This window comes from Bufo gargarizans, chromosome 3 (genome assembly GCF_014858855.1).
Source record: "Bufo gargarizans isolate SCDJY-AF-19 chromosome 3, ASM1485885v1, whole genome shotgun sequence".
In the NCBI taxonomy this organism is placed as follows: Eukaryota; Metazoa; Chordata; class Amphibia; order Anura; family Bufonidae; genus Bufo; species Bufo gargarizans.
Window position 1 is genome coordinate 381,197,018 of NC_058082.1, and position 72,089 is coordinate 381,269,106.

The following is a 72,089-nucleotide window of genomic DNA, read 5'->3' on the forward strand; positions in this document are numbered from 1 at the left end:
TGGCTATTTCCAGCAGGATAATGCACCATGTCACAAAGCTCAAATCATTTCAAATTGGTTTCTTGAACATGACAATGAGTTCACTGTACTAAAATGGCCCCCCACAGTCACCAGATCTCAACCAAATAGAGCATCTTTGGGATGTGGTGGACCGAGAGCTTCGTGCCCTGGATGTGCATCCCTCAAATCTCCATTAACTGCAAGATGCTATCCTATCAATATGGGCCAACATTTCTAAAGAATGCTATCAGCACCTTGTTGAATCAATGCCACGTATAATTAAGGCAGTTCTGAAGGCAAAAGGGGGTCCAACACCGTACTAGTATGGTGTTCCTAATAATTCTTTAGGTGAGTGTATATATTCTTATATTATTTTTAATTTTAACTATTCTGATTATTTTCATTTTTTGTCAATTCATAGCTTGATCACCTAATAATGCCCCTTATATTCACACTCTTAGAAGTTTCGTGTACCCAGTATCAGCAGGACCTCTCCGATAATATCGGGACGTCCCCGCTGCTTAGTTGTAACCATGACGTGATCCAGCTCTCCTGCTGTGATTTGAGTCCGGACTTGCGCACTTCATTCTTGCCCTCTGAAACAGCGGACCACTCCCATATCATCGGAGCGTCCCTGTTGCCTGGCAGTGGTCCCCATGTGACCAGGCCCCGCTCACATGATGTGAGTCCAGGATCACGTGCTATGATTAGGGATGAGCGAACCCGAACCGTATAGTTCGGGTTCGTACCGAATTTTGGGGTGTCCGTGACAAGGACCCGAACCCGGACTTTTTCGTAAAAGTCCGGGTTCGGGTTCTGTGTTCGTCGCTTTCTTGGAGCTTTTTGAAAGGCTGCAAAGCAGCCAATCAACAAGCGTCATACTACTTGCCCCAAGAGGCCGTCACAGCCATGCCTACTATTGGCATGGCTGTGATTGGCCAGAGCACCATGTGACCCAGCCTCTATTTAAGCTGGAGTCACGTAGCACCGCCCGTCACTCTGCTCTGATCAGCATAGGGAGAGGTTGCAGCCGCGACGTTAGGGCGAGATTAGGCAGTGATTAACTCCTCCAAAATACTTGATCCCCTTAAAACATAACTTTTACTAGTCAGATCATAAAAAAGGTACCACTGTGGTGGTTCACCAGTGCATAAGTGAAAAAGACAAACAACGATAATAGTAGATACAGAAATATGTCTGGGAGCTGGTCATACAGACTCCACTACAAGGGGGATGAGTGAACGCAAGGCAGCAAGTTGGGAGCAATGGGTATGCCTATACTCTCCCTATGCTCACCCTAGCTAAGACCTCAGCCCAGGGACGTCCCCTTATGGTGGAGACTCCCTGTCCTCGTTCCTGGGCTGACTGCCCTACGTTTACCCTCCTCTTTAAAGTTAACAAACAAGTGCTCCACAGACCATAGGTAGGTGTGGTCATGTGTCCCTGGTAGGGAAGAAATCCCGACAGGGGCACTAGAATAGATGAGACCAATCACAATCAATGCAGTAAGGTGAATTGATATCACCTATACCATATAGAGTCAGACCCGGGTGCACCAGTTAATGCATTCCCAGGTTGGCTCTAAATGAAGCCCCAACGCGTTTCCCCTATCACTAGGTTCATCAGGGGGCAAGTGTGGTCAAAGATACAACCATCACATACAAAAATGTATGGTCAAAAATACAACCATCACACAGGATAAGTTTAAAGATACTTATGATGGGATGAGGCAACAGGACCAGGGACGCAGAAGGTGTTTAGGCATAGGACCAGGGACCAAATTGATATGTCCCACCTGTAAAAAATAAGAATGCTCTCAGTTCATGTACTAGACACAGTACAATACATTTATATCCCCTATGTCTCCTTCAGATCAGCACTTACTTAGTGTCCCGTGCAGTCAGGAGAGAGGAGCGCCCACATGATACGGGCCAATCCGTCACTTAGGGGTCTGTGAGCCAAAATTCAAGCATGGTGTGAGACACACTACATGCTACAGTGATATCAATTTACAATGAATTGTCCGCACTTACATTTAAGCCTGCGTCCTGGTATCGTCCTGTTCCTCCTCTCACTCATTCCCACACTTCCATACCCTTAAATAGTTACCCACCAGCTGTGTCAGATTCATACTGATTAAAATCGCCAAAAGTCATGCCTCATATGGTTGAAAGCGCATACCGGTGCGTTCTGAGCCGGCCGAACCACGTGGAACGCACTCGGAGTTCACATCCGGTTACGTGGAACGCACAGCTACGTCACTTCCGGTCCGTACGGCGCCCCATCCAGGTGGAACGCATGGGGCAGTCACATCCGGTTATATGGAACGCAGAGTCACTCCCCATCCGTTCTATCAGTCAGATCGCTTCTAGTAAGCGCAGGTATCTTCACATTAGAGGCAAAGTGACACGATATTCAATACATTAAACCAGTCACTGACATATAGCATGGTGCTTATTATTCTAGCATTCTATTCGGGAAGGGGGCGGGGTCAAGGAGCTGTGGGTAATACAGTATTGTGCTTTTCACTGAGGGTGTATTCCTATTATAGAGGAAACACCTACAGCACATTGGATGAACAATGTGCAACCTGGATACTTTAAAGTAGTATCCTACTTACTTTTATCATGGCTATTGATGAAATAACCGAAGTGGCGCTACTTTATGGCAGGGGGATACAGGAAAACGTACGACCTCAGGGATGAACGTCCCTAGTGGGAAATAGATCATAAGAAGCAGGAGAACGTAAGTCTCTCATTGATCCCTAGTGGTGCCTGGGATCTGAAGCGGTGAATCCACATGCATTCTTTTTGGAGGATTTTGCGGTCCCAATCGCCACCCCTTGGGGATAAAGGGATGGTTTCCAGGACCGAAAAACGTAAGCACTTAGGGTCGCCACCGTGCACATCAATTACATGTGACGCGACGGGTGTGATTTTTTTCTTCACCACGTCGTTCACGTGTTCACAAATTCGACGCCTGACCTCACGAATGGTCTTGCCTATGTAGTCCAGAGGGCAGGGGCATTGACACAGATAGACAGCACCCCTGCTTCTGCAGTTATAAAAATCTCTGATTTCATAGGTTTGACCGGTTACTGAACAGATGTTAGATTTAGCGGTAGATATAAACGCACAGGCTTTGCAGGAGCCACACTTGAACATCCCGCAAGGTTTCCGGTCCAGCCACGTGCCGGTTCCAGTTGGTGCAATGTAGTGGCTATGAACCAAGCGGTCTCTTATGCTCCTCCCCCGCCTATAAGTAACACTCGGTTGCTTAGTCAGTACATCTTGCAGGTCAGGATCCATGTGGAGAATCGGCCAGTACCTTTTCAGGACTGACATTACTTCCACATTTGCACAATCAAATACAGATATTAGGCGTATAGGTTGTTGTACACTCTTAACCTTCGGTTTTGGGGCAAGTAATTCGGTGCGCTCCCTGCTTGCAGCGTTCCGAAATGCCCCCCCAAGAACTGTTTGAGGATATCCCCTCTCTCTGAATCTCGTCTGTAATTTCCTGGCCTCAATGTGAAACGCCTTACCCTCAGAGCAGTTTCTCCGGGTCCTCAAATACTGACCCTTTGGTATGCCACGTTTAAGCGGTAGAGGGTGATGACTCTCCCAATGCAACAACGAGTTGGTCGCGGTATCCTTTCTGAATAGATTAGCAGTGAGTTTTTCTCCCTCCCTGGTTATCCGTACATCAAGGAAGGGGATAGAGTGATGGTCAAACTCAAAAGTAAATCGCAAACCAACATCGTTGTTGTTTAGGGACCCCACAAACAATGTATTGGTTTAATGTATTGAATATCGTGTCACTTTGCCTCTAATGTGAAGATACCTGCGCTTACTAGAAGCGATCTGACTGATAGAACGGATGGGGAGTGACTCTGCGTTCCATATAACCGGATGTGACTGCCCCATGCGTTCCACCTGGATGGGGCGCCGTACGGACCGGAAGTGACGTAGCTGTGCGTTCCACGTAACCGGATGTGAACTCCGAGTGCGTTCCACGTGGTTCGGCCGGCTCAGAACGCACCGGTATGCGCTTTCAACCATATGAGGCATGACTTTTGGCGATTTTAATCAGTATGAATCTGACACAGCTGGTGGGTAACTATTTAAGGGTATGGAAGTGTGGGAATGAGTGAGAGGAGGAACAGGACGATACCAGGACGCAGGCTTAAATGTAAGTGCGGACAATTCATTGTAAATTGATATCACTGTAGCATGTAGTGTGTCTCACACCATGCTTGAATTTTGGCTCACAGACCCCTAAGTGACGGATTGGCCCGTATCATGTGGGCGCTCCTCTCTCCTGACTGCACGGGACACTAAGTAAGTGCTGATCTGAAGGAGACATAGGGGATATAAATGTATTGTACTGTGTCTAGTACATGAACTGAGAGCATTCTTATTTTTTACAGGTGGGACATATCAATTTGGTCCCTGGTCCTATGCCTAAACACCTTCTGCGTCCCTGGTCCTGTTGCCTCATCCTATCATAAGTATCTTTAAACTTATCCTGTGTGATGGTTGTATTTTTGACCATACATTTTTGTATGTGATGGTTGTATCTTTGACCACACTTGCCCCCTGATGAACCTAGTGATAGGGGAAACGCGTTGGGGCTTCATTTAGAGCCAACCTGGGAATGCATTAACTGGTGCACCCGGGTCTGACTCTATATGGTATAGGTGATATCAATTCACCTTACTGCATTGATTGTGATTGGTCTCATCTATTCTAGTGCCCCTGTCGGGATTTCTTCCCTACCAGGGACACATGACCACACCTACCTATGGTCTGTGGAGCACTTGTTTGTTAACTTTAAAGAGGAGGGTAAACGTAGGGCAGTCAGCCCAGGAACGAGGACAGGGAGTCTCCACCATAAGGGGACGTCCCTGGGCTGAGGTCTTAGCTAGGGTGAGCATAGGGAGAGTATAGGCATACCCATTGCTCCCAACTTGCTGCCTTGCGTTCACTCATCCCCCTTGTAGTGGAGTCTGTATGACCAGCTCCCAGACATATTTCTGTATCTACTATTATCGTTGTTTGTCTTTTTCACTTATGCACTGGTGAACCACCACAGTGGTACCTTTTTTATGATCTGACTAGTAAAAGTTATGTTTTAAGGGGATCAATACTGCTGGACACAAACTGTGAACTTTAGATCCTTTTTCATTGATCTATATTGAATAAGCTGGACATTTATTCTTAGAAACATTATGGCAAATTTTTTATCTGGCACTTTATTTACCGATGCTCTATTGAAAGAAGCGCAGGATATCTTTTCTGACAGAGAGATTCCGGGACTTAGTACATCAGCCTCATGCAAACAGGTCTTTTGGGACCTTTATAATAAATACAAAGACAACATTAAATCCTGGTGGGAGATACGTTGTTTCGAGAGTTACTTGGAACACAAGATAGTCCCTAAAGGACTCCGCCTCCAGGTTAAACCGGCAGAACGTATTGTATCACCATCCCTTATAAAGAGGTGGGAGGAACAACTGACACTCAGTTCACTGACCCTCATGCAAATCCTCCTCGATGAGGAGAAACTGATGTTTGAAAAAACATCTGCCAGCCTTCAGGAACAAATTGATCTTGCCCTCACCTATAAAGACGACCCAGATTTCCCTAGACGGGAAGCTTCTCTCCAAGTGTCGGTTGAAAGGTTTCAAACTGTCATAAAAGAAAGAAAGCATAGACAGTTTCTTCGTGACCTCTCGGAATTTAGAGAAAACAGGGCCTATCAACAACAACCCACTGGCTCCGCACCTATGGTGTCTGAGGTGTCCACATCGGAGGTGGACTCCTCTGACACCGAATTATCAGGTGGGAACTATAGGGGAAGAGGTTCGACACAGACAGGGAGAAGGGGTAGACGACGATGGCAGAAGGGAGGAACAAACGGGAGGGGTCGTCCGGGGGGGGTAAACTACCCCACCGGGCCTGTACCCTATCCCTCTGGCTCATCATCGCAAACATCTGGTGCTGCCTCCAACAACTTCCCGCCGTCACACTCCCCTGTATGCGCCTCGGGGTCTTTTTTAGAGAAAAGTCAGATACCTTACAACCTTCGGGGGGGGAACAAAGCCGACAGAACCTGAAGGATGGGCTCCAAGTTGTGAACTTATCATCTCGGTCCCTAAGTGTACTTGAATTAGGGGTACTGAGTAGGGGGCTGTCATTTGTTCCAACCACCAATTTCTGTCTGTTCACGTGGATCAAGGACCTGAACCTATTTGCCAGACGCCTTAAGTGGCATAAATTCTTTAGGGATAATGATAGACAAACCTGTGCCAGACTCGGCCTGAGCGAGTGTGATCTTGCCTCTTTGCAGACCCTCTGTGAATTGGGGGAGGAAGGTAGCCGGTGCCCAGGTCAGGGACCATATACCAATCTCAAACCAATAAGTACCAAGATGCCTCCACCCATAAAATATGAATGTGTGGATATATTTATGCAAATGGTGATGAGTGAGCTGGAGAGATTCGAGGGAATGTCTCCCCGCCACTTCAATCTGTCTCGAATGGAGATGTCGGCCTTGACTGCCCTTGAGAAAGATAAATCTATAATCATCAAACCCTCTGATAAGGGTGGCAATTTGGTCATTCTTGACCATGTAGCGTACCAGACTATGTGTTTGAATCTTCTGAAAGACAGGGAAGGTTATAGGGTATTAGATACGAATCCCCTGACCACCTTCTACGAGGACCTGAAGATCATCTTGACTGACGCTCTGGTAGACAGATTGATTTCGGCGGCTGAGTACAATTTTCTCCTTCCCGCTCACTCCACCATTGCTACCTTCTACGGATTACCCAAAATCCATAAGGGGGTCACACCCCTCAAGGGGCGCCCCATTGTCTCCGGGGTTAACTCCCTGACCCAGAACTGTGGGATCTACGTCGATCGTGTGCTGAGGGAGTTCGTCGTGTCCTTACCCTCATATACGAGGGACACGATGGACTTCCTCAGCAAGATCGACGCGATCAATATGGACAAGGACTGTATACTGGCAAGTATAGATGTCGAGTCCCTTTATAGCTCGATCCCCCACACGAAGGGGATCTCTGCCACTGAATACTATCTTAAGACGAGGGACATCCATTGTAGGGCGCATAACATTTTTGTGCTCAGACTCCTGGAGTTCACCCTGACCCACAATTTTTTTCTCTTCAACTCGCGGTTCTACCACCAGCTCAGGGGGACGGCAATGGGGAGCCCTTGTGCCCCCACCTATGCCAACCTCTTCCTGGGCTGGTGGGAGGACACCGTCGTGTTTCCAGATAGAGAGACCTGGTGGTCCGAGAAGATCACCTTCTGGACAAGATATATAGACGACATTTTTGTGATCTGGAGGGGTGGGCCGGGTGAGCTCCAGGAGTTTGTGGGGTCCCTAAACAACAACGATGTTGGTTTGCGATTTACTTTTGAGTTTGACCATCACTCTATCCCCTTCCTTGATGTACGGATAACCAGGGAGGGAGAAAAACTCACTGCTAATCTATTCAGAAAGGATACCGCGACCAACTCGTTGTTGCATTGGGAGAGTCATCACCCTCTACCGCTTAAACGTGGCATACCAAAGGGTCAGTATTTGAGGACCCGGAGAAACTGCTCTGAGGGTAAGGCGTTTCACATTGAGGCCAGGAAATTACAGACGAGATTCAGAGAGAGGGGATATCCTCAAACAGTTCTTGGGGGGGCATTTCGGAACGCTGCAAGCAGGGAGCGCACCGAATTACTTGCCCCAAAACCGAAGGTTAAGAGTGTACAACAACCTATACGCCTAATATCTGTATTTGATTGTGCAAATGTGGAAGTAATGTCAGTCCTGAAAAGGTACTGGCCGATTCTCCACATGGATCCTGACCTGCAAGATGTACTGACTAAGCAACCGAGTGTTACTTATAGGCGGGGGAGGAGCATAAGAGACCGCTTGGTTCATAGCCACTACATTGCACCAACTGGAACCGGCACGTGGCTGGACCGGAAACCTTGCGGGATGTTCAAGTGTGGCTCCTGCAAAGCCTGTGCGTTTATATCTACCGCTAAATCTAACATCTGTTCAGTAACCGGTCAAACCTATGAAATCAGAGATTTTTATAACTGCAGAAGCAGGGGTGCTGTCTATCTGTGTCAATGCCCCTGCCCTCTGGACTACATAGGCAAGACCATTCGTGAGGTCAGGCGTCGAATTTGTGAACACGTGAACGACGTGGTGAAGAAAAAAATCACACCCGTCGCGTCACATGTAATTGATGTGCACGGTGGCGACCCTAAGTGCTTACGTTTTTCGGTCCTGGAAACCATCCCTTTATCCCCAAGGGGTGGCGATTGGGACCGCAAAATCCTCCAAAAAGAATGCATGTGGATTCACCGCTTCAGATCCCAGGCACCACTAGGGATCAATGAGAGACTTACGTTCTCCTGCTTCTTATGATCTATTTCCCACTAGGGACGTTCATCCCTGAGGTCGTACGTTTTCCTGTATCCCCCTGCCATAAAGTAGCGCCACTTCGGTTATTTCATCAATAGCCATGATAAAAGTAAGTAGGATACTACTTTAAAGTATCCAGGTTGCACATTGTTCATCCAATGTGCTGTAGGTGTTTCCTCTATAATAGGAATACACCCTCAGTGAAAAGCACAATACTGTATTACCCACAGCTCCTTGACCCCGCCCCCTTCCCGAATAGAATGCTAGAATAATAAGCACCATGCTATATGTCAGTGACTGGTTTAATGTATTGAATATCGTGTCACTTTGCCTCTAATGTGAAGATACCTGCGCTTACTAGAAGCGATCTGACTGATAGAACGGATGGGGAGTGACTCTGCGTTCCATATAACCGGATGTGACTGCCCCATGCGTTCCACCTGGATGGGGCGCCGTACGGACCGGAAGTGACGTAGCTGTGCGTTCCACGTAACCGGATGTGAACTCCGAGTGCGTTCCACGTGGTTCGGCCGGCTCAGAACGCACCGGTATGCGCTTTCAACCATATGAGGCATGACTTTTGGCGATTTTAATCAGTATGAATCTGACACAGCTGGTGGGTAACTATTTAAGCGTATGGAAGTGTGGGAATGAGTGAGAGGAGGAACAGGACGATACCAGGACGCAGGCTTAAATGTAAGTGCGGACAATTCATTGTAAATTGATATCACTGTAGCATGTAGTGTGTCTCACACCATGCTTGAATTTTGGCTCACAGACCCCTAAGTGACGGATTGGCCCGTATCATGTGGGCGCTCCTCTCTCCTGACTGCACGGGACACTAAGTAAGTGCTGATCTGAAGGAGACATAGGGGATATAAATGTATTGTACTGTGTCTAGTACATGAACTGAGAGCATTCTTATTTTTTACAGGTGGGACATATCAATTTGGTCCCTGGTCCTATGCCTAAACACCTTCTGCGTCCCTGGTCCTGTTGCCTCATCCTATCATAAGTATCTTTAAACTTATCCTGTGTGATGGTTGTATTTTTGACCATACATTTTTGTATGTGATGGTTGTATCTTTGACCACACTTGCCCCCTGATGAACCTAGTGATAGGGGAAACGCGTTGGGGCTTCATTTAGAGCCAACCTGGGAATGCATTAACTGGTGCACCCGGGTCTGACTCTATATGGTATAGGTGATATCAATTCACCTTACTGCATTGATTGTGATTGGTCTCATCTATTCTAGTGCCCCTGTCGGGATTTCTTCCCTACCAGGGACACATGACCACACCTACCTATGGTCTGTGGAGCACTTGTTTGTTAACTTTAAAGAGGAGGGTAAACGTAGGGCAGTCAGCCCAGGAACGAGGACAGGGAGTCTCCACCATAAGGGGACGTCCCTGGGCTGAGGTCTTAGCTAGGGTGAGCATAGGGAGAGTATAGGCATACCCATTGCTCCCAACTTGCTGCCTTGCGTTCACTCATCCCCCTTGTAGTGGAGTCTGTATGACCAGCTCCCAGACATATTTCTGTATCTACTATTATCGTTGTTTGTCTTTTTCACTTATGCACTGGTGAACCACCACAGTGGTACCTTTTTTATGATCTGACTAGTAAAAGTTATGTTTTAAGGGGATCAATACTGCTGGACACAAACTGTGAACTTTAGATCCTTTTTCATTGATCTATATTGAATAAGCTGGACATTTATTCCTCCAAAATACTTCATTCAGAGATTAATCTGCAGCTATGAATGATTGAAATGCTGCTATTGAATTGCTCACTGTTTTTAGGCTGCCCAGAGCATTTTTCAGTCAATTTTTTCTGGGGTGATCAGCAGCCATTTTGTGTCTTGTGGTGTGCCAGCACAAGCTGCCACCAAGTGCATTTAACCCTCAATGGTGTGGTTGTTTTTTGGCTAAATCCTACATCAGGGTGAAGCTGTCACACCAAGTGCATTTAACCAGCAATAGTCTGGTTATATTTTGGCCATATACTACATCAGGGCAAGCTGAGCCTGTCACCAAGTGCATTTAACCCTCAATAGTGTGGTTGTTTTTTGGCTAAATCCTACATCAGGGTCGAGCTGTCACACCAAGTGCATTTAACCAGCAATAGTCTGGTTATTTTTTGGCCATATACTACATCAGAGGCAAGCTGAGCCTGTCACCAAGTGCATTTAACCCTCAATAGTGTGGTTGGTCAAGCTGTCACACCAAGTGCATTTAACCATGAATAGTGTGGTTATTTTTTGGCCATATCCCAGTCTAATTCTGTCAGTAAACCTATACCTGTCACCCAGCGCCTAAATACTAGGCCTCAAATTTATATCCAGCTAAATCTGTCGTTACTGCTGTACTATTGTTGCTGGTTAAGTTTTTTAGTGTCCGTCAAAGCACATTTTTTGTTCTGGGTTGAAATACAATTCCCAATTTAGCAATTTCCTAATTTTGTGGTTTCTGCTGTATCAGAGCTATTTTAAATCTATCCCTAAAAGGGTATATAAGATTCAAGGTGCACATAGGGTCATTCTGAATAACTTCACACACACGCTACTGTGCATTTCCAAGTCTAATTCTGTCAGTAAACCTATACCTGTCACCCAGCGCCTAAATACTAGGCCTCAAATTTATATCCAGCTAAATCTGTGGTTATTTCTGTGGTGGGCAAGTTATTTAGTGTCCGTCAAAGCACAGTTTTTGTTCTGGGTTGAAATACAATTCCCAATTTAGCAATTTCCTAATTTAGTGGTTTCTGCTGTATCAGAGCTATTTTAAATCTATTTCTAAAAGGGTATATAAGATTCAAGGTGCACATAGGGTCATTCTGAATAACTTCACACAAACACGCTACTGTGCATTTCCAAGTCGAATTTTGTCAGTAAACCTATACCTGTAACCCAGCGCCTACATACTAGGCCTCAAATTTATAGTCAGCTAAATCTGTTGTTATTTCTGTGGCTGGGCAAGTTTTTTAGTGTCTTTCAAAGCACAGTTTTTGTTCTGGGTTGAAATACAATTCTCAATTTAGCAATTTCCTAATTTAGTGGTTTCTGCTGTATCAGAGCTATTTTAAATCTATCCCTAAAAGGGTATATAGGATTCAAGGTGCACATAGGGTCATTCTGAATTACTTCACACACACACACTACTGTGCATTTCCAAGTCGAATTCTGTCAGTAAACCTATACCTGTCTCCCAGCGCCTAAATACTAGGCCTCAAATTTATAGTCAGCTAAATCTGTGGTTATTTCTGTGGCTGGGCAAGTTATTTAGTGTCCGTCAAAGCACAGTTTTTGTTCTGGGTTGAAATACAATTCCCAATTTAGCAATTTCCTAATTTAGTGGTTTCTGCTGTATCAGAGCTATTTTAAATCTATCCCTAAAAGGTATATAAGATTCAAGGTGCACATAGGGTCATTCTGAATAACTTCACACACACACGCTACTGTGCATTTCCAAGTCGAATTCTGTCAGTAAACCTATACCTGTCACCCAGCGCCTAAATACTAGGCCTCAAATTTATATCCAGCTAAATCTGTTGTTACTGCTGTACTGTTGTGGCTGGTCAAGTTATTTAGTGTCCGTCAAAGCACAGTTTTTGTTCTGGGTTGAAATACAATTCCCAATTTAGCAGTTTCCTAATTTAGTGGTTTCTGCTGTATGAGGCCTACTTAAAATTTATCCCTAAAAGGGTATATCAGATTCAAGGTGCACATAGGGTCATTCTGAATAACTTCACACACACACGCTACTGTGCATTTCCAAGTCTAATTCTGTCAGTAAACCTATACCTGTCACCCAGCGCCTAAATAATAGGCCTCAAATTTATATCCAGCTAAATCTGTCGTTACTGGTGTGGCTGGTCAAGTTATTTAGTGTCCGTCAAAGCACAGTTTTTGTTCTGGGTTTAAATACAATTCCCAATTTAGCAATTTCTTAATTTAGTGGTTTCTGCTGTATCAGAGCTATTTTAAATCTATCCCTAAAAGGGTATATCAGATTCAAGGTGCACATAGGGTCATTCTGAATAACTTCACACACACGCTACTGTGCATTTCCAAGTCTAATTCTGTCAGTAAACCTATACCTGTCACCCAGCGCCTAAATAATAGGCCTCAAAATTATAGTCAGCTAAATCTGTGGTTACTGCTGTGCCTGTATTAGTGTAATACGCTACCTAAATAGATAGCCAGATAGTGTTAGTTGTCTTTAAAAAAAGGCCTGAATTTAAATTCAATACATTGGGTCAAATAATGAGGAAAACATCTAGTAAAGGACGCGGACATGGTCGTGGTGGTGTTAGTGGACCCTCTGGTGCTGGGAGAGGACATGGCCGTTCTGCCACAGCCACACGTCCTAGTGTACCAACTACCTCAGGTCCCAGTAGCCGCCATAATTTACAGTGATATTTGGTGGGGCCCAATGCCGTTCTAAGGATGGTAAGGCCTGAGCAGGTACAGGCATTAGTCAATTGGGTGGCCGACAGTGGATCCAGCACGTTCACATTATCTCCCACCCAGTCTTCTGCAGAAAGCGCACAGATGGCGCCTGAAAACCAAGCCCATCAGTCTGTCACATCACCCCCATGCATACCAGGGAAACTGTCTGAGCCTCAAGTTATGCAGCAGTCTCTTATGCTGTTTGAAGACTCCGCTGGCAGGGTTTCCCAAGGGCATCCACCTAGCCCTTCCCCAGCGGTGGAAGACATAGAATGCACTGACGCACAACCACTTATGTTTCCTGATGATGAGGACATGGGAATACCACCTCAGCATGTCTCTGATGATAACGAAACACAGGTGCCAACTGTTGCGTCTTTCTGCAGTGTGCAGACTGAACAGGAGGTCAGGGATCAAGACTGGGTGGAAGACGATGCAGGGGACGATGAGGTCCTAGACCCCACATGGAATGAAGGTCGTGCCACTGACTTTCACAGTTCGGAGGAAGAGGCAGTGGTGAGACCGAGCCAACAGCGTAGCAAAAGAGGGAGCAGTGGGCAAAAGCAGAACACCCGCCGCCAAGAGACTCCGTCTGCTACTGACCGCCGCCATCTGGGACCGAGCACCCCAAAGGCAGCTTCAAGGAGTTCCCTGGCATGGCACCTCTTCAAACAATGTGCTGACGACAAGACCCGAGTGGTTTGCACGCTGTGCCATCAGAGCCTGAAGCGAGGCATTAACGTTCTGAACCTTAGCACAACCTGCATGACCAGGCACCTGCATGCAAAGCATGAACTGCAGTGGAGTAAACACCTTAAAAACAAGGAAGTCACTCAGGCTCCCCCTGCTACCTCTTCTGCTGCTGCCGCCTCGGCCTCTTCTGCTGCTGCCGCATCGGCCTCTTCCTCCGCCTCTGGAGGAACGTTGGCACCTGCCGCCCAGCAAACAGGGGATGTACCACCAACACCACCACCTCCGTCACCAAGCATCTCAACCATGTCACACGGCAGCGTTCAGCTCTCCATCTCACAAACATTTGAGAGAAAGCGTAAATTCCCACCTAGCCACCCTCGATCCCTGGCCCTGAATGCCAGCATTTCTAAACTACTGGCCTATGAAATGCTGTCATTTAGGGTGGAGGACACAGACAGCTTCAAACAGCTCATGTCGCTTGCTGTCCCACAGTATGTTGTTCCTAGCCGACACTACTTCTCTAAGAGCCGTGCCTTCCCTGCACAACCAAGTATCCGATAAAATCAAGTGTGCACTGCGCAACGCCATCTGTGGCAAGGTCCACCTAACCAATAATACGTGGACCAGTAAGCACGGCCAGGGACGCTATATCTCCCTAACTGCACACTAGGTAAATGTAGTGGCAGCTGGGCCCCAGACGGAGAGCTGTTTGGCGCACGTCCTTCCGCCACCAAGGATCTCAGGGCAACATTCTTTGCCTCCTGTTGCCACCTCCTCCTTCTCGGCTTCCTCCTCCTCTTCTTCCACCTGCTCATCCAGTCAGTCACACACCTTCACCACCAACTTCAGCACAGCCCGGGGTAAATGTCAGCAGTAGAGTTGAGCGAACACCTGGATGTTCGGGTTCGAGAAATTCGGCCGAACTTCCCGGAAATGTTCAGGTTCGGGATCCGAACCCGATCCGAACTTCGTCCCGAACCCGAACCCCATTGAAGTCAATGGGGACCCGAACTTTTCGGTACTAAAAAGGCTGTAAAACAGCCCAGGAAAGGGTGAGAGGGCTGCAAAAGGCAGCAACATGTAGGTAAATCCCCTGCAAACAAATGTAGATAGGGAAATTAATTAAAATAAAAATTAAATAAATAAAAATTAACCAAAATCAAGTGGAGAGAGGTCCCATAGCAGAGAATCTGGCTTCACGTCACCCACCACTGGAACAGTCCATTCTCAGATATTTAGGCCCCGGCACCCAGGCAGAGGAGAGAGGTCCCGTAACAGAGAATCTGTCTTCATGTCAGCAGAGAATCAGTCTGCATGTCATAGCAGAGAATCAGGCTTCACGTCAGCCACCACTGCAACAGTCCATTTTCATAAATTTAGGCCAAGCACCCAGGCAGAGGAGAGAGGTCCCGTAACAGAGGATCTGGCTTCATGTCAGCAGAGAATCAGTCTTCATATCATAGCAGAGAATCAGGCTTCACGTCAGCTACCACTGCAACAGTTCATTGGCAGATATTTAGGCCCAGCACCCAGGAAGAGGAGAGAGGTCCCGTAACAGACAATCTGGCTTCATGTCAGCAGAGAATCAGTCTTCATATCATAGCAGAGAATCAGGCTTCACGTCAGCCACCACTGCAACAGTCCATTGTCAGATATTTAGGCCCAGCACCCAGGCAGAGGAGAGAGGTCCCGTAACAGACAATCTGGATTCATGTCAGCAGAGAATCAGTCTTCATATCATAGCAGAGAATCAGGCTTCACGTCAGCCACCACTGCAACAGTCCATTGTCAGATATTTAGGCCCAGCACCCAGGCAGAGGAGAGAGGTCCCGTAACAGACAATCTGGCTTCATGTCAGCAGAGAATCAGTCTTCATATCATAGCAGAGAATCAGGCTTCACGTCAGCTACCACTGCAACAGTCCATTGTCAGATATTTAGGCCCAGCACCCAGGCAGAGGAAAGAGGTCCCGTAACAGACAATCTGGCTTCATGTCAGCAGAGAATCAGTCTTCATATCATAGCAGAGAATCAGGCTTCACGTCACCCAACATTGGAACAGTCCATTGGCATATATTTAGGCCTTGGCACCCAGACAGAGGAGAGGTTCATTCAACTTTGGGTAGCCTCGCAATATAATGGTAAAATGAAAATAAAAAGAGGATTGAATGAGGAAGTGCCCTGGAGTACAATAATATATGGTTAAGGGGAGGTAGTTAATGTCTAATCTGCACAAGGGATGGACAGGTCCTGTGGGATCCATGCCTGGTTCATTTTTATGAACGTCAGCTTGTCCACATTGGCTGTAGACAGGCGGCTGCGTTTGTCTGTAATGACGCCCCCTGCCGTGCTGAATACACGTTCAGACAAAACGCTGGCAGCCGGGCAGGCCACACCTCCAAGGCATAAAAGGCTAGCTCTGGCCACGTGGACAATTTAGAGACCCAGAAGTTGAATGGGGCCGAACCATCAGTCAGTACGTGGAGGGCTGTGCACACGTACTGTTCCCCCTTTTTAGTGAAATGTTGCCTCCTGCTAACACGTTGCGTATCAGGTGGTGGTGCAGTTAGCTGTGGCGTGTTGACAAAAGTTTTCCACATCTCTGCCATGCTAACACTGCCCTCAGAGGAGCTGGCCGTGACACAGCTGCCTTGGCGACCTCTTGCTCCTCCTCTGCCTTGGCCTTGGGCTTCCACTTGTTCCCCTGTGACATTTGGGAATGCTCTCAGTAGCGCGTCTACCAACGTGCGCTTGTACTCGCGCATCTTCCTATCACGCTCCAGTGCAGGGAGTAAGGTGGGCACATTGTCTTTGTACCGTGGATCCAGCAGGGTGGCAACCCAGTAGTCCGCACACGTTAAAATGTGGGCAACTCTGCTGTCGTTGCGCAGGCACTGCAGCATGTAGTCGCTCATGTGTGCCAGGCTGCCCAGGGGTAAGGACAAGCTGCCCTCTGTGGGAGGCGTATCGTCATCGTCCTGCCTTTCACCCCAGCCACGCACCAGTGATGGGCCCGAGCTGCGTTGGGTGCCACCCCGCTGTGACCATGCTTCATCCTCATCCTCCTCCACCTCCTCATCCTCGTCCTCCTCGTCCTCCAGTAGTGGGCCCTGGCTGGCCACATTTGTACCTGGTCTCTGCTGTTGCCAAAAACCTCCCTCTGAGTCACTTCGAAGAGACTGGCCTGAAAGTGCTAAAAATGACGTCTCTTCCTCCTCCTCCTCCTCCTCCTGGGCCACCTTCTCTTTTCTCAAGGAGACATAGAAGTGGTATTGTAACGCTGATAACGGCGTCATCGTCACTGGCCATGTTGGTGGAGTACTCGAAACAGCGCAACAGGGCACACAGGTCTCGCATGGAGGCCCAGTCATTGGTGGTGAAGTGGTGCTGTTCTGTAGTGCGACTGACCCGTGCGTGCTGCAGCTGAAACTCCACTATGGCCTGCTGCTGCTCGCACAGTCTGTCCAGCATGTGCAAGGTGGAGTTCCACCTGGTGGGCACGTCGCATATGAGGTGGTGAGCGGGAAGGTCGAAGTTACGCTGTAGCGCAGACAGGCGAGCAGCAGCAGGATGTGAACGCCGGAAGCGCGAACAGACGGCCCGCACTTTATGCAGCAGCTCTGACATGTCGGGGTAGTTGTGAATGAACTTCTGCACCACCAAATTCAGCACATGCGCCAAGCAAGGGATGTGCGTCAAACTGGCTAGTCCCAGAGCTGCAACGAGATTTCGCCCATTATCACACACCACCAGGTTGGGCTTGAGGCTCACCGGCAGCAACCACTCGTCGGTCTGTTGTTCTATACCCTGCCACAACTCCTGTGCGGTGTGGGGCCTGTCCCCCAAGCATATGAGTTTCAGAATGGCCTGCTGACGTTTACCCCGGGCTGTGCTGAAGTTGGTGGTGAAGGTGTGTGGCTGACTGGATGAGCAGGTGGAAGAAGAGGAGGAGGAAGCCGAGTAGGAGGAGGTGGCAACAGGAGGCAAAGAATGTTGCCCTGTGATCCTTGGCGGCGGAAGGACGTGCGCCAAACAGCTCTCCGCCTGGGGCCCAGCTGCCACTACATTTACCCAGTGTTAGGTAGATATAGCGTCCCTGGCCGTGTTTACTGGTCCACGTATCTGTGGTTAGGTGGACCTTGCCACAGATGGCGTTGCGCAGTGCACACTTGATTTTATCGGATACTTGGTTGTGCAGGGAAGGCACGGCTCTCTTGGAGAAGTAGAGCCGGCTGGTAACAACATACTGTGGGACAGCAAGCGACATGAGCTGTTTGAAGCTGTCTGTGTCCACCAGCATAAATGACAGCATTTCATAGGCCAGTAGTTTAGAAATGCTGGCATTCAGGGCCAGGGATCGAGGGTGGCTAGGTGGGAATTTACGCTTTCTCTCAAATGTTTGTGAGATTGATAGCTGAACGCTGCGTGTGACATGGTTGAGATGCTTGGTGACGGAGGTGGTGGTGGTGTTGGTGGTACATCCCCTGTTTGCTGGGCAGCAGGTGCCAACGTTCCTCCAGAGGCAGAGGAAGAGGCCGAGGCGGCAGCAGCAGAAGAGGCCGAGGCGGCAGCAGCAGAAGAGGTAGCAGGGGGAGCCTGAGTGACTTCCTTGTTTTTAAGGTGTTTACTCCACTGCAGTTCATGCTTTGCATGCAGGTGCCTGGTCATGCAAGTTGTGCTCAGGTTCAGAACGTTAATGCCTCGCTTCAGGCTCTGATGGCACAGCGTGCAAACCACTCGGGTCTTGTCGTCAGCACATTGTTTGAAGAAGTACCATGCCAGGGAACTCCTTGAAGCTGCCTTTGGGGTGCTCGGTCCCAGATGGCGGCGGTCAGTAGCAGGCGGAGTCTCTTGGCGGCGGGTGTTCTGCTTTTGCCCACTGCTCCCTCTTTTGCTACGCTGTTGGCTCGGTCTCACCACTGCCTCTTCCTCCGAACTGTGAAAGTCAGTGGCACGACCTTCATTCCATGTGGGGTCTAGGACCTCATCGTCCCCTGCATCGTCTTCCACCCAGTCTTGATCCCTGACCTCCTGTTCAGTCTGCACACTGCAGAAAGACGCAGCAGTTGGCACCTATGTTTCGTCATCATCAGAGACATGCTGAGGTGGTATTCCCATTTCCTCATCATCAGGAAACATAAGTGGTCAGTGCATTCTATGTCTTCCACCGCTGGGGAAGGGCTAGGTGGATGCCCTTGAGAAACCCTGCCAGCGGAGTCTTCAAACAGCATAAGAGACTGCTGCATAACTTGAGGCTGAGACAGTTTCCCTGGTATGCATGGGGGTGATGTGACAGACTGATGGGGTTGGTTTTCAGGCTCCATCTGTGCGCTTTCTGCAGAAGACTGGGTGGGAGATAATGTGAACGTGCTGGATCCACTGTCGGCCACCCAATTGACTAATGCCTGTACCTGCTCAGGCCTTACCATCCTTAGAACGGCATTGGGCCCCACCATATATCGCTGTAAATTCTGGCGGCTACTGGGACCTGAGGTAGTTGGTACACTAGGACGTGTGGATGTGGCAGAACGGCTACATCCTCTCCCAGCACCAGAGGGTCCACTAACACCACCACGACCATGTCCACATCCGCGTCCCTTACTAGATGTTTTCCTCATTGTTATCGTTCACCACAACAACAAAAATATTATTTGGCCCAATGTATTGTATTCAAATTCAGCTGAATATAAATTTGAGGCCTAGTATTTAGGCGCTGGGTGACAGGTATAGATTTACTGACAGAATTAGACTTGGAAATGCACAGTAGCGTGTGTGTGAAGTTATTCTTAATGACCCTATGTGCACCTTGAATATTATATACCCTTTTAGGGATAGATTTCAAATAGCTCTGATACAGCAGAAACCACTAAATTAGGAAATTGCTAAATTGGGAATTGTATTTCAACCCAGAACAAAAAAGGTTCTTTGACGGACACTAAATAACTTGCCGAGCCAGAACAGTACAGCGGTAACGACAGATTCAGCGGGATATAAATTTGAGGCCTAGTATTTAGGCGCTGGGTGACCGGTATAGATTTACTGACAGAATTAGACTGGGATATGGCCAAAAAATAACCACACTATTGCTGGTTAAATGCACTTGGTGTGACAGCTTGACCAACCACACTACTGAGGGTTAAATGCACTTGGTGACAGGCGCAGCTTGCCTCTGAAGTAGTATATGGCCAAAAAATGAACAGACTATTGCTGTTTAAATGCACTTGGTGTGACAGCTTGACCAACCACACTACTGAGGGTTAAATGCACTTGGTGACGGGCGCAGCTTGCCCCTGATGTAGTATATGGCCAAAAAATAAACAGACTATTGCTGGTTAAATGCACTTGGTGTGACAGCTTCACCCTGATGTAGGCTTTAGCCAAAAAACAACCACACCATTGAGGGTTAAATGCACTTGGTGACAGGCGCAGCTTGCCCCTGATGTAGTATATGGCCAAAAAATAAACAGACTATTGCTGGTTAAATGCACTTGGTGTGACAGCTTCACCCTGATGTAGGCTTTAGCCAAAAAACAACCACACCATTGAGGGTTAAATGCACTTGGTCGCAGCTTGTGCTGGCGCACCACAAGACACAAAATGGCCGCCGATCATCCCAGAAAAAAGTGACTGACAAACGGTCTGGGCAGCCTAAAAACAGTGAGCAATTGAGTATCAGCAGCTCAATGACCCACAGCTGCAGATCGATCAATAATCAAGTCCTTTGGAGGAGTTAATTTGCCTAATCTCGCCCTACTGTCGCAGCCGCAACCTCTCCCTACGCTAATCAGAGCAGAGTGACGGGCGGTTCTATGTGACTCCAGCTTAAATAGAGGCTGGGTCACATGGTGCTCTGGCCAATCACAGCCATGCCAATAGTAGGCATGGCTGTGACAGGCCTCTTGGGGCACGTAGTATGACGCTTGTTGATTGGCTGCTTTGCAGCCTTTCAAAAAGCGCCAAGAAAGCGACGAACACCGAACCCGAACCCGGACTTTTACGAAAATGTCCGGGTTCGGGTCCATGTCACGGACACCCCTATACAGTTCGAGTTCGCTCATCCCTAGTCAGCAGGCCATTCTGAAACTCATATGTTTGGGTGACAGGCCCCGCACAGGAGTTGTGGCGGGGTATAGAACAACAGACCGACGAGTGGTTGCTGCCGGTGAGCCTCAAGCCCGGCCTGGTGGTGTGCGATAATGGGCGAAATCTCGTTGCAGCTCTGGGACTAGCCGGTTTGACGCACATCCCTTGCTTGGCGCATGTGCTGAATTTGGTGGTGCAGAAGTTCATTCACAACTACCCCGACATGTCAGAGCTGCTGCATAAAGTGCAGGCCGTCTGTTCGCGCTTCCGACGTTCACATCCTGCTGCTGCTCGCCTGTCTGCGCTACAGCGTATATTCGGCCTTCCCGCTCACCGCCTCATATGCGACGTGCCCACCAGGTCGAACTCCACCTTGCACATGCTGGACAGACTGTGCGAGCAGCAGCAGGCCATAGTGGAGTTTCAGCTGCAGCACGCACTGGTCAGTCGCACTACGGAGCAGCACCACTTCACCACCAATAACTGGGCCTCCATGCGAGACCTGTGTGCCATGTTGCGCTGTTTCGAGTACTCCACCAACATGGCCAGTGGCGATGACGCCGTTATCAGCGTTACAATACCACTTCTATGTCTCCTTGAGAAAACACTTAGGGCGATGATGGAAGAGGAGGTGGCCCAGGAGGAGGAGGAGGAAGAAGATGGGTCATTTTTAACACTTTCAAGCCAGTCTCTTCGAAGTGACTCAGAGGGAGGTTTTTTGCAACAGCAGAGGCCAGGTACAAATGTGGCCAGCCAGGGCCCACTACTGGAGGACGAGGAGGACGAGGATGAGGAGGAGGTGAAGGAGGATGAGGATGAAGCATGGTCACAGCGGGGTGGCACCCAACGCAACTCGGGCCCATCACTGGTGCGTGGCTGGGGGGAAAGGCAGGACGATGACGATACGCCTCCCACAGAGGACAGCTTGTTCTTACCTCTGGGCAGTATGGCACACATGAGCGACTACATGCTGCAGTGCCTGCGCAACGACAGCAGAGTTGCCCACACTTTAAAGTGTGTGGACTACTGGGTTGCCACCCTGCTGGATCCACGCTACAAAGACAATGTGCCCACCTTACTACCTTCACTGGAGCATGATAGGAAGATGCGTGAGTACAAGCGCACGTTGGTAGACGCGCTACTGAGAGCATTCCCAAATGTCACAGGGGAACAAGTGGAAGCCCAAGGGCAAGGCAGAGGTGGAGCAAGAGGTCGCCAAGGCAGCTGTGTCACAGCCAGCTCCTCTGAAGGCAGGGTTAGCATAGCAGAGATGTGGAAAAGTTTTGTCAACACGCCACAGCTAACTGCACCACCACCTGATACGCAACGTGTTAGCAGGAGGCAACATTTCACTAACATGGTGGAAAAGTACGTGTGCACACCCCTCCACATACTGACTGATGGTTCGGCCCCATTCAACTTCTGGGTCTCTAAATTGTCCACGTGGCGAGAGCTAGCCTTTTATGCCTTGGAGGTGTGGCCTGCCCGGCTGCCAACGTTTTGTCTGAACGTGTATTCAGCACGGCAGGCGGTGTCATTACAGACAAACACAGCCGCCTGTCTACAGCCAATGCTGACGTTCATAAAAATGAACCAGGCATGGATCCCACTGGCCTGTCCATCCCTTGTGCAGATTAGACATTAACTACCTCCCCTTAACCATATATTATTTTACTCCAGGGCACTTCCTCATTCAATCCTCTTTTTATTTTCTTTTTACCATTATATTGCGGGGCAACCCAAAGTTGAATGAACATCTCCTCTGTCTGGGTGCCGGGGCCTAAATATATGCCAATGGACTGTTCCAATGTTGGGTGACGTGAAGCCTGATTCTCTGCTATGACATGCAGACTGATTCTCTGCTGACATGAAGACAGATTCTCTGTTACGGGACCTCTCTCCTCTGCCTGGGTGCCTGGGCCTAAATATATGACAATGGACTGTTACAGTGGGGGCTGACGTGAAGCCCGATTCTCTGCTGACATGAAGCCAGATTGTCTGTTACGGGACCTCTCTCCTCTGCCTGGGTGCCTGGGCCTAAATATATGACAATGGACTGTTACAGTGGTGGCTGACGTGAAGCCTGATTCTCTGCTATGATATGAAGACTGATTCTCTGCTGACATGAAGCCAGATTCTCTGTTACAGGACCTCTCTCCTCTGCCTGGGTGCCTGGGCCTAAATATATGACAACGGACTGTTGCAGTGGTGGCTGACGTGAAGCCTGATTCTCTGCTATGACATGCAGACTGATTCTCTGCTGACATGAAGACAGATTCTCTGTTACGGGACCTCTCTCCTCTGCCTGGGTGCTGGGCCTAAATATATGACAATGGACTGTTCCAGTGGTGGCTGACGTGAAGCCTGATTCTCTGCTATGACATGCAGACTGATTCTCTGCTGACATGAAGCCAGATTCTCTGTTACTGGACCTCTCTGCTATGCCTGGGTGCTGGGCCTAAATATATGACAATGGACTGTTGCAGTGGTGGCTGACGTAAAGCCTGATTCTCTGCTATGACATGCAGACTGATTCTCTGTTGACATGAAGCTAGATTCTCTGTTACGGGACCTCTCTCCTCTGCCTGGGCCTAAATATATGCCAATGGACTGTTCCAATGTTGGGTAACGTGAAGCCTGATTCTCTGCTATGACATGCAGACTGATTCTCTGCTGACATGAAGCCAGATTCTCTGTACGGGACCTCTCTCCTTTGCCTGGGTGCTGGGCCTAAATATCTGACAATGGACTGTTGCATTGGTGGCTGACGTGAAGCCTGATTCTCTGCTATGACATGCAGACTGATTCTCTGCTGACATGAAGCCAGATTCTCTGTTACTGGACCTCTCTGCTCTGCCTGGGTGCTGGGCCTAAATATATGACAATGGACTGTTGCAGTGGTGGCTGACGTGAAGCCTGATTCTCTGCTATGACATGCTGACTGATTCTCTGATGACATGAAGCCAGATTCTCTGTTACTGGACCTCTCTGCTCTGCCTGGGTGCTGGGCCTAAATATATGACAATGGACTGTTGCAGTGGTGGCTGACGTGAAGCCTGATTCTCTGCTATGACATGCAGACTGATTCTCTGCTGACATGAAGCCCGATTCTCTGTTACGGGACCTCTCTCCTCTGCCTGGGTGCTGGGCCTAAATATATGACAATGGACTGTTGCAGTGGTGGCTGATGTGAAGCCTGATTCTCTGCTATGACATGCAGACTGATTTTTTGCTGACATGAAGCCAGATTCTCTGTTACGGGACCTCTCTCCTCTGCCTGGGTGCTGGGCCTAAATATATGCCAATGGACCGTTGCAGTGGTGGCTGAGGTGAAGCCTGATTTTCTGCTATGACATGCAGACTGATTCTCTGCTGACATGAAGACATATTCTCTGTTACGGGACCTCTCTCCTCTGCCTGGGTGCCGGGGCCTAAATATCTGAGAATGGACTGTTCCTGTGGTGGGTGACGTGAGGCCAGATTCTCTGCTATGGGACCTCTCTCCAATTGATATTGGTTAATTTTTATTTATTTTATTTTTATTTTAATTCATTTCCCTATCCACATTTGTTTGCAGGGGATTTACCTACATGTTGCTGCCTTTTGCAGCCCTCTAGCCCTTTCCTGGGCTGTTTTACAGCATTTTTAGTGCCGAACAGTTCGGGTCCCCATTGACTTCAATGGGGTTCGGGACGAAGTTCGGATCGGGTTCGGATCCCGAACCCGAACATTTCCGGGAAGTTCGGCCGAACTTCTCGAACCCGAACATCCAGGTGTCCACTCAACTCTAGCTATGATCCCATCACTTTGTGCACGGTGTCAGATGCTTTGGATATGCTTTTGATGCGCTCTTGTTTTTTCTACAAGCGCCGAGTCCCCCATATGCGTCTTGGCTGTCACATGACTTTGCGTTTTTATTTCAAACATGTAGAGTGTGTCTTTTTACTTGATTGTGTCTTTTTAATGTGACCAAGTTTTTAGTCATTATTGTTTCTTTATAGGGATCTTTTTGAAATGCATATTAGTTTTGATACAAACTGATTTAGGGAACACTCCCTCTGACCCTGTGACCCCCTAATAGGCGGTCCTTATATGTATAAATATGTGTAGTCCTCTGTTTTCTAAACATGTGCAGCCCTTTCTACCTGATGAAGGGGAGTGATTCCCTAAAACGCATTGTATCGCTGCAATATAAGATCTTATTCCTGACCCTGGTGACCTGCTGACGGTTTCTTGCGCCACGGGACGTATTCGCTTTCTATATACTACTTGTCTTCTTGGGGATTCCAAGCATCTCTGACAAGAAGATTTCTCCTGATCCCGTGGCTGCAGACCTCATGCTGTGATGAGCATTTCACTAGTGTTGTGCCTAAATTTGCACAACCTCACAAGGTGAGTTTTCTAATTTATTATTCTTTCATTCATTGTTTCTCACAGAATTACCCTATGGTGCGCACATCTGTTTAATTACAGTACAAACCATGCCTGCTATATCATATCCTCAACATGAGCGTCACCCACAGTCAAATATGGATATTGTGAACTATGCCCTTTAACGATCTTTGAGAAAGTGGAGCGGAATTGATAGCAAAAACAGGTATATCCTTTTCCCAAGTGCATACCTGAAAACCATGCGTTATTGCAAATTGATTATAAATAAGATTGACAGCTGCTCCACTATCTACAAAAATCTCACAAACAATGTTTTTTTTTTTTTTTATTACCCTCAGAAAACTCCATGAATCTCCTAGAGGGGCAAACATTAGCCAAATGATTTATACCCCCACAACAGAAATAAACCCTCCTCTGAGAGCTGAATCCTCTACTATTAGAGACAAGCAAACCCAGCTGCATGGCCTCCTCCTCAGAGGGGATTGAGACCGACTGAGACCCCTGCGCACTGAATGAGACAGCCCCACTGTCCTTGTGCTGAATATGACAGGAAAGAGTAGTCTCCTCTCTCTCTCTAAGACGCCTGTCAATACGAACAGCTAGAGACATGGCAGATTCTAACGAGGCTGGTCTTTCATGAAAAGCAAATGCATCTTTTAATCTTTCCGAAAGACCATGGCAAAATTGACTTCGAAGTGCAGCATCATTCCAACCAGTATCAGCTGCCCATCTCCAAAATTCAGAACAATATATCTCTGCGGACTGTTTACCCTGGCATAAAAGATACAGTTTAGATTCAGCCAGAGCAATACGATATATCTGCCCCAGGGCTACAAAAAATTCATCCACCGATTGGAGGGGCCGAGCCCCCACCGGCAGCAAAAAAGGCCCAAGACTGAGCGTTATTCCTGAGCAGCGAGATGATGATCCCCACCCTCTGCTCCTCATTACCAGAGGAATGGGGAAGTAGGCAAAAATAGAGTTTGCAAGCCTCTCTAAAGTGAACAAAATTCTCACTACCCCGAGAACTGGCGGTGACATATATCTTATATGTGTATACAGCTAGACCTGCCAATAACCTTAATATAGTTCACATGTTTATATGTTAAAGACAAAAGCAGAGTTATTTACTGTGACTTCGTGTTTTTAGTTGTCATATAACAGTTGTATATTGTGTTCACAGAAGCAGAATAGATAATATGCCTTGACGATTCATTGTATGGATGTAAGGTAAGCTCAATGACACAGCAGACACAACAGAAAGCATAGAGTTAAACGGTTGTAACTGAGCAGAAGGAAAGACCAATCACAGCCAGCCTCACACATAGCAGGAGTCTTGACCAATCAAAGCCAGCTTCACACACAGCCTGTGTGGGAAATTCCCCTACAAGGAGCTGCTAGAATCATTTCACCAGAGGAGAGGAGCTGAGCTGAACAGACATTCACTCCACTAAGAGCTCTGTTTTATGGAAGCAGAGAGGCCAAAATAGGTATTTAGAACAGTTATATAATGTTCCTATTGTTAGTATTGTGATTAGAACTGTATACTGAACCAGTTATTTAAGTTTACTTACAGTTAGAGTTGAGCGGACACCTGGATGTTCGGGTTCGGCCGAACTTCACAAAAAAGTTCAAGTTTGGGAATCGAACTTGACCCGAACATGAACTCAAACCCGAACCTCATTGAAGTCAATGGGGACCCGAACTTTTGAGCACTAAAATGGCTCTAAAAATGGAAAGGGCTAGAGGGCTGAAAATGCCAGCAAAATGTGGTTAAGAGCATGGCAAGTACTCTGCAAACAAATGTGGATAGGGAAATGACTTAAAATAACATAAAATACTTAAAAATAAAAAATAATAATCTTGATCTAGGGGGACGAGGTATATATGGAGTAGGAGGTTGAGGAGGCACTGGATGTGGCTGTGAAGGTGGAAGCGGTGATGCAGGAGGGGGAGGTAGCCTACACTGGTTTTTGGTTTTTATTTTATTTATTTTATTTTTAAATTAGGGTACACCCCAAAACATTGGGAAATATAACCTGTGATAACCCCCTCCAGCCGTTCTAAACAAACGTTCAGACAATACATTGGCTGCAGGGCAGGCTAGCACCTCCGTGGCATAAAGTGCAAGCTCAGGCTATGTGCCCAATTTGGAGACCCAGAAGTTGAAGGGGGCAGACCCATTAGTCAGTAAGTGTAGGCGTGTGCACACATACTGCCCCACCATGTTGCACGTCCCCGTAATGTTCTCGATCCAATTGGATATCTTCTCTATCAACTTTCTATGTTCTTTTCTGCGCCTACCATGTTGATTGCGGTTAGCGGCTAATTAGGGTTCCACACCGGAGAGGCAGCGTGAGAAAGGGATACCACATCCAAGGGAGGTTAATTGTTTGAAATTAAATGTGAAAAAAGTAAAAGTGGAAAAGTAGGACAGATTATTGAAGCGCAAATGTGGGACAAGTTTTTAAAGTTTAAGCATTGAATGAAAGAAGGGGGCGCTCGTCAATTAAAGGGGAATTTTTGAAATTTAATTCCCTGTCACCTATGCAGAGCAGGGGTTTGTATACAGCAAAATTGGTAAAATGTCACCTGACAATGTAACAAACGATTTTTTGAAACTTATGTACCTGTCACCTATGCAGAGCAGGGGTTTAATCACGGCAAAAATGGTCAAATGTCACCCAAGAATGTAACAGACAAATTAGTAAAAAATTTTTAACTGTCTACTAGGTATAGCAGGGGTACATCACAGCCAAAAATGTGTGAATTTCACCCTAAAATGTAACAGACAAATTAGTGAAATGTTTTTACCTGTCTACTAGGTACAGCAGGGGTTGGTGCCACCCTGGAGGAGACACTGCATGGGTAAACATTCTTTGTCCCTTTGATTGTAAATGAATTTGGTTTGCACTTGCACTTTATTGAAATCATATATTGATGGGCGATTTGTGAACGTGTTATCCGCTGTGGTTTCCCTCCAGTTGATGCTGCCTTCTTTTCCCTGCATCTATGTCTTGTAATTATGTTTGTAAGTCATATTCAAGTCATGTAATAAAATGATATTTATTTATAAGAGGTCTGGCAATTTTTTGTAGGTTTTTGTTATGGTGTGTGCCATAGCCTTATACTGGCAACTACTTTGATTAGTACAGGATTCTTTGATTGGGGCATATATAGGGTATTATTATTTTAGTTAGGTACAGCAGGGGTATATCACACCCAAAAATTGGTGAATTTCACCCGAAAATGTAATAGACAAATTAGTGAAATGACATAAAATACGTACAAATAAAAAAAAAATTGGATTTATGAGGTGGAGGTCCAAATGGAGTAGGAGTTTGAGGAGGCGGTGGACGTAGCGGTGTAGGTGGATGCGCCGAGGACAAATTTTTGGTTTTAATTTTATTAAAATTTTTTATTAGGGTACACTCCAAAAGAGTAGGAAATATCCTAAATACAACAATGAGCAATTGCGCTGTAGTATAAAAATGGCTGGGTAAGGCCGGTATACATGTTAATTCTGCACAAGCTCCACCATGTTGCTGAAATGCTGCCTCCTGCTAAGACGTTACATATCAGCTGATGGTGCTGGTTGTTGTGGCGTGTTGACAAAGTTTTTCCACATTTCAGTCATGCTAACCCTGCCTTCTGATGTGCTGGTAATGCCCCAGCTGCATTAGTGACCTTTTACTCCTCCTCTGCCTTCGCCTTGTGCTTCCACTGTGCCCCAGCTGTCAGGTGGGAATGCCACCAGAAGCGCGTCTTCCAGCGTGCGCTTGTACTCGCGCATCTTACAATCACGCTCCAGTGACGGAATTAAGGACGGTACGTTGTCCTTGTAACTGGGATCCAGTAGCGTGGCCACCCAGTAATCAGCACAAGTTAGAATGTGGGCAACTCAGCGGTTGTTGCGAAGACACTGCAGCATGTAATCGCTTATGTGTGCCAGGCTGCCCAGAGGCAACGAAAAGTTGTCCTCTGTGGGAGGTGTATTGTCTGTGTCCTCTGTATCCCCCCAGCCACACACCAGTGATGGCCATGAGCTGGTTTGTGTGCCAACCTGCTGTGAACACGGTTCTTCCTCCTCCACCTCGTCATCCTCCAGAACTGTGCCCTGGCTGGACAATTGTGTACTTGGCGTTTGTGGGTGCAGGAACCCACCCTCAGAGTCACTTGTGAATGACTGTCCGGAAACCCTATGAAATGATCCCTCTTCCTCCTCCTCCTGTGCCACACCCTCTTCCATCATCGCCAGAAGCGTTAATTCAAGGAGGCATAGAAGTGGGATAGTAACGCTGAGAACTGCGTTATCGGCACTGGCCATGTTAGTGGAGTACTGAAAACAGCGCAACAAAGAACACAGGTCTCGCATTGAGGCCCAGTCATTGGTGGTGAAGTGGTGCTGTTCCGCAGAGCGACTCACCCGTGCGTTCTGCAGCTGAAACTCCACTATCGCCTACTGCTGCTCGCACAGTCTGGCCAGCATGTGCAAGGTGGACTTCCAACTTGTGGGCACGTCGCGTATGACAGGCGAGTAGCAGCAGGGTGAGAATGGCGAAAGCCCGCACAGACGGCCCGCACTTAATACAGCAGCTCTGATATATCGGGGTATTTTTTAAGGAACCTCTGCACCACCAAATTCAGCACATGCGCCAGGCAAGGGATGTGCGCCAAACCGGCTAGTCCCAGAACTGTTACGAGATTTCACCCATTATAGCACACCACTAGGCCGGGCATGAGGCTTACTGGCACCAACCACTCATCGGTCTGTTGTTCCATGCCTGTCCACAGCTCCTGCGCGGTGTGGGGTTTGTCCCCCAAACAGAAACGTTTTAAAACTGCCTGCTGTCGTTTACCCCTGGCTGTGCTGAAGTTGGTGGTGAAGGTGTTGCGCTGACCGGTTGAGGAGCTGGTAGAGGATAAGGAAGTGGAGTAGGTGGAGGAAGCAACAGGAGGCAAACTGAAGCGCCCTGCAATCCTCGGTGGTGGAAGGACATGTGGAAAACTGCTATCCACCTCAGGCCCAGCCGCCACTGCATTTACCCAGTGTGCTGTTAGGGAGATATAATGTTCCTGACCGTGCTTACTGGTCCACGCATCCGTAGTTAGGTGGACCTGGCCATAGATGGCGCTGCGCAGTGCACACCTGATTTTGTCCCCCACTTGGTTGTGCTGGGAAGGGATGGCATGCCTGGAAAAGTAGTGGCGGCAGGGCACGACGTACTGTGGGACAGCCACCGCCATAAGGCCTTCAAAACTCTGTCTCCACCAGACGGAATGACAGCATTTCAAAGGACAGTAATTTTGAAATGCTGGCATTCAGGGCCAGGGATCATGGGTGGGTAGGGGGTTACTTCCTCTTCCACTTCAGTGTTTGGGAAATGGAGAGCTGAACTCTTCCATGGGACATTGTGGAAATGCTTGGTGACCCAGGTGGTGGTGTTGCTGGTAGATCCTCTGTTTGCGGGGTGGCAAGTGGCACTGTTACTCCAGAGGTGGATGAAGAGGCTGAGACTGCAGCAGAAGAGGAAGCAGGAGGAGCCAGAGATCTTTCTTGGCTCCACTGCAGCTCGTGCTTTGCATTTAGATGCCTGGTAATGCAGGTTGTGCTCAGGTTTAGAAACGTTTATGCCTCGCTTCAGGCTCTGATTGCACAGCGTGAAAACCACTGGCTTCTTGTCGTCAGCACATTGCCTGAAGAACTGCCATGCCAGGGAACTCCTTGGAGCTGGCTTTGGTGTGCTTGGTTCCTTTCTGCGGTGGGCAGTAGCAGGCGTACTATCTAGGGGACAGCCACTCCGCTTTTGCATCCTGCTTCCTCTCCTGCTGTGCTGGTGGCTCTGTGAGACCACTGCCTCTTCCTCCGAACTACACAGGTCACTCGCATGACCTTGATTTTATGTGGGGTCGAGGACCTCATTGTCCTCCACATCAGCGTCCACCCAGTCTTTACCCCTGCCCTCCTTGTCGGTCTGCACACTTTCGAAAGCCACATGTGGTCCTCCCATGTACTCATCTTGAAACATAAGTGTTGGGCATTGGGGCACTCAACTTTTGGGGCAGGATTAGGTGGATGGCCCTGGGAAACCCTGCTAGCAGTGTTATTAAAAGGCAGAAGAGACTGCTGCATGACTTGGGGCTCCGACTGCTTGGCTGATTTATTAGGGGGTGAGGTGTAACACTGATGGACATCAGCTGCAGGTGCCAACTATGATCTTTCAGCAGGAGACTGGGTGGGAGACAATGTAAAGGAACTGGAGGCACTGTCAGCAACCCAATCTACTATCGCCTGTACTTGTTCTGGCCTCACCATTCGTAGAGCCGCATTAGGCCTGACCAAATACCTGAAGGTTCTGCCACCTACACGCACCTGAGGAAGGTGTTTCACTTGGGCGTGTAGTTGGCACAGATCAACCACATCCTGTCCCTGCAACAGGAGCTCCACAAGCAGCGCCACGACCGTGGCCACGTCCCTTTTTGACGCTCTCCTCATATTTCTCAAATTTAGGATCATGCCCAATATGGGTGTTTTTTTAATAACAGAATATAACAGCAGTATCTAACGTGTGTATCTCACACTGACAGATGCAGAAAAGGCTGCAAATTTAGTTTTTTTGCCCAAAATAGGTGTTTTCTTAATAACAGAATAGAACACCAGTATCTAATGCGTGTATCTCACACTGACAGATAAAGCATAGGCTCCTTGATGTAGGGTATTGCCCAAAATGGGTGTTTTTTTAAAACCCAGAATATTATTGCAGTATTTCACGCTTGTATCTCACACTGACAGATGCAGCAAAGGCTGCAAAATTAGTTTTTTGACCAAAATTTGTGTTTTTGTTAACCCAGAAAATGAATGCAGTATTTCAAGCTTGTCTTTCACACGCCTCAAAGACACCAGATGTAGGGTATTTGCCAAAAATGTGTTTGTTTTTTTTAAACCAGAAAATTATTGTAGTATTTCAGGGTTGTCTTACACACTTACAAATGCTGCAAAGGCACCAGATGTAGGATATTGCCAAAAATAGGTGTTTTTTTTAAACCCAGAAAATTATTGCAGTATTTCAAGATCGGATTTCACACTGACAAAGAAACAGAAAAGAGCACATTAGAGCAGCGGAGCATCAGCTTATATGGCAGCGCAGCAACTGTTTCCTGAGTGAGCAAGCAAAAACACCTCAGCAGAGCTACCATAGAGGTCATAAAACGTTTACATTAGTCAAACTGCAGCCAACTCTTAAAGTGGCAGAACGGCAAAGGCAAGATAGTCAGAGAAAGAGCGCCAAACCACCTGCAATCCCTAGAGAGACAATGAGACGCATGGTGAGAGGCCAAAGTCCAGAGCTAGAGTGACTGCAACGCTATCCACAGAGATACCACATACTGCAGCCAGCTAGTTTCCCGCCACTAGGTCCAAAGCCTGCAACAGCGTATCCAAGCAAGCGCATCGCAAGACTGCACAGAGCATCGCAAGTCTGCACAGAGCATCTCAAGTCTGCACAGAGCATCTCAAGTCTGCACAGAGCATCGCATCACAGCAATAAAAGACACGTCTCCTTTAAGACAGACATTTGTTCCTCCAGAATAAGGTCAGAGCTTTCCATATTACTTATCATTGCACATAGGTTTTGGTATAAAGTGATATTTTCGTGTTCAGGAATAAACGACAAAGGACAGTTTGTAATACACGGACTCTATTGCATTTAACTTGAAAGTCATTTATTGCCTGCATTTATCGCTGTTACATTTAAAGTGAAAGTCATTTATTTCTGCATTTGCCAATATTGCATTTAAAGTGAAAGGCATTTCATTATTATTATTGAATGTTTTAGCATTTAAAGTAAAATGTCTGAGCCTAGTATTTACCATGCCATTGTTAGAGGATACAAAGATAAAGTAGAAATTGAAGAGCAAGGGAACCTGTCTGAGGTAGAAGAGTCTGATGCAGCATTAGTCTTGCCTCAAACAAATATAGCCCAAACAGATAACGCATCGTGGGAGGCCAAAGTCCAGAGTTAGAGTGCCCGCACTGCTATCCACGAAGAGGCCATGTACTGCAGCCATCTAGTTTCCCGCCACTAGGCCAAAATCCTGCAAGCAACGTATTCAAGCCAGCGCATCGCAAGTCTGCACAGAGCATCACAAGTCTGCACAGAGCATCTCAACAAATCAAGAAAAGACACGGCTCCTTTAAGACATTTGTTCCAGCAACCTTCAGATTGCAGTATCCTGCTCTTAAGAATAAAGTCAGAGATTTCCTTTTATTACTTATCATTGCATATAGGCTTTGGCATAAAGAGATATTTTTTTGTGTTCAGAAATAAGAGTCTTTAAAGTAAAACAAAGGATAGTTTGTAGTACACAGACTCTAAAGTATTTAAAGTGAAAGTAATTTATTGCCTGCATCTATTGCTATTGCATTTAAAGTGAAAGTCATTTAATATTTGTATTGATTGTTATAGTATTTAAAGTAAAATGTCTGAGCCTAGTATTACCATGCCACTATTAGAGAATACAAAGATAGATAGAGTAGAGGGGGAAGAGCGAGAAAACCTGCCTGAGTCAGAAGAGTCTAATGCAACACTAGTCTTGACTCAAGCAAATACAGCCCAAACAAATGAACTAAGACGTTCATCACGTGCCAGAAAACCAACCCCAAAAATGCTGGAAAATTTGGAGCAAAAAGCAGCACTGAAAGGAAAAAAGTTTGCCAGAATGTATGATAAGTGGAAATGATACATTAAAGACCTTCATAGAAAGCTAAAGCAAGAAAGTATAAAAGGGAACTTGAGTGATATGGTAGAGATGGTAGAATAATCAGAATCAGAGCTTATGGCAGCATATGTTAACCTGCGGTCGTTTACGACACCTTCCCAGGACATTGTTGTAAGGAACATGGACAAATGTACTGCGGTCACTAAAGATTTGGTAAAGCTCATGAGATAACGATCATCTGCGGAAAACTATGATGAAGTTAACGCAAGAATTAGGATGAATGAGCTTTTTACGAGGGACTATGCTAGGTCCTTAGGTGGAACCACAATCTCAAGTGTGACTTCCTTCGCTATAAGCAGAAGTGCCACCCACGTATCAGAGTCCTCAAGTACTTCAGCCAAAAGAAAGGAATTAGCTGAACAACTTGCTATCAAGAGAGCAGAATTGAGATGGAAGCTGCCATTGAGGTGAAAAGGATGCACAACATCATCAAATGGAAGCTGAAATGGCGGCACAGCGCCATCAAATGGAAGCTGAAATGGAAGCACAGCGCCAACAGATTAAAAGTCTGGAAAGGCAGAAAGAAGTTAAGAAGCCAAACTCCGAGTACACAAGGAGTATATGAATCAGAGTAGTCATAGGTTCAAATCTGTACTAAGTGAAGAGGCAGACTCCTACTTTCCTCCATACTCCCAGGAAGTTGGAAGGGAATCTCCAGCATTTAGTGAAGAAATAAGTCATTATCCTTCCATCCCTGCTCAGAAAAACAAAGAGAGGCCTAGTTCAGTGTCAGAAAAAAGGTGTGTGAATTTACCCTCTATCTCTACCAGAAAATATGATGAAAGGGACTCACCTAATTCAGAACCAAGTGAGAAAATATTACCAGATGATTCTATTCCTAGATGTCCTGGCAATGCTCAGGAGAGTGTTACAACCATTGTCCCAGCAAGAGAACAGTCCTAGCTAGAGTTAAGCGGACACCTGGATTTTCGGGTTCGCCAGGTTCGACAGAACTTCGCAAAAAAATTCAAGTTCCGGACCCAAACTTGACCCCGAACCCCATTGAAGTCCACGGAGACCCGAACTTTTGGGCACTAAAATGGCTCTAAAAAAGTCATGGTAAGGGCTAGAGGGCTGTAAAAAGGAAACAAAATGGGGGTAAGAGTAGGACAAGTGCCCTGCAAACAAATGTGGATAGGGAAATAACTTAAAATAACATAAAATACATAACAATTAAAATTTATAATCTTGAACTAGGAGGAGGAGGTGGAGGTGGAGGTGGAGGTTGAGGAGGCGGTGACTGTGGCAGTATTTGTTAATTATTTTTTTTATTTTTTTTTTAAATTGGGGTAGCCCCCAAAATATTGGGACATATAAAAAAAGAAAACAAAGAATAAGTGCACTTTAGTATAACAATGGCTGGGTGAGGCCGGTATAAATGTCTATTCTGCACAAGGTACAGACAAGTCTTGTGGGATCCATGTCTGGTTCATTTTAATAAACGTGAGCTTGTCAACATTGGCTGTGGACAGGTGGCTGTGCTTGTCTGTGATAACGCCCCCTGCCGTGCTAAATACACATTCAGACAATACACTGGCTGCAGGGCAGGCCAGCACCTCCAAGGCGTAAAGGGCAAGCTCAGCCCATGTGCCCAATTTGGAGACCCAGAAGTTGAATGGGGCAGACCCATCAGTCAGTACGTGTAGGCGTGTGCACACATAATGTTCCTAATGTTGCTGAAATGCTGCCTCCTGCTAAGACGTTCCATATCAGCTGGTGGTGCTGGTTGTTGTGGCGTGGTGACAAAGCTTTTCCACATTTCGGCCATGCTAACCCTGCCTTCTGAGGTGCTGACGGTGACCCCAGCTGTATTTGCCTTTGCCTTGTGCTTCCACTGAGCCCCCAACGGTGCCAGATGGGAATGCCCTCAGTAACGCGTCTACCAGTGTGTGCTTGTAGTCGCGCATCTTCTGATCACGCTTCAGTGAGGGAATTAAGGACAGAACGATGTCCTTGTAACGGGGATACAGTAATCAGCACGTTAGATCCAGTAATCAGCAAGTTAGAATGTGGGCAACTCAGCAGTTGTTGTGCAGGCACTGCAGCATGTAGTCGCTCATGTGTGCCAGGCTGCCCAGATGCAAGGACAAACTGTCCTCTGTGGGAGGTGTATCGTCTGTGTCCTCCATATCCCACCCTGCTGTGAACATAGGTTCCTCCTCCTCATCCTCCAGAACTTTGCCCTGGCTGGACAATTGTGAACCTGGCCTATGCTGGTGCAGGAACCCACCCTCCGAGCCACTTGTGAATGACTGGCCTGATTAACCCCTCTTCCTCCTCCTCTTCCTCCCAAGCCACATCCATTTCCATCATCCCCGGAAGCGTTTTATCAGGGAGACATAGAAGTGGGATAGGAAGGCTGAGAATGGCATCATCGGCACTGGCCATGTTGGTGGAGTACTCGAAACAGCGCAACATGGCACACAGGTCTCGCATGGAGGCCCATTCATTGGTGGTGAAGTGGTGCTGTTCCGCAGAGTGACTGACCCATGCGTGCTGCAGTTGAAACTCCACTATCTTCTGCTGCTGCTCACACAGTCTCTCCAGCATGTGCAAGGTGGATTTCCACCTTGTGGGCACGTCGCATATGAGGCGGTGAGCGGGAAGGCCGAAGTTACGCTGCAGCACAGACAGGTGAGCAGCAGCAGGGTGAGAACGACGAAAGCACGCACAGATGGCCCGCACTTTCAGCAGCAGCTCTGACATATCTATTCAGTTTTTCGGGAATTTCTGCACCACCAAATTCAGCACATGCGCCAGGCAAGGGATGTGCGTCAAACCGGCTACCCAGAGCTGCTACGAGATTTCACCCATTATCGCACACCACCAGGCCGGGCTTAAGGCTCAGTGGCACCAACCACTCATCGGTCTGTTGTTCCATGTCTGTCAACAGCTTCTGCGCGGTGTGGGATTTTTCCCTCTAACAAATGAGTTTCAAAACTGCCTGCTGTCGTTTACCCCTGGCTGTGCTGAAGTTGGTAGTGAAGGTGAAGGTGTTACGCTGACCAGATGAGGAGGTGGTGGAGGAGGAGGAAGCGGAGTAGGAGGAGGCAACAGGAGGCAAAGAGAAATGCCCTGCAATCCATGACAGCATTTCAAAGGCCAGGAATTTTGAAATGCTGGCATTCAGGACCAGGGATCGCGGGTGGAGAGGGGGGTACTTCCTCTTTCTCTCCAGTGTTTGGGAGATGGACAGCTGAACGCTTCCATGGGACAGTGTGGAGATGCTTGGGGATGGTGACGGACGTGGTGGCGTTGCTGCCTCATCCACTGTTTGCTGGGTGGCAGGTGCCACTGTCACCCCAGAGGTAGAGAAAGAGGTCGAGCCAGCAGTAAAAGAGGAAGCAGGAGGAGCCTGAGACCTTTCTTGGTATTTGAGGTGCTTATTCCACTAGATCTCGTGCTTTGCATGTAGATGCCTGGTCATGTAGATTGTGCTCAGGTTTAGAACGTTTATGCCTTGCTTCAGGCTCTGATTGCACAGCGTGCAAACCACTTGTGTCTTGTTGTCAGCACATTTTCTTAAGAACTGCCATGCCAGGGAACTCCTTGGAGCTGGCTTTGGTGTGCTCGGTACCTGGGTGCGGTGTGCAATAGCAGGCATACTGTCTAGGGGACGGCCGCTCCGCTTTTGCACCCTGCTCCCTCTTTTGTTGTGCTGGTGCCTCTGTGTGACCACCGCCTCTTCCTCCGAACTGCACACATCACTCGCATGACCTTGATTCCATGTAATGTCTAGGACCTCATCATCTTCCACCCAGTCTTCACACCTGCCCTCCTTGTCGGTCTACACACTGCAGAAAGCCGCAGCAGTTGGCACCTGTGTTTTGTCATCATCAGAGCTGTGCTGCGATGGTCTTTCGATGTCCTGAAACATAAGTGGTTGGGCATCGGTGCACTCAATCTCTTCCACTTCTGGTGCAGGGCTATGTGGATGGCCCACGGAAACCCTGCCAGCAGAGTCATCAAAAAGAATAAGAGACTGCTGCATCACTTGGGGATCATACTGCTTGGCTTATTTACAAGGGGGTGAGGTGAAAGACAAATGGCCATGGGCTGCAGGTGCCAACTCTGAACTTTCAGCAGGGGACCGGGTGGGAGACAATGTGAAGGAGCTGGAGGCACTGTCAGCCACCCAATCTACTATCGCCTGTACTAGTTCTGGCCTCAACATTCACAGAGCACCATTCGGGCCTACCAAATACAGTGCCTTGCAAAAGTATTTGCCCTTGACTTTTTTCGTATTTTGTTACATTACAGCCTTAAGTTCAATGTTTTTTTTAATCTGAATTTTATGTGATGGATCAGAACACAATAGTCTAAGTTGGTGAAGTGAAATAAGAAAACTATATAAATAAAACTATTGTTTAGAAATAGAAAACAGAAAATTGTCATGTGCGTATGTATTCACCCTCTCTGTTAGAAAGACCATAAAAAGCTCTGGTGCAACCAATTACCTTCAGAAGTCACATAATTAGTGAAATTATGTCCACCTATGTGCAATCTAAGTGTCAAATGATCTGTCATTACATATAGACACCTTTTTTGAACGGCCCCATTTGCTGCAACACATAAGCAAGAGGCATCACTAACAAAACACTGCAATGAAGACCAAGGAACTCTCCAAACAAGTAGGGGACAATGTTGTTGAGAAGTACAAGTCAGGGTTAGGTTATAAAAAAAAATATCCAAATCTTTGATGAGGCCCAGGAGCACCATCAAATCTATCATAACCAAATGGAAAGGACATGGGACAACAGCAAACCTGTCAAGAGATGGCCACCCACCAAAACTCATGGACCAGGCTAAGGTAACCCTGGAGGAGCTGCAGAGTTCCATAGCAGAGACTAGAGTAAATGTACATAGGACGACAATAAGCCGTACGCTCCATAAAGTTGAGCTTTATGGCAGAGTGGCCAGAAGAAAGCTGTTACTTTAAGCTAAAAACAAAAAGGCACATTGTGAGTTTGCGAAAAGGCATGTGGGAGACTCCCAAAATGTATGGAGGAAGGTGCTCTGGTCTGATGAGACTAAAATTGAACTTTTCAGCCATCAAAGAAAACGCTATGTCTGGAGCAAACCCAACACATCACATCACCCAAAGAACACCATCCCCACAGTGAAACATGGTGGTGGCAGCATCATGCTGTGGGCATGTTTTTCGGCAGCCGGGACTGGGAAACTGGTCAGAGTTGAGGGAAAAATGCATGGTGTTTAATACAGGGATATTCTTGAGCAAAACCTGTATCACTGTGTGTGATTTGAGGCTAGGATGGAGGTTCACCTTCCAGCAGGAAAATGACCCCAAACACACTGCTAAAGCAACACTTGAGTGGTTTAAGGGGAAACATGTAAATGTGTTGGAAAGGCCTAGGTTCTGTCGCCTACTTGCACCTGACCAAGGTGTTTCACTTGTGCATGTAGCTGGCACAGATCGACCACATCCTCTCCCTGCAACAGGAGCTCCACCAACACCAGCAGCACCATGACCAGGGCCACATCCCTTATTCGACACTCAGCATTCTTTGCATTTACCCACCAAACTAATAGATGGTTTATGTCAGGCGACAATGTAACTGCCAATAGTCAACAATTAAGTTCACTGTGACAGGCAAATTTAATACAATTACTTCACTGTCACAAAAAATTTGAATTTGTCAACCAACAATGTAACAGCAGTATTGACTGGTTTTAGTGGACTGTCAGAAATACAGCGCAGGCTACAAATGTACCATCTAGCACAAAAATGGGAATTTGTCAACCAACAATGCAACAGCAGTATTTAACGGTTTTAGTGGACTGTCAAAAATGCAGCGCAGGCCGCAAATGTACTATCTAGCACAAACATGGGAATTTGTCAACCAACAATGTAACAGCAGTATTTACTGGTTTTATTGGACTGCAAGAAATGCAGCGCAGGCTGAAAATGTACTATATAGCACAAAAAGTTTTTATTTATTTTTTTCAACCAACAATGTAACAGCAGTATTTACTGGTTTTATTGGACTGTCAGATATGCAGTGCCGGTGTCAGAAAGAGAAAAAAATCGCTTTAGGTCACACAAATATGTGACAGAATAATGTCATTGAATTATTTTCACTGCCAGGTATGCACTGCAGGCCACAGGGGTAGTTAACCGCCAAAAAAAGGGAATTTGTCCCCCTAGAACAGATGGATTTTATGAATAGATTTTCCCTGTCATATATTCAGCACAGGGGTACTTCACAGAAAAAATTTGAAGTCACAGATGGATTACCTACATTATTTTCCCTTCCCCTGGCACATATGCAGTGCAGGTGTCCTTAAAAAATGCCTAGATGTTGCCCACTGAGCTATCAGAACAGGATTAAAGTAATGTCCCTGGCACACATGCAATTGCAAGTGCACTGCACTTGCAAAAGTGGTCGCCGACGCCCACCTAACAAAAAGACTGATTAAAGCTTATTTCTCTGTGGCACTGGGCTCAGGGGTACAAAAATGTAGCATAGCACCCACAAAAATAATCACTGTAGTTTGCAGATTTAACACCAAGGACACCAGAATTGTTTCCTAATCTCTCTTTCACAGCTGCAGCATACTCTCTCTACACTAGTAAGAGCTGATGTGACGTGCAGCACTACACGACTCCAGCTTATATAGAGGCTGGGTCACATGCTGCACTGGCCAATCACAGCAATGCCATTAGTAGGCATGGTTGTGATGGCTTCTAAGGGCACATGAGTTAAACGCTTGTTGATTAGTTGCCCTGCAGCTTTTCAACATGCGCCATTAAATCGCTGAACACCGACCTCGACTCCGAACTTTTACTGAAATGTTCGGGTCCAGGGTAAAAAAATCATAAGGTTCGGTACGAACCTGAACTTTATGGTTCAGGTTCGCTCAACCCTAGTCCTAGATAGACTTCTCGTTCCAGAACCCACTGTATTTTCAGGAGATGTACTGAAGTTCATAGAGTGGAAGGCAAGTTTTGAAATGATTATTGAGCATCATTGCTTCAGTTCACTTGACAAGTTATTCTACCTTCAGAGATATGTTGGTGGGGAAGCAAAGGAAGTTTTTGAAGGTAACTTCTATAGAAGAGATGAAGAAGCCTACAAGCAAGCTCGGGAAAAATGTAATGCAAGATATGGTCATCCTTTCTTAGTATAAAGAGCCTTTAGAGAGAAACATAATGACTGGCCTAAAATATAGGTCCTAAAGAACACTTCAGACTCCAAAAGTATGGTGACTTCCTGCAAGCATGCAGCAATGCCATCCCAAATGTTCAAGGACTGGAAGTACTGAACGACTATCTAGAAAACCACAGGATTCTAACTAAGCTACCTGAAGAAGTGGCTTCTAGATGGAATCACAGTGTGGCTAAACAGTTAGATCTAGGTAAGAACTTCCCAAGTTTTAAAGCGTTCTCTGAGTTCATCAATGAGGAAGCACGGATAGCATGTAATCCAGTAACATCCTCTTACGTCTTAAAATCCTTAGTTGGTTGCAAAGCTAGAGCAACTAGCTTTGCAACCAACACAGCAGCTAAAGATCCATATACCTACGAGAGCAAGTTCAAAGTCACTACTGGAATCAGTAGAGAGACAGAACCGACAAATCTTCAGACTACCTTCAAATGTATGTTCTGTGGAGATAACCACTCCATACACAAGTGCAAACATCAATTGAGAAGTCCCTAGAAGTAAAGAAAAAATGTGTAATGGATAACCAACTGTGTTTTGGATGTCTAAGAAAAGGCCATGTTACTAAGGAGTGTAAGGTCACATGCAGCGTTTGCAAAGGACGCCATCCTACACCACTACATGAGGAACGTCCAAAGAAAGATAAATCCTCAATACCTAAAGATACTGAGGAAGAAAAGAAAGTATCAATCTTCTCTTGCAGAGTGAGGGAATGAGAAAGCAATGGAACATAAATGGTTGTACCAGTGTGCATTTAAAATCCTAAAAGGTAATCATAGGAGGAAAGGGTGAACCCTACGCTGTTCAAACTGATCTAAGACGGGGTGATGGGAGAAAAACAGCAGATCGCAAACTCAAGACAGATGACTGGATTGTGTCATCGACTATCTGTTAAAAAGTTACCAACTGTAAGTCTAGCAAAAGTAATCAAGATCCTTGAATCCGACTTTGCAGACATAAGTTCTAAAGAAAAGTGGATCCCAAGAAGACAAAGTTTGTGCACACTTTAGAAGAAAGTATTCAGCAGAATCAGCAAGGTCATCTTGAAATGCCCTTACCTTTTAGAGAACGACCTCATCTGTGAAATAATTGAAATCTTGCCCTAGCAAGATTGAAATATTTGAAGAAAAGGATGGGAAGAGATCCCAAACTCAAGAATGATTATTTGAAATTTATGGAAGGCATCCTCAAAGAAGGACATACAGAGAAAGTTAATAACCAACCTAAAGAAGAAGTGTGCTACATCCCATCAAAGAAACCAGATAAGATTAGAGTAGTATTTGATTGCTCAGCAAAGTACGATGGTGTTGCATTGAATGATCATCTACTAAAAGGACCAGATCTTACAAACACTCTGCCTGGATTACTCTGTAGATTCAGAAAGTATTCCGTAGCGGTCATGTGTGATGTTTAAAAGATGTTCCACCAGTTTCATGTGAAGAATGAAAATGGTGACTTCCTGAGGTTTCTATGGTGGGAGGACAGAGATACAGATTCAGAGCCAGCAGAATACAGAATGAAACTACAGTTGTGGTCAGGGCTAAGGATGGTGGAAGTGGGAAGGGGAAACCCTTAACCCTGAACCTAGTGGCTGGGGTGTGCCGGGAGCCACGATCGCGGGTACGCCAAGAAAAGGGGGCATACCCAAGGTGAAAGTGGAAGAAAGGGGAGGGAGGGGCACGCCGCAGGAACAACAGGCTGGAGAGGAGGTGAGTGCCGGCCTAAATACTACATGCCCCTCCCACAACTACAGGCTGCGCTACAGCCTTAACCATTTGTGGTCAGGGCTAAGGATGGTGGAAGTGGGAAGGGGAAACCCTTAACCCTGAACCTAGTGGCTGGGGTGTGCCGGGAGCCACGATCGCGGGTACGCCAAGAAAAGGAACCAAAGACTCTAAATAGGTAACATGGTTTTATTGAATATTACAAAGCCAGTGTACGGAAGGCCTGAGAGGTAAATAGCCGCCTTCAGAACCGTGCTGAGAGAGGGCCCTCCAGCTGACCCCTTGGGAACTCTCGAGCAAACTTGCTGAAAGCTGTAAACCCGGCCCGATAATTCCTAGCTGTGTTTTGAGACAGAGAACCCTCGACCAGTCTCTCTGCCTGGACCACCAGAGATGCTAATCCAGGATGAATGAGCTGAGTGGAGGAACCTGAGAGCTGGAACGATCCGCTTCGGGCATTTCCTGAAAGAAAGTGGAAAAACAGAAACGGGAGAGGGCATCAGTGGTAGTGTTGGAATCCCCTGGAATGTGAGCACAACGGACATGGAAGTTGTGGGTGAGGGATAGCCACACTAATTTCCGCAGCAGGGCCATGACCCAGAGAGATCTGGACCTGCCGGAATTGATGATATCGACCAGGGACTGGTTGTCCGTGACGAACGAAACTGGCAAGTTGGACCAGGAGCTGCCCCAGACCAAGGCGGCAGCCACGATGGGATATAATTCCAGGAAGGGAGAAGAACTTATGGCAGCTGGGTCTGCTTGGATTTCCGGAGGCCACCTGGTCGCCAGCCAGTGGGACCTGAAGATAGCGGCAAAGCCGATGGAACCGGCTGCGTCCGAGAAAATAATCGGAGAAGCCGAGTCCCAGCGGGGAACAAAGAGGGAAATGCCGTTCCAATCCGAAAGGAAGGTGTTCCACATGGCAAGGTCCGAGATGGCGTGGCAGTCCAGGTGGACAACAGAATCCTGGTCATGAACTGTGGAAAGAGGATGCAACAGGCTGGCCAGGAAAGACCGGCCCTGGGGCATGATCTTCGTGGCGTGATTCAGCAGACCCAGTAAGGACTGAAGCTCCGCCTTGGTCAGGGACAGAGCGCTGACCATCCGGGAGATGGCAGAGCGGATCCTGGTCAACTTTTCAGGTGGCAGACTAGCCTCCATCTTGACAGAATCTAACATGATACCCAAAAAGGTCACCCTGGTGGCAGGGCCCTCGGTCTTGATGGAGGCCACGGGCACCTGGAGGAGGGAGAAGAACTCCAAGAGGGTAGCGGGGATTGAGGGGACCGGATGAGGTTTCTCAATGAGCAAAAAGTCATCCAGGTAATGAATTACCATGGGAAGACCTCTGTGATGCACCAGGATCCAATGGAGAGCCCTGGCAAACTGGTCGAACAGCCAGGGGCTGCTCTTGGACCCAAAGGTTAAGCTGTTGGCAAAATAAAAACCTGTCCGACCAATTGATACCATAGTACCTCCAAAGATGCGGGTGGACCGGGAGAAGCTTGAAGGCATCGGCTATGTCTACCTTGGCAAGCCAAGACCCAACCCCCGACTGGAGAATGAGCTGAATGGCTTCCTCAACTGATGAGTATTGCATAGAATACTCCTCAGAGGGAATAAGAGAATTCAGGCTTGGGGTGGATGACATATGAGGCGCTGACAGGTCGTAGATGAGGCGTTTTTTATTGGAAGATTGCTTCACAACCAGCCCAATAGGGTTGATCCGCCAGGACTGAAACGGGATGTGGAGAAAGGGACCAATTATGAAACCCTTTTCCACTTCGGATCGAAGGAGGGCATCCACGGCCTCCGGGTCACTGAACGCCGAGCGCAAATTGGGACCCTCCCATGACCCGTGAGGCAGGGTGATGAGCCCTGTATGGAAGCCCTCCTTGAACCCGGCCAAGAGGAAGGCCACGAAGAGACGGTCTGGGTGATCCTGCAGCAGAACAGCCAGAAGATCTACATCAATGTCGGCTAGTCAGGAGCTCTTGGAAGATTTCCTGGTACAGGCCAAACGCGGATGGGCCCGAAAGCATGCCGAGCAGATGTGAAGCGCTCGACAGGCGTTAAAGGCACAACCCCCCGCATTGAAATTGTTGCAGACCTGGCTGCTACCTAAATAGACAATTGGTCTGCCTAGTTTGTCCACAGTTGCCGAGGACTTGGTGGCCCCGGAAGTACTAGGAGCAGCTCCCGGCTGGGAAGGATGAGCCTGATCGGGACACCAGTCAGAGGAATGGAATATGGACTGGCAGGAGGGAGCTCTGAGACCGGCGAAATGACGGCAGAACAGCTCCATGTCGAGATCAGCCCAATTAGTCATGAACTGAAACTGCGACAGGGCTGCTGCCGCCTTAGCGGAAAAGGACCCGTGGTAATCGTAGAACGCTGAGCCACCGTACTTGTGGCCCAGGTCCGACACCCGATACAGGTAGGTATCAAGCTCCTCCCTCCTGGATGGATTGGCAGAACAAACAATGTCCCGATACAGGCTAAAGGCCAGGAAAAACTCGGGAATGGACATTTCGCAGTTAAGTCTGGCGTCTTTGGCCTTCAAGACCACCAAAACCTCCCCGCAATTAATGATCCGATTCTCCGAGATGTCCTGGGAGGCGATAAGGATGGAGGCCAAATTCACATCCTTCCCAGCCAAGATGTCCTTCTTGATATGCTCGGGGATGAAGTGAGACGGGGCAATCAGAGGATCAGAAGCTGGCCTACCTGCCACATCTGGAGGTGGGGAGGGTGCCACCACTGGGGAGGGTGGAATTGCCGAGGGTCTGGACTCGAGGGCTGCAACCCTGGCCTGAATGTCGCATAGAGAACTGGCAATCCCGCTAATAGAGGACTGAATCTGGGACAAGGCTTGCTGGATGGAAGGAGAGCTAGACTGACTTTCCACTGAACTCGGGGCCGTCATCAACAAGCGGTATAATTCCGCCTTGCGGGCTGACGCGGGATGACGAATCCCCCTGCGGTTGAGCTCAGTGATCAGCCTAGGCACAGTCCAGCTCCGCAAGGAAGCGCTGACGGAGTGACCTGACCTGCGGAAAAGTAAATGAGAGGGGAAACGAAGCTGCGGACGGGAAGGAACAGCCGAAAACGAATATGAAAGGTGAGGGAAACAAAACAATTAAAATACTTACCAGAAGAAGCCCGACCAAAGAACAGGAGATCTGAATCCGATTATGTACCGGTAAGCTAAAGAAAAACCCAGACCTTCAGAAGAGAAGAGAAAAACAAACAAAAATACGGTCCTCAGAGGGACCGAACATGACCTGAACTTACCTTAGAAAGGATTTTTAACCCTTGACTGACGTGAGCCGAAAAACAGACCGAACCTGTGATCTGAAGATAATGCATATGAGGACCGGATGACTGACAGCTGGGAAGAGAGACGGGAGGCGATCCCCCAAAGGAATTGGTGACAGGTAAGACGCTAAAGAGGATCAGTCGACCAGGCTGGCCCAGGGAACGAAAGAGCCTGAGACATGACCCAGGGGTACAAGGGACATGCCGACTGGAAGCCCGGAGCCTGGACAACCCACACCCGTGAATTGCAGAGAGACCAGGTGGCCGAGAAACTGAAAAACAGACCTGGGCGATCCAGGAGGAAGGAGGAACCCCTGGCGAACTGGGGCAGAGACCTGGGCGATCCAGGAGAAAGAAGAACCCCAGGCAAACTAGGGAAGAGACCTGGGCGATCCAGGGAAAAGAAGAAGAACCCCAGGCGAACTAGAGACCTGGGTGATCCAGGAGACAAATACGTGGACCGGGCGAACCGGAGAGAGACGACCCTGGGCGATCCAAGGCTTGAGACAGGACGGACACTGTGTAAGAGAGAGAGCCCGGGCGATCCTGGAAGACCAAGCAACGACAGGGAATGTGGCGAGAATGCTGTGAGCCGGGAACACTCGGAGGGACCGAGGGCCGCAGTGTAAAAGTAATGAAAAGGTGTAAATTAAGCTCATGAACCACACACCCACCCGCAGATCGATGAAACCGTAACCTGCAGGATGCAGGTGCAGACCAATGCCTCAACTCACCGCGGGTAGGTGGGCTGCTCAATGTTGGGTTCAGACCTGAGCGTCCAGAACGTCGCGCTCTGCATGCGCGAAGCCGCAGGCGTCCGACATACGCGGCTTCAGAACAAGCGCACGCCTGTTGCCGCGCGCCCCCGCCAAATCTATGTACGGGAACGCGCGACAAGACGCCCCAAAGACGCGCAAGTACCTCCTGGGGCGTCGGGCTAGTGTTGATCACGAATATTCGAATTGCGAATCTAATCGCGAATATCGGCACTTCGAGAATTTGCGAACATTTTGAATAACGCAAAATATATTCGCAATTGCGAATATTCGATTTTTAGGAAAATAGCAGTTCATGCGAATTTTTAGACGTAAAAATTCGCAAAATGCCCAGGCCCGAACCCAGCCCAAGTGAAAGTGGAGAAGAACACATGCAGCAGTGAAGACAACATGCCCCAGTGAACAAAGGGGAGCAGACAGAAGAAGGTGTTGAAGGGGAGAGGACAGGCATCCTGACCAGGCAGACGTGGGATCGAGACCCTGGAGGCCGATTCACCCAGGCAGCGTGAGGTGACAGGCAGAACCTGCGCTTAACATACCGTGGTATCCTGAGACGCCGGGAGCGGAGGAGAGCCAAACGCTGGAGTTGCCGCGGGAGGAAGCTGAGGGGGCGGACCCGGAAGTGAGGAGGCCACTGCTGAAGACCGGACAGTACCGCACGCTGCGCACGCCGCAGGAACGACAGGCTGGTGAGGAGGTGAGTGCCGGCCTAAATACTACATGCCCCTCCCACAACTACAGGCTGCGCTACAGCCTTAACCATTTGTGGCCAAAAGTTTGGAGAATGACACAAATATTAGTTTTCACAAAGTTTGCTGCTAAACTGCTTTTAGATCTTTGTTTCAGTTGTTTCTGTGATGTAGTGAAATCTAATTACACGCACTTCATACGTTTCAAAGGTTTTTATCGACAATTGCATGACATTTATGCAAAGAGTCAGTATTTGCAGTGTTGGCCCTTCTTTTTCAGGACCTCTGCAATTCGACTGGGCATGCTCTCAATCAACTTCTGGGCCAATTCCTGACTGATAGTAACCCATTCTTTCATAATCACTTTTTGGAGTTTGTCAGAATTAGTGGGTTTTTGTTTGTCCACCCGCCTCTTGAGGATTGACCACAAGTTCTCAGTGGGATTAAGATGTGGACCCATGAACCCAAAATGTCAACGTTTGCCTTATGGCATGATGCTCCATCGTGCTGGAAAATGCATTGTTCTTCACCAAACTGTTGTTGGATTGTTGGAAGAAGTTGCTGTTGGAGGGTGTTTTGGTACCATTCTATATTCATGGCTGTGTTTTGGGGCAAAATTGTGAGTGAGCCCACTCCCTTGGATGAGAAGCAACCCCACACATGAATGGTCTCAGGATGCTTTACTGTTGGCATGACACAGGACTGATGGTAGCGCTCACCTTTTCTTCTCCGGACAAGCCTTTTTCCTGATGCCCCAAACAATCAGAAATAGGCTTCATCGGAGAATATGACTTTGCCCCAGTCCTTAGCAGTCCATTGACAATATTTTCTGCAGAAGATCAATCTGTCCCTGATGTTTTTTTTGGGAGAGAAGTGGCTTATCTGCTACCCTTCTTGACACCAGGCCATCTTCTAAAAGTCTTCGCCTCACTGTGCGTGCAGATGCGCTCACACCTGCCTGCTGCCATTCCTGAGCAAGCTCTGCACTGGTGGCACTCTGATCCCGCAGCTGAATCCTCTTTAGGATACGATCCTGGCGCTTGCTGGACTTTCTTGGAGGCCCTGAAGCCTTCTTAACAAGAATTGAACCTCTTTCCTTGAAGTTCTTGATGATCCTATAAATTGTTGATTGAGGTGCAATCTTAGTAAGTTAAGCTTAAGCAGCAACTTTACAAATTTCCAATATTTATGTAATTCTCAAAACTTTTGGCCACGACTGTACACTTGTTTAGAGCAGCATCATCTCCATGTTGTGCCAATTATGGTATGAAGTACCTGGCCAATCAGAATGAAAAGGATTTACCATCAGCAGCAAATATTCAGAAGAAAAACTTTTATGCAGATAATAGTCTAGAATCCACAGAATATGCAATCAAACTAGTGAAAGAAAGCCAAGAGGAAACCTGTGTGTTCATAAATTCATCTCAAACAGAGAGGTACTGGAATCCATCAGTGACTCTGAACATGCATCAACAATGAAGAATGTAGATCTCAATTATGATCATCTTCCAGTTAAGAACGCACTTGGATTGGGATGGAATGTAAAGAACGACAAGTTCTTCTTTGAAGTATCTATTGAAGAGAAAGTTGCAACTAGACGTACCATTCTTTCTGCAGTGGCTTCTATATATGATCCATTGGAATACTTGGCCCCAGCAATCCTCAGAGCAAAATAAATACTACAAGAATTATGCAGACAGAAGTTGGGATGGGACGACCCCATACCTGAAAATTTGAGACCAAGGTGGGAGAGTTGGATAAAAGACTTGCAAAACTTGAGAGACATTCGGATACCCAGATGTTTTGTACCTCATGATTTCAGAAAGTACGAGAAAAATAGAACTTCATCACTTTTCAGATGCCAGTAGTTATGGTTATGGTCAGTGCTCCTACATGAGAGTGATAGGAAAAGAAAAGATACACTGTGCCCTGGTTATTGGAAAGGCCAGAGATTCTCCTACTAGTATTCAGACAATACCAAGACTTGAACTTGAGCTGTTGTTTCAGCATCAGTAAGCAAGTTTCTGAGAGCAGAATTGGAGTTAAAAATAGATGAAGAATATTTTTGGACAGACTCAAGTTGTCCTAAACAACGAAGCTTAAAGACTTCATATATTTGTCACCAATAGAGTGGAAAAAATTTGGGAAATAACAAATCCAGAACATTGGCATTTCATTGACACAAAGCATGACCCAGCAGATCATTCTTCACGAGGCCTGAATGTAATAGAATTGAAAAATTCTAATTGGTTCACAGTCCCAGAGTTTCTTTGGGAAAAAAAAATCACGCCCAGTAAAGGTTACACAGACTTGTCTATGGGTGATCCAGATGTTAGTTGCTCTACTTGAGAGTGATAAAAGACACTTGGAAGTTGAGAACCTGCTGGAAAATTCCATAAATTCATGTTTAAGTCCTACCACTGAAACATAGAATTATAGGTAATTTTGGTGACAGCTAAGACCTGTCCTAGGTTGCTAATATGGCTTATATGTGTATACAGCTAATAACCTGCCAATAACCTTAATATAGTTCACATGTTTATATGTTAAAGACAAAAGCGTTATTTACTGTGAATTCATGTTTTTGAATGTCATATAACAGTTATATATTGTGTTCACAGAAGCAGAAAAGATAATATGCTTTTAAGTTTAATTATATGGATGTAAGGTAAGTTCAATGACACAACAGACACAACCGAAAGCATAGAGTTAAACTGCTGTTACTAAGCAGAAGGTAAGAGCCAGCCTCACACTAGTGATGAGCGTGAGGTGCCATATTCAATTTTGCGATATTTCGCGAATACTCGTTTGAATATTCGTCAATATATTCGTCGAAATCGAATATTCGTCATTATTCTATATATTGCGAATGGTACGCGAATTAAACTTTGACTTCCTAATGGTTGTATTGCTAGAATTGACGAAGATAACGAATATCACTATATTCTCAATCTTCGTTATATTCTAGAAAGCCAACCATTAGGAACTCAGCTCTAAGTTTAATTCGCAATGCGATTAATATAACTTGTATTACTCGCATTGCGAATTCAACTTAGAGCTGGGTTCCTAATGGTTGTATTGCTAGAATTGACGAAGATGACGAATATAACGAATTCACGAATATAGCACTATATTCTCAATCTTTGTTATATTCTAGCAACAACCATTAGGAACTCAGCTCTAAGTTGAATTTGTGATGCGAACATATACTCGCATTGTGAATTAAACTTAGAGCGGAGTTCCTAATTGTTGTATTGCTAGAATTGACGAAGATAACTAATATCACGAATATAGCACTATATTCTCAATCTTCATTATATTCTAGAAAGCCAACCATTAGGAACTCAGCTCTAAGTTGAATTTGCAATGTTGAATTAACTTAGAGCTGGGTTCCTAATGGTCGGCTTGCTAGAATTCACGAAAATCACGTCATATTAGTTAATTCTAGATAGCAATAGCCAAACAATAGTGAAGTAAGTTGCATATACCCCAATGCAAGAATATTACTTTGCCTACTTTTTTTTTTGTAAGTACATGTCACTCTTAAAGGGGTGGTCGCTCTTAAAGGGGTGCTCACTCTTAAAGGGAGGGTCACTCTTTAAGGGGTGGTCAAAGTCACTGTTAAAACGGCGGTCAACGTTAAAGCGGCGGCCATAGTGAAAGTCAAAAATAAAAATAAAATTACAATAAATAAATACCCAAGCATGCCGGGTTATCAGCTAGGAGATGGACAAAAAGCACCGTGAAGGGACGCAGAAAATGGAGGAGCTACATTCCCAACTCACAATGTTGCCATAGAGGCCTTTTTTTTGTTAATAAATCATTTTTTCTGAGTTATAACGCGTGATTTCATTTTTTATTTTTTTTAATGTTATGTTATGGTGTAATTCTTACTGATAACTTTATTGTAGGGCCCCTTTAATCCAGTGAGGCAAAGCTATGTGAAGACCTTGAACTGCAATGGAAACTTACCATCTGCCTGCTGCTGCTGTTGTCCTGATTTTTGTCCTGTGTAGGCCTTATACTCCACTATTACCAATAACTGCTGCAATTATCCTGACCACTATGAGTTCTGCATAGGCCTTATACTCCACCGTTAACAAAGACTGCTGCTATTATCCTCACCACTATGAGTTCTGTGTAGGCCTAAGGCCTCTTTCACACGGGCATCATGTTTTTTGCCCGGATAAGAGGCGATTGCGTTGCGGGAAAATGTACGATTTTTCCGCGCGAGTGCAAAACATTGTAATGCGTTTTGCACTCGCGTGAGAAAAATCGCGCATGTTTGGTACCCAAACCCGAACTTCTTCACAGAAGTTCGGGCTTGGGATTGATGTTCTGAAGATTGTATTATTTTCCCTTATAACATGGTTATAAGGGAAAATAATAGCATTCTGACTACAGAATGCATAGTATAATAGTGCTGGAAGGGTTAAAAAAATAAAAAAGTTAACTCACCTTCTCCTCTTGTTCGCGTAGTTCCCGGTCTGTTCTTTGCTAGCTGTGGGCTGAATGACCTGTGGTGACTGTCAGATCACATGCTCCAATCACATGGTCCATCACCATGGTGATGGAGCATGTGATCTGACGTCATCAAAGGTCCTTTAGCCCAAGCCCACAGCTAGCAAAGAACAGACCGGGAACTACGCGAACAAGAGGATAAGGTGAGTTAACTTTTTTTTTTTAACCCTTCCAGCACTATTGTACTATGCATTCTGTAGTCAGAATGCTATTATTTTCCCTTATAACCATGTTATAAGGGAAAATAATACAGTGAATAGACTGTCACCTAGAACCCATGCGTGAAAATCGCACCGCATCCGCACTTGCTTGCGGATGCTTGCGATTTTCACGCAACCCCATTCACTTCTATGGGGCCTGCGTTGCCTGGATTATCGCACCGCAACGCACAAAGAGGAGCATGCTGCGATTTTCACGCAACGCATAAGTGATGCGTGAAAATCACCGCTCATGTGAACAGCCCCATAGAAATGAATGGGTCACGATTCAGTGCGGGTGCAATGCGTTCAACTCACGCATCGCATCCGCACGGAAAACTCGCCCCGTGTGAAAGGGGCCTTATACTACCCAATTTCCATGTACCTGCGGCTGCTGTATGTCATGATACTGATGAGTTTCGGCTGGAAAAAATTTGCCTTAATGTAACCAGAGTTGTTAAAATAAAATAGAAAACCAAAAATGATTTAAAACAAAAACAAATTGTTTTAACAAACATAAAATGAAAAATAAATTAAACAAAGGCAAGGCTTTCAGGACATCATGCTGGTTGAGCAGCTCTGCTACAGCCTTCTGATACCACTCCTCTATGACCTTCATTTCTTGTGTAAACTTAAGTCTGACAGCCCTCATCTGCCTGAAGTGCTCCCGCTGCAGCATAATAATAATTTTTTTTTAATTTCTTTTAGTACTGCCCAAAAAAAAAAAATGATTGACAATCAGATTAAATAACTTTTATTGATTAGTGTATAAAGTAGCTGGCCATTAAAATCGCAATCAGTTATATAGTTCTTTACTTAGGAATATTTCAATAAGAGTACTTTTTTTCTGTGGGATGAGTTTTGCACAATAACAACAGTTTAGAGGCCCTGAAAAACAGATTTTACTGTCTCCATTGTCTGAGAGTCATATTTTCTTTTCATATTGTCTTAAGTAGTGTATCATTTTTTGTGGGATGAGGTGACGGTTTGATTGGTACTATTTTGGGGTGCATACGCCTTTTTGATCGCTTGGGGTTGGAATTTATGTCATGGAACGTTACAAAATATGTCTATAAAATATGTCCGTTTTTGACACTTTTACTAGCCACGATGGCCAGTAATGTCGATCAAGAACTTTGAACCCCTCAAATGCCATGGTCAATCGTGAACATGGCATCTGCATGCGCCAAAAAAATCAAGTTTTACTTTAGGTTTTGCGCCGGACCCCCCATGTGGCAATCTGAGGAGCCGGAGCCTGTATGCAGCAGCCTGCCTCTTTGTGAATGACACAAGGCTGCTGCATAGTATTTCCTTTAGAGCCCTTGCCTGTAATAGGGCTCCATAGGAAAGTAGTAAAATCATCATAGACTCCAATACAAGTGTATTGGAGTCTATGATTATAGCAATCAGATGACTGATTGTTATAGTTCCCTATGGAAACTATTTAAAAGTAAAAAATAATAAACCAAAAAATTCTAATCACCACCCTTTTCACAAAATTACAAAAAAAAACTAAACAAATTAAAAAAATACACATCATGGGATGGCGCAGAAGGAAAGGAACACCATACGGTTTTTGAAAGGCAGATTTTGCTGGACTGGTTTTTTTGACACCATGTCCCATTTGAAGCCCCCCTGATGCACTCCTACAGTATAAACTCCCAAAAAGTGACCCCATTTTAGAAACTACGGGATAGGGTGGCAGTTTTGTTGGTACTATTTTAGGGTACATATGATTTTTAGTTGCTCTATATTACACTTTTTGTGAGGCAAGGTAACAAGAAATAGCTGTTTTGGCACAGTTTTTTATTTTTGTTACTACTCGGCAGACTCGGCAACGGGCACAGACTGGAATCGGGCAAGGAGCATGGAGTCCCCCGGACAAGTAAGAAGAACTGCTTTTGGGAAGTGGGAACAACTTTAAAAAAAAAAAGACCCAAAAAAACAAATATTCGAAATAACGAATATATAGCACTATATTCAAAATATTCACGAATTAGCGAAGTGCCGATATTAAATATTCACGCTCAACACTACCGCACACACAGCAGGAGTCTTGAACAATCACAGCCAGCCTCACACACAGATTTTTTGTCACAAGTTAGTGGAATATGAGACTTTGTAATAAAAAAATAAAAAATAAAAATAAACTATTTCCGCTAACTTGTGCCCAAAAAATGTCTGAATGGAGCCTTACAGGGGGGTGATCAGGGAGGGGGGTGATCAGGGAGTCTATATGGGGTGATCACCACCCTGTCATTGATCACCCCCCTGTAAGGCTCCATTCAGAGGTCCGTATGTGTTTTGCGGATCCGATCCATGGATCCGTAAAACACATACGGACGTCTGAATGGAGCCTTACAGGGGGGTGATCAATGACAGGGGGGTGATCAATGACAGGGGGGTGATCAATGACAGGGGGGTGATCAGGGAGTCTATATGGGGTGATCACCCCCCAGTCATTGATCACCCCCCTGTAAGGCTCCATTCAGACGTCCATATGTGTTTTGCGGATCCGATCCATGGATCCGTGGATCCGTGAAACACATGCGGACGTCTGAATGGAGCCTTACAGGGGGGTGATCAATGACAGGGGGATGATCAGGGAGTCTATATAGGGTGATCACCCCCCTGTCATTGATCATCCCCCTGTAAGGCTCCATTCAGACGTCAGTTTGTGTTTTGCGGATCCACGGATCCGCAAAACACGGACACCGCGGATCCGCAAAACACATACGGACATCTGAATGTAGCCTTCCAGGGGGGTAATCAATGACAGGGGGGTGATCAGGGAGTCTATATGGGGTGATCAGGGGGTTAATAAGGGGTTAATAAGTGACGGGGGGGTGTAGTGTAGTGGTGTTTGGTGCTACTTTACAGAGCTGCCTGTGTCCTCTGGTGGTCGATCCAAGTAAAAGGGACCACCAGAGGACCTGGTAGCAGGTATATTAGATGCTTTTATCAAAACAGTGTCTAATATACCTTTTATCCATTCGCTTACTTGCAGTTTCTGTGAACACTCGCGCCTGTGTGCGCGCGTTCACAGGTAATCTCGCGTCCAGGAGGAATTACAGGGCCGCCGCAAAGACGCATCCCTGCGTGTGGCTGTCCTGTAGAGGTTAATTACTGGTATACTATTCAGACTAGACAGTTATACATACCACCATTCATGTAATCAATACATCACATGCTATTTATTGTCAAGTATTTATATCTATTTTAACACGTGGGTAATATCCTTTTTATTGTTTTTAATGTTGTTTCAAAGACCAATAAATTTCTGTATGGTTGTACGCATTTTTTTGCTGGGGATTGCCGTTATCTGCAAACCGCATACAGAGGAATTGCTCCCCCGGTTATAGACACTCTACAGTGTCTGGGTTTGGAGCATTTCAACCCGTTTAGGCCACTATTTTCAGTGAGTTTTTTTCTTTATGTGTATGGAATGTGCCACTTTATTTTGTTGGTAATATTCTTTTGCACCTGGCAGCTTCTGTGTCACATGATCTGTTGTGGGTGCGGCTCACAGCTTTATTTTACCTCAGAATGAGTTGGTGGTACCACTATGGAGGCATGTGAGAGCCTGGCTGTGAGTTAATTTCTAGCTCTGTTCAGACCCTGTTCACACATCACGGGCAGTTTAGTGGTAGGACCCCATACGTGCTGAGACACCGTGACCTGGTGCATGAGGGGCTCCGATATGTTCCTGACTGGAAGATATTGGCAAAGTTCTCAGCTTTTAACATTGGCTTGTGGAATTAGCTAGTATTGTCAGTTGCATATCATTTTGGTGCATTTTTTGCAGTGATTTGTGTATGTATATATTTTTTCATCTGTACAATGTATCATTTTGTGTAAGATGTCCTCCATTTTACGCATTTTTTGCTGGGGATTGCCGTTATCTGTGGACCGCATTAGGAGGAATTGCTCCCCCGGTTATAGACGCGCTACAGTGTCTGGGTTTGGAGCATTTCAACCCGTTTAGGCCACTTTTTTCAGTGAGTTTTTGGAACTTTAAGTAAACATAAATAACTGGTTCAGTATACAGTTCTAATCACAATACTAACAATGGTAACATTATATAACTGTTGTAAATACCTATTTTGTGCCAAAAAAATAAAATCTTCTATGAACTCGCCATGCCCCTCATTGAATACCTTTGTGTGTCTTCTTTCCAAAATGGGGTCACATGTGGGGTATTTATACTGCCCTGGCATTTTAGGGGCCCTAAAGTGTGAGAAGAAGTCTGGGATCCAAATGTCTAAAAATGCCCTCCTAAAAGGAATTTGGGCCCCTTTTCACATCTAGGCTGCAAAAAAGTGTCACACATGTGGTATCACCGTACTCAGGAGAAGTTGGGCAATGTGTTTTGGGGTGTCTTTTTACATATACTCATGCTGGGTGATAGAAATATCTCTCTAAAAGACAACTTTTCCCATTTTTTTTATACATGGGCATGTGTAAAAAGACACCCCAAAACACATTGCCCGACTTCTCCTGAGTACGGCGATACCACATGTGTGACCCTTTTTTGCAGCCTAGGTGGGCAAAGGGGCCCACAAGTGACCCCATTTTGGAAAGAAGACACCCCAAGGTATTTCGTGATGGGCATAGTGAGTTCATGGAAGTTTTTATTTTTTGTCACAAGTTAGTGGAATATGAGACTTTGTAAGGAAAAAAAAAATTCATAACTTTCCGCTAACTTGTGACAAAAAATAAAAAGTTCTATGAACTCACTATGCCCATAAGCGAATACCTTAGGGTGTCTACTTTCCGAAATGGGGTCATTCGTGGGGTTTTTCTACTGTCTGGGCATTGTAGAACCTCAGGAAACATGACAGGTGCTCAGAAAGTCAGAGCTGCTTCAAAAAGTGGAAATTCACATTTTTGTACCATAGTTTGTAAACGCTATAACTTTTACCCAAACCATTTTTATTTTTTTTACCCAAACATTTTTTTTTATCAAAGACATGTAGAACAATAAATGATGTCTTTAAAAAATAAAATAAAAATTACAACTGAAAGTGAAAAATGTAATTTTTTGGCAAAATTTTTGGTAAATTTCGATTAATAACAAAAAAAGTAAAAATGTCAGCAGCAATGAAATACCACCAAATGAAAGCTCTATTAGTGAGAAGAAAAGGAGGTAAAATTCATTTGTGTGGTTGCATGAACGAGCAATAAACCGTGAAAGTAGTGTAGTGCAAAATTGTAAAAAGTGGTCTGGTAATTAAGGGTGTTTAAGCTAGGGGGGCTGAGGTGGTTAAACCCAAATGGCATATATAACAAATAAAAACACAAAGTACTTTGAATCGAATAAATAAATATTCGCATAAATATTCGTATCCGAATATACAATATGAAATCCTCGCAGGGAACGTAGTGGCTACAATTTTCGTAAAGCTCTCTCCCTTCTGACACAAAATAATCCCAGAATGAAATAATGCCAACAATGTTCGTAATGTCCTGAAAAATCCAGTACAATAATAATTGGGGGCAACGTTGATTATTTACTGTCCCAGACTGGAATAAACCAGCAAAATGTAGCGGCGTCCCACTATGTATTCAAACCAGCGGCGTCCCACTGGGATATTGACACTGCAATTGTAATAAATATTCTGCCGGGAAAGTTCAAAAGTAGTTTGAAAGTAGTCTTATCGTATGTCTTTCCTCACTACAAAATCGCTCTGCTGATTCATTCTTTGTGTATAGAAACCAGTTTTGTTCGAGCGATAGTGGTTTTCACTTCCCACGTTGGTAAATGTTTGACATGTGCAGTCCGATCTTTCCTGTAGATTGTGGTCTTTCAATGTTTCTTTCTCATTTACCCTTTCCGCGGTGATGAACAAAAATGCTGGGAGAGTTCGGCAATATCTTTCTTGGCAATATCTTACTTGGAAATTTGCTAATTTTTTCAATATCTTTCAGTCTCCACTGATTAAATGCCCCGAAACACGTCTAGCTTAGAAAGGACCCCGAACCTCTAAACACTGGAGACTGAAAGATATTGAAAAAATTGCAAATTTCCACGTTTCAATTTCTCTACTTCTATAATACATAGTATACATCAAAAAATAGTTATTACTTTACATCCCCCATATGTCTACTTCATGTTTGGATCAATTTGGGAATTACATTTTAGTTTTTGGGGACGTTACAAGGCTTAGAAGTTTAGAAGCAAATCTTGACATTTTTCCGAAATTTTCAAAAACCCCATTTTTAGGGACCAGTTCAGGTCTGAAGTCACTTTGTGAGGCTTACATAATAGAAACCACCCCATTTTAGAAACTACACCCCTCAAGTTATTCAAAACCGATTTTAAAAACTTTGTTAACCCTTTAGGTGTTCCACAAAAGTTAATGGCAAATAGAGATAAAATTTCCGAATTTTGATTTTTGGGCAAATTTTCCATTTTAATCAATTTTTTCCAGTAACAAAGCAAGGGTTAACAGCCCAAAAAAATGCTATATTTATTAGACCGATTCTGTAGTTTGCAGAAACACCCCATATGTGGCTGTAAACTACTGTACGGGCACACAGTAGGGCATAGAGGGAAAGGTGCGCCGTATGGTTTTTGGAAGGCAGATTTTGATGGACTGGTTTATTTACACCAGGTCCCATTTGAAGCCCCCCCTGCTGCACCCCTAGAGTATAAACTCCATAAAGTGACTCCATCTAAGAAACTACACCCCTCAAGGTATTCAAAACTGATTTTACAAACTTTGTTAATCCTTTAGGTGTTGCACAAGAGTTATTGGCAAATGGAGATGGAAAATGTGCCCAAAAATTTTAATTCTCAAATTTCATTTTAATCCATTTTTTCCAGTAACAAAGTAAGGGTTAACAGCCAAACAAAATGCTATATTTATTGCCCCGATTCTGTAGTTTGCATAAACACCCCATGTGTGGCCAAAAAACTACTGTACGGGCACACGGTATGGCGTAGAGGGAAAGGTGCGCCGTGTGGTCTTTGGAAGGCAGATTTTGCTGGACTGGTTTACACCATGTCCCATTTGAAGCCCCCCTGATGCACCCCTAGAGTAGAAACTCCATAAAAGTGACCCCATTTTGGAAACTACGGGAAAAGGTGGCAGTTTTGTTGGGACTATTTTTAGGGTACATATGATTTTTGGTTTATCTATATTACATTTTTGTGAGGCAAGGTTACTAAAAATAGAAATTCAGAAATGTCATTTCCATTTGCCATAAACTGTTGAGAAACACCTAAAGGGTTAATAAAGTTTGTAAACATCAGTTTTGAGTACCATGAGGGTTTTTATGGAGTTTTCACTCTAGGGGTGCATCAGGGGGGCTTCAAATGGGACATGGTGCCCAAAAAAAAAAAAAAGGCCATCAAAATCTGCCTTCCAGAAACCATACAGCATTCCTTTACTTCTGCGCCCTGCAGTTTGGTCATACAGCAGTTTATGACCACATATGTGGTGTTTCTGTAAACTGCAGAATCAGGGTAATAAATATTGTGTTTTGTTTGGCTGTTAACCCTTGCTTTGTTATTGGGAAAAAAACAGATTAAAATGTAAAATTTGACAAAAAATTGCTGTTTTGGCACAGTTTTTTTTTTTTTTTTTAAACGTGTTCGTCTGAGGGGTTAGGTCATGGGGTAGATTTTTACGGACGCGACGATATCTAATTTGTCTATTTTTTATTTTTACTAAATAATATTTTTGAAATTAATTTTTTTTTTCGTTTTAGTGTCTCAAGTCTGAGAACCATAGATTTTATACGATTGTCAGTGGCTAAATTGGGATATAAATTTAGTACTCCATGGAAGTGTGGTACTCCCTGAATCAACCAATAATGCAGAGGCCCAGATGATCGGGGCACGTGTCACACTGAGTAGTGGTGTCCTTTTGTATCCCCCTCCTATGACACACACTGCACTTTTTTGGGGTCCGTCCCTTCTTTCCAGTATGGGGGACCACACCTGGAAAGTGTTGGCCAGGGACAATTTGGGCGCCTCCAGTTCCCAAGGTACTTCGGCCTACTCTTTCCCGCTTAGAAAATATCAGGGCCTTGAGGACTGCCTCATAGAACTGAAGGAATGTCCCTGTGTTGCCAGAACTCCGCAACAGCACAAAAGAGTTGTACAAGGCAACCTGTACCAAGTAGACCGCAACTTTTTTGTATCATGCCGGGTTTTGCGCATGGCATTATATGGCTTGAGGACTTGATCAGAGAGATCAACTTCTCCCATATACCGATTGTAGTCGACGATACAATCGGGCTTGAGGACCGTTGCTGCGGTACCTCGCACAGGGACAGGGGTGATGCCGTTACCATGAATTGTGGACAGTACAGGGACATCCCTCGTGTCCTTATATCTGACCAGCAACATGTTTCCACTGGTAAGGTCAGGGGTCGCACCCCTGGGGATAGGTACCTGAAGGGGGTGGGTAGGGAGGCCGCGTTGATTTTTCCACACGATCCCACAAGCGGACGTGGATCTGGCGGCGAGGGACTGGAACAAGGGGATACTAGTATAAAAGTTATCCACGTACAGGTGGTAACCCTTATCTAGCAGTGGGTGCCTAAGCTCCCACACAAGTTTCCCACTAACACCCAGAGTGGGGGGACATTCTGGGGGTTGAATATGGGAATCTCACCCCTCGTACACACAAAACTAAGTGTACCCTGAGGTTCTCTCACAAAGTTTGTAAAGCTTCACGCCATACTTAACCCGCTTAGAGGGAACATACTGGTGGAAAAGGAGTCTCCCCTTGAAAGCAATGAGAGACTCATCAACCACGACCTCCCTTCCAGGTACATAGGCCTGTACAAATTTGGCCCCAAAGTGATCGATGACCGGCCTGATTTTGTACAGGCCGTCATAGGCAGGATCACCTTGGGGGGGACATGCTGCATTATCTCAATGATGCAGGCATTCCTGGATGGCCTCAAACCGGGAGCGTGTCATGGCCGTACTGTAAAGTGGGGTCTGGTAGAGGACGCCCCCAGTAATGCCTGATACTAGGTTTCTTGACTAGGCCCATGTGCAGCACAAGGCCCAAAAATGTCCTCATCTCGGCTGCACTGACCGGAGTCCAGCCACCGGGCCTAGCCAAAAAGGAGCCCGGGTGTTGAGCAACAAACTGTTGGGCGTACTGTTTTTTTTGCTCCACCATTAGATTTACAAAGTGGTCACTGAAAAAAAGACTAAAGTAGTCATATTCAGTGAAGCCCACTGTGGAAATCTGGATTCCTGGTTGGCCTACAAAATCAGGAATCACGGGCTCAAAACACTCTGGGGTATACCAGACAAGTTCACTGGCAGGGGGCTCCGGTGGACTTAACTGGTTGGCTGAAAAACTAGTACGAGCCCCAGAGCTGCTCGTACTAGGGTGGGCCACAGGGTCCCTAGCATGGCGGTCCACTTGCTCCGCCTGGCGGCGTCTCCGCTAAATGATGAGGAGGACGCGGATGACAAAAAGGAAAGTGGGGTCACCCTCATTCTCACTGGGACTCTCGGAGTCAGAGGCAAGCTGGGCGTATGCCTCCTCGGCCGAGAACATCCGGCGGGCCATAGGGGAGTGTGTGTGTGTGTGATGAACTTTATTTGGTGTGCGTGTGTGGGGGAACGGGTGTTCGCGAACTTACCCTAAACCTAACAGACAAAAAAATGTATAAACCACTAACTAAAAAAAGGGCAAAAAATAATAAAAAAAATTGGTGGGGTGTGCGATGCGCTAACAGTCGCTGGACGCTAAGAGTGCTGGCCACAGTCAGCGTACTCACAAAAAAAATAAAAAGTGCTTGCACCCCAAAAAAAGTTGTGGGGGAAAGAGGAGGGCAGGGGGGCAAGCTGCAGCACCCCTGGAGGGTCTAGGGTCACCCGAATCATCATACCACTAACTTTCCCTGAATATCCCTGCCTAACCTATCCTTTCCCTAACCTTTCCCTAAATACCTGGGTGCACAGATGGGGGTGCTGTGGCACAGATTGGGTGCTGGCTGACGATCCCTGGATCCTGAGCGCTGAACAGATGGGGATGCTGGCTGGAGATCCGATGCAGCACACCTCTCCTCGGATCCTGGACACAAAAGGAGGAGGAGAGGAGCCCTGCGATAATTTGAATGGCCCGCCCGCCCCTGCAGCCAACAAAAGCCAATCCTGAGAGGTGATGTCCCCATCACCTCTCAGGATCGCAGGATGGTGATTGGTGGTGTATTATCACACCACCGATCACCATCCTGTTCCGGGTTATAGGGTCCACAGAGACCCGAATAACCCGGAAATGCAGCAAAACGCAGGTCTGAATTGACCTGCGGTTTTCTGTGATCGCCTAAATGGGGGGGTCACAGGATCCCCCGTCACATTGTCCCCAGGTGCCTGCTCAATGATTTAAGCAAGCACCAGGTTCAGATCACCACCCGCCAAGTGGCGGTGATCGGAAATACATAGGACGCACCGGTACGTCCTGTGTCCTTAAGTATCGGGACATCAGGACGTACCTGTACACCCTATGTCCGGAACAGGTTAACGAACTGTTTCAGTTCAGCAGTATTCTTGGGATGTCTGGTGTGAATTGCTTTCTTGAGGTCATGCGACAGCATCTCAATCAGGTTGAGGTCAAGACTATGACTAGGCCACTCTAGAAGAATAGCGCATGTAGGGGGGGCGCAGACCTAGCAGAATGCATCTTGACTTGGGGGGAAGACTTCAGGCAGGTAAGGGTTAAGAGTTCAGTAGTATGGGTAAAAGGGGCGGTAGTTAAGGGGTGGAGTTGAAGAACGGTTTGGCGGGCAGGATAAAAGGAAAGGGAAGGAGGGGCTTAGGAGAGTTTGCAGAGAACAAGGAAGTTGGAAGTTCCTGGAAGTCATGGCGGACCTGGAGGCTTTGATGACAACGGTGAGGGATGCGGCGCGGCAGCACGGGACGGCGTGCCTGCAGGACCATCTCACTGGGGCACTGAGCGGGGTTCCTGCCCCAAGAGCGTCGGTGGAGGTGAGGACCAGGACACGCCGCTCGGTCCCCCCGGAGCGGCTTAGCCCTGAGGCGACCCCACGGGTCAGGAGGCGGATGCGGAGTCCATCCCGCGGCCCACAGAGGAGTTTGGCGGTGCCGGTGCCACGCTCGGCACCTCGTCGCAGCGGGAGGTCGGTGGCGGCACGTGCCGGGTCAGCGGGGAGGGGGCTCAGTTATCGTCTGGGCCTTCCCCCAGGTCTGGGAGGGAGACGTGCGGCGGTTCGGGGCCCCTGCGAGAGAGGCGCATGTCAACGGACTCACCTGCTGACGTGGGGGAAGTCCTGCCGGAGAGCGGAGATGCGGCCGGGTGGGCACCCGCTGCGGCCTTGCGTGAAGCGGTGGTTGAGGCGGGATTGTGGTCTGAGGCCTCGGCTGGTAGGAGAGGACGGGCGCCGAGTGCTGCGGCGGGGAGCATTCGAGATGGGAGCGCGTCGCGACCCTTGGTGGTGGGCTGGCGACAGGACTGGAGAGCGCCGACTAGTGGGCCGGATTTGTCTCCGCCCCCTGTGCGGCGGTGTAGTGGGACTGGTTCGGCAGGAGAGGAGGTGCTGCCGGCGGCAGTTGATTCAGCGGTGACTGCGGTGGCTGGGGCCAGGAGGTCCCGGGGTTCATCAGGACGACGCGGAGGCAGGGACCATGGGTCCGGATCACACACCCTCGCTAGGAGCCCCAGCAGTGGGTCATCATCTGGACGGAGTATGGAGGAGGGAGAGCTGGAGGCGGATCCTTCCCAGGCGGCAGGTGTCCTAGTGGTTGAAGAAGTGTCTGGTGCTGTGCCGTTTTTGTTGGGAGGCTCGTCGGTGACATCTGGTGGAGGAGCGGCGGCTGCTGGGTCTTCTTCCCAGGGACGGCCAGGTGAGAGGACGTCGGGACCGGGTGCTGTGGGGGCGGGGGTCGGGGATGTTGTGCCTAGTCAGGTGGTGGGGGGGGTCCTGCGGGTTTAGCGCAGGAATTGTTATCCGGTATGTTGGCTCTTTTGACGCGGTTGGGGCAGGGAACAGCTGTGTCGCCGGCGACTGTTTGGGATCCTTTGCAGGGTGTCAGTAGTCCGGGAGTGGTGGCTCGGGCGGAGTGCTTGGGTTCTCAGCCTGGGTCATCTGCTGGACCTTCGGTAGGGGAGTCAGCTAAGCAAGGGAGTGTGTTTGGGTGATGGTGTTCGGCTGGCGGACGCGGCTAAGGGCAAAGTTTATGTTTGCTTTGAGGGTCCGTTGGGAGCACACCTGAAGCAGGAGGTTAAAGAGAAGATATGGCGGGATGAGTATGTGGAGATATTCTCCCTGCTTCCGTTGGAGAAGTTTAATTTGGATAGGGGAAAACCTGACGAAAGTAAGCGGGAGGAGGAGGAAAAGCGGAGGTATAGGCTCATTCCGCTGACTTTTAAGAATTGGCTCCAGGCGTTTGCCGTTTTTGCTAGTGTGGTAGGGGAGAGGGCACCGAAACATTGCTCTGCGTTGTTCTGTTATATGGATGCCATTGGAGAGGCTCATCGGGTTTATGGGGGTGTGGCGTGGCTCAGGTACGATGAGCAGTTTAGGCAGAGGAAGGCGGTCAAACCGAGTATTAGGTGGGATCCTAAGGACATTAGTCTTTGGATGAAATTGATGACGGTGCCAAAGTCGAGGTCGATGCCCTTTCGGGGGGGGAGCCGGGGGTTCCTCGGCCGGTGAGGGTCAGGGTGGTGGAAAGAAGGGCTGTTGCTGGCAATACAACGAAGGTTATTGTCGGTTCATGGCCGAGTGCCGGTTCAGACATGAGTGCTCCGGTTGCGGAGGCGCCCATAGTTTGTCCAAATGCTTCAGGAGGGGGAGAGGCAAGGGACCCGAGGTTACTTCGAAGAGGGGTGACGCCAGTGAAGGTGGGAGAGATGGTGCCTTATTTAGAGAAGTACCCAAATAGGAAGGCGGCTGCATTGTTGCTGGCAGGTTTTCAGTGGGGTTTCAAAATTCTGTGTTTCTCGGTTGGGGATGGTACCGTTCCGTGGAACTTGTCCTCGGCGTTGCGTTGTCCGGGGGTGGTGACGGAGAAGATTGCTGAGGAGGTTGCTGCCGGAAGGGTTGTGGGGCCTTTTGTTTGTCAGCCATTGCCGGATTTGCGGGTCTCACCGTTGGGGTTAGTGCCGAAGAAAGAGCCCAATAAGTTTTGTTTAATCCATCACCTGTCCTTTCCGCCGGGTGGGGCAGTGAACGATGGTATAGCGGAAGAGTTGTGTTCGGTTTCGTACACTTCTTTTGACGCGGCTGTTCGGTGGGTCCGTCGTTTTGGTCAGGGAGCTCTGTTGGCTAAGAACGATATTGAGGCTGCATTTCGGTTGCTACCGATTCATCCAGAGAGTTTCCATTTGTTGGGTTTTCAGTGGGAGGGGAGTTTTTATGTAGATTGCGGTTTGCCGATGGGTTGCGCGATTTCATGTTCGCTGTTTGAATGTTTTAGTACATTTTTGGAGAGGGTAATCAAGGAGGAATCGGGTTGGAATTCAGTATTGCACTATCTGGATGACTTTTTGTTTATCGGCCCTGCTGGTTCGCGGGTTTGTTTTGTTTTGTTGAGGACTATGGAACGGGTGGCTGCTCGTTTTGGAGTACCGTTGGCCCCGGATAAGACTGAAGGACCTGCAACGGTTCTTCATTTTTTGGAGATTGAAATAGATAGCGTGGCTATAGAATGTCGGTTGCCGGTGGATAAGGTTAGGGATTTGTTGGAGGATTTGGCTTTTTTGGTGCGGGCTAGGAGGGTTCAGATGCGGAAGGTTCAGTCGGTGCTGGGCAAGTTGAACTTCGCCTGCAGGATATTGCCGATAGGAAGGGTTTTCTGTCGCTGGCTGGCGCAGGCCTCGGCGGGAGTAGTGGTGCTGTTTTACTATTTGCGTTTGTCCTCTGAGGTGAGGGAGGATTTACGGGTGTGGCAGGCTTTCTAGTGGATTTTAATGGTCGGGCTATGTGGATGGAGGCGCCCGTCTCTAATGTGGATTTGGATTTATTCTTGGATGCATCTGGTTCTGGCGGTTATGGGGTGTATTGCGGTGGGCAGTGGAGTGCGGGGCCTTGGCCGGTGGAATGGCGCGAAGCAGGTTTTCTTGGGAACTTGGTTTTGTTGGAACTTTTTCCAATAGTGTTGGCTACGGTCCTGTGGGGTGACAGGTTACGGAACAAGCGTTTTTATTGTGACAACATGGGGGTGGTGCAGGTGATTAATAGTCAATTGGCTTCGTTGCCTCTGGTGCTGAGATTGCTCAGGCTGTTGGTGCTACGGGGCTTGCGGTTGAATGCTTGTTTTGTTTCTGTTCACCTGCCGGGGATTGAGACCTCCGTAGCTGATTCTCTTTCTCGTTTCCAGTGGGATCGTTTTCGAGGATTGGCGCCGGAAGCGGAGGTTCAAGGGTTGTCCTGTCCCCAGTGGCTCTGGAGCGTGGCCTGGGGTCTCAGCTGACTTGATTCGGCAGTCTGTGAGTAAAGGGACGTGGTCGTCTTACTCGGCAGTGTGGTCGCTTTGGGAGGATTTGCTGGAGCGAGTTGGGGGAGGTGATTCAGTTGAGGAGTGGCAGACCTTGTTGGTGTATTGGTTGGGGGAGGCATTCAGTGAGGGGTTGTCCTTTTCGGTTGCCTCCAAGAGGTTAGCTGCAGTGTCCTTCTGGTTGCGTTTGCGCGGTTTGGTGGACGTGACGAGGAATTTTCTGGTGCAGCAGGCTTTAAAAGGCCATCGCCTTGGGGCTGTTCGCAGGGATTTGCGGCGCCCAGTGTCTTTTGGGGTTTTGTTGCAGTTATGGGAGCAGGCCAGGGTGATTTGTGTTTCGTCTTGTGAGGTCGTGCTGTTTAGGGCGGCTTTTTCCTTGGCTTTCTTTGGGGCATTTAGGATCTCAGAGTTTGTGTCAGCTACTCGGAAAGGGGCCGGTGGTCTGTTGAGGGAGGATGTTAGTTTTCAGGATGGAGTATTGCGGTGTAGGTTGCGCAGGTCCAAAACGGATCAGGTTGGAAGGGGGGCGGTTTTGTGGTTGCGGCTGTTAGCGGGGTCTGTGCATTGTCCGGTGCGCTGTGTGGAGGAATTTTTGGCGGTACGGCCAGGCGGTTCCGCTCCTTTGCTGGTGTATCAGGACGGATCTAGTTTGTCGGTTTTTCAGTTTGTGGCAGTGTTTCGGTCTTGTTTGAGGGCGGCGGGGTTGCTGGCCCAGGAGTATGCGTCGCACTCGTTTAGTATTGGGGTAACGACAGAAGCGGCCCGGTGGGGTCTGGGGGATAGTGTTATTAAAAGGATAGGCCAGTGGGAGTCGTAATGTTTTCGGTCATACGTTCGACCACATTTGTTATAGGGAAGTACAAAATAGATGTGGCCTTGGGGAGTTTCTTTTTGTTTTGGTGTTAATGTCAGTGGTTGTTGTTTTGTTTTGTTTTACAGACCCGGTGGCGGGATTGGCGTGGATTTTCGGACACTCGTATGTCTACTGGGGTGCCTTGCGGGCAGACGTGCAGCGGAACGGTTGTCGTTTGGGTTTTCCCCCGGTGCAGTAGCAAGTACGGTGGATTGGGCTGCGGGGCCTCATGTGGGGTCGTGTGCTGCCGGAGTTTCAGGCTTACGTAGCCTTGGATCGGGCTCCTGACATTGTGGTGCTACATGTGGGGGGGAATGACTTGGGCTTTCGCAGGTCACGAGATGTTATTAGAGACATTAAGCTGGATCTGCTTCGGTTGCTGTCACAATTCCCGGATCTGATTGTGGTCTGGTCCGATGTGGTTGCCAGGAGAACATGGCGGTTTGCACGGTCAGTGGACCGTATTAATAAGGCCCGGGCGAAATTGAACAAGGAGGTAGGGCGTTTCGTTCGTCGCCAGGGTGGTTTGGTGGTTCGGCATCAGGAGTTGGAGGCGGCTTCGCCTCAGTTTCTGAGGGCGGACGGAGTCCATCTTAACGATCTGGGGATTGACATGTGGGCTCTGGGGATTCAGGACGGTTTGAAGATGGCTTTCAAGGTGTGGCGTGACTCCCACAGGTGAGGTGTCACCGGTGGTCATTGGTGGCAGTTTCTGATGTGGGATCCTGGGGGGCAATTCATGGTTAAGAGACACTAAAACATCATTTTTTTGGTTTCAGAAATGCTATTATTGTGTAAAACTAAAATAAATAAGAAAAAGTATACATATTAGGTATTGCCACGTCCGTAACGATCTTATCTATAAAACTATCACATGACCTAACTCTTCAGATGAACGCTGTTTGGACGTCACCTTGCCCCATAAAGTGTAATAATGAATGATCAAAAAATCCTATGTACCCAAAAATGGTACCAATATAAACCTCAACACTTTCTGCAAAAAACGAGCCCCTGCACAAGACGATTGGCAGAAAAATTAAAAACATATGGCGTTCAGAAAACCAATCCAGCACAATCTGCCTTCCAAAAACCGTATGGCATTCCTTTCCTTCTGCGCCCTGCCGTGCGCCCGTACAGCAGTTTACGACCACATGTGGGGTGTTTATGTAAACCGCGGAATCAGGGTAATAAATATTGAGTTTTGTTTGGCTGTTAACCCTCAATGTGTTAAAGATTTTTTTTTTATAAAATGGAAAATCTGCCAAAAATGTGAAATTTAGAAATTTCATCTCCATTTTCCTTTAATTCTTGTGGAACACCTAAAGGGTTAACAAAGTTTGTAAAATCAGTTTTGAGTAACTTGAGGGGTGTAGTTTCTACAATGGGGTCATTTATGGGGGTTTCCACTATGTAAGCCCCACAAAGTGACTTCAGACCTGGGGTTTTGGAAATTTTCTTAAAAATTGTAAGAATTGCTTCTAAACTTCTAAGCCTTCTAACGTCCTAAAAAAATAAAATGACATTTCCAAAATTATGCCAACATAAAGTAGACATATGGGGAATGTTAAGTAATAAATATTTTATTAGGTATGACTTTCTGTTTTAGAAGCAGAGAAATTGAAATTTGGAAAATTGTGAATTTTTCCACATTTTTGGTAAATTTGGGATTTTTTCATAAATAAAGGTGAAATATATTGACTCAAATATATGACTGTCATGAAGTACAATGTGTCACGAGAAAACAATCTCAGAATGGCGTGGATAAGTAAAAGTGTTCCAAAGCTATTACCACATAAAGTGACGCATGTCAGATTTCTAAATTTTGACCTGGACATTGGGGCATCAATGACCCTTGGTCATGAAAGGGTTAAGAAGCTGGTGAATGCGTCTCCTGTTCAGCCTAAGTAGGCCTAGGGGAGTTGTATACTTGGAATTGGTGTCCTTGGGTCAGTGAATGCGGCCAAGGGCAAGGAAAGTCACGAGTAAAGGAGATTGAGAATAAGACATGTTTGGGGTTGCCTCCCAGGATCTCTTTGAGGGATAACAGCGGTAAAATGTTAAGTTAATGTTTTGATATTATTGTTTAATAATATGCATGTTTGAAAGAAAGGTTGTAATTTATATGTTAAATTAATAAAGGTGGCCTTTTACGGCCATAATTTTCCAACAAGATGGTGGTTGAGTCTTATTGGGAAAAGGGAGGTTGTGGTAAGGGTGTGGGGTAGCCGGAAGGTGTTCTTCCATCCCATTAAGTCAGGCATATTTTCTTCTGTTTAAGCCAGTCTGTTGTTGATTTACTTGTATGCTTTAGCTCGTTGTCCTGTTGCAACACCCATCTTCTGTTGAGCTTCAGCTGGTGGACAGATGGCCTTAAGTTCTCCTGCAAAATGTCTTGATAAACTTGGGAATTCATTTTTCCTTCGATGATAGCAATCCGTCCAGGCCCTGACACAGCAAAGCAGCCCTAAACTATGATGCCCCCACCACCATACTTCACAGTTTGGATGAGGTTTTAATGTTGGTGTGCTGTGCCTCTTTTTCTCCACACATAGTGTTGTGTGTTTCTTCCAAACAACTCAACTTTGGTTTCATCTGTCCACAGAATATTTTGCCAGTACTGCTGTGGAACATCCAGGTGCTCTTGTGCAAACTGTAAATGTGCAGCAATGTTTTTTTTTAGACAGCAGTGGCTTCCTCTGTGGTATCCTCCCATGAAATCCATTCTTGTTTAGTGTTTTACGTATCGTAGATTCGCTAACAAGGATGTTGGCATATCCCAGAGACTTTTGTAAGTCTTTAGCTGACACTCTAGGATTCTTCTTCACCGCATTGAGCAGTCTGCGCTGTGCTATCGCAGTCATCTTTACAGGACGGCCACTCCTAGGGAGAGTAGCAGCAGTGAAAAGAATGGTGTAGTATTAAACAGGCAGGAAGTGCTCAAACCCACATGCAGTTGTGCATATATATACTTTTCAGTTTGAATATATAGAGATGCGTGGAGGTGTATAAATTCCAATTTAAATGTGCCTGCTTTCCATCCACAGGCTACATTTAGGTGCACTTATGAAGCCTGGGCCATACCAGCCAGTCTTGAGTGGGACTTGCAGGCTCCTCCCTTCTCCCATTGCTAGCATGGTTACATGCTGGAGGTAACTGGCGAGTTGTTTGTGAGTCAGACCTCATGCTCCTGTAATTTGCCCACTGGCCCCTAATATTGCCCATATGGCACAGGTAGGTGAGTGTTAGGTCCCAAGCTACTTGAGAAACCTTGGCGCGGGCTCAGACATGTCCTATACCGTAGGACATGTTGGCTAATCTCTCAATTTTAAAATCAGTTTGAGGGTTTATTAAGACCGCAGAGTGTACCTGTCTTTGCTATTGTTATAGAGTAGCAGCAGTGCTGAACTTTCTCCATTTATAGACAATTTGTCTTACCGTGGACTGATGAACAGCAAGGCTTTTGGAGATACTTTTATAACCCTTTCCAGCTTTATGCAAGTCAGCAATTCTTAATCGTAGGTCTTCTGAAAGCTCTTTTGTACGAGGCATCATTCACATCAGGCAATGCTTCTTGTGAAAAGCAAACCCAGAACTGGTGTGTGTGTTTTTTAAAGGGCAGGGCAGCTGTAACCAACACCTCCAATCTCATCTCATTGATTGGACTGCAGTTGGCTGACACCTCACTCCAATTAGCTCTTGGAGATGTCATTAGTCTAGGGGTTCACATACTTTTTCCACCTGCTCTGTAAATGTTTACATGGTGTATTCAATAAAAACATGGTAACATTTAATTCTTTGTATGTTATTAGTTTAAGCAGACTGTGATTGTCTATTATTGTGACTTACATGAAGATCACATCACATTTTATGACCAATTTGTGCAGAAATCCATATCATTCCAAAGGGTTCATATACTTTTTCTTGCAACTGTATAACTCTCAGGTAAATCATAAAGTGGTTAAATAACTTAAAGTGAGAGTATAGAAATTCAATTTAATAGTGTTGATCGCGAATATTCAAATCGCTAATTTTTATTGTGAATATTGGCACTTCGAGAATTCGCAAATTTATAGAATATAGTGCTATATCTTTGCCTCCCGCCCTGCACCTGGACCTTCGCAAGCACCATCAATGACCACATTCACTTCCGTGTCCCAGCGCAGCGTACAAATGTCCTTACCCCGCACATTTGAACGCAAGCGCAAATATCTAGCCACCCACCCACCCACAGGCCATAGCAATTAATACGTAACTTTCCAAATTGCTGGCCGTGGAAATTTTGCCATTTAGGCTTGTGGACACTGAGGCCTTCCGCAGCCTGATGTCGGCGACCGTTCCTCGTTACGCAGTCCCCAGCCGCCACTATTTTTAACGTTGTGCCATTCCCTCATTACACCAGCATGTGTCCCGTAACATCAACCGTGCCCTAACCATCGCAGGTACTGGGAAGGTCCACTTAACCACTGACACATGGACAAGTGCTTGTGGCTAGGGATGCTAGATTTCCCTGAGATGGCACAGGTACTACCGATGCCAAGGATT